At 40.9% G+C, this 72089-nt stretch overlaps 2 protein-coding genes across 2 annotated transcripts; both read left to right on the top strand.

Moving 5' to 3' along the window:
* The first annotated feature begins 36671 nt into the window (after positions 1-36671).
* LOC134466942 (receptor-type tyrosine-protein phosphatase H-like) lies at positions 36672-59192 on the top strand. The gene is made up of 4 exons (XM_063220869.1): positions 36672-36762; positions 39340-39588; positions 39744-39828; positions 59186-59192. The coding sequence occupies exons 1-4, from the start codon at positions 36756-36758 to the stop codon at positions 59190-59192; spliced, it is 348 nt and encodes a 115-aa protein (XP_063076939.1). The 5' UTR covers positions 36672-36755.
* A 2666-nt stretch (positions 59193-61858) lies between these two features.
* On the top strand, positions 61859-71740 carry syt5b (synaptotagmin Vb). The gene is made up of 8 exons (XM_063221221.1): positions 61859-62087; positions 63728-63921; positions 64212-64298; positions 65610-65777; positions 67567-67734; positions 68567-68684; positions 69648-69781; positions 69997-71740. Exons 1-8 carry the CDS (start codon positions 61859-61861, stop codon positions 70204-70206), a joined length of 1308 nt encoding a protein of 435 aa, XP_063077291.1. The 3' UTR covers positions 70207-71740.
* Positions 71741-72089: the final 349 nt, after the last annotated feature.

Here is a 72089-nt window from a genome sequence, read left to right as displayed (position 1 = left end):
AGCAAACAGTGGCACCTTTTGGAAAAATATTTAGAGTAGGCCTATGTTAATTTCTTTAAAAATGTAAACAAAAGCTGCCCCCATTAGAATAGCTCATATCTCGGAAAGGGCTGAGGCGAAAAATGTCGCATCACCGTACTGACAGGTCAAGGGTAGCAATACAACTGCAAATTGAAATTGACTGAAGTGGTCCTTTAACTCAGTGGTTCTTAACCTGGGGTGCGGGCACCTTCTGGGAGTGCGCCAGAGATTCCAGGGGGTGCACGGAATTTTGTTTGCGTTGAGGTTGTAACCAAAATTCTGCTAGTGAACATTATAATAAGGCCAAATTAAACCAAATGAAATCATGTTTTGCTCCCCATGTAAAGTTAATGTTTTACGCAGTAATCATTGTAATTATTCACTTAAAATCATCTTTTGTGCATATACACGTGTAGAAGTTTGGGTTGGGGGTGCACGGCTTGTCTTGGGCACAGGTTAGGGGGTGCTCTAAGAAAAAAGGCGAAGAACCACTGCTTTAACTCCAATGCAAGATCCTGGTGACAAATAGAAACACTGGATGGAATAAATATTGTGGCATTGCACATATGAAAACAACACTGAACTAGAGATGTGCTCAGAGAGTGCATGCACCTCTGCCCTCTGGTGGACAGAAACACACATACACAGCGTATGAACGCACAAACGTGTGAACAAACACAAATCGGACCATCACATAACAAGGTGTCCCAACAACAACATATTAGTGTGTGACCTTTTTTTTGATGCCAACTTTTTTTTGGCCATCCTGTGTAGTAATTTACACATTCTTACTTACCAAAACGAGCTTGACAGCTGATCCATTTAGGTGAACTTCTCTTTTCTCCAGAGAGTGATGTAACACTAACGTTGTAGGTTTTAGCAAACTGAAGTCCAGTCACCTTCAACTCTTTACCTGACTTCACTGAGTACGTGTCCCCATTAAAGTTCACTTCTACCTCAGTCCACACACCAACTGGTTTTTCCCACTTCAAAGTCACAGAGCTCTCTCCACTGTCACAGATCAAACCGGTCACCGTTGCAGGAACTTGGAACAAAGCAATTAGAGAGACACTTGGTCAAATGCTATGCATTCGCCTAATATCATGGAGTAGTACACCCTGTAAAATCATTCAAAAATGTACATGAAAAAAACTCCCTGTCTGTAAGTCTGTAAGAATGTAAACAACTTGGTAAGGAGGAGACAAACTCACCTAAATGTAAACTGTGTGTGCACTGTAAGAGATTCTTTTCCTGGAACTTATAATAGAGTGACACACTGTAGGTGTCCCCAGGGTTCAGTTTTGTGAAAGACACACGGTTTCCCTCCACGCTGCCAATAACAGTGTCACCATCACTCCCATTCTTTGCTGTTGCCATGGAGAACAGGCCAGCAACTTCTGCCTCAATTGTGGAGTTGGAGATTTTCCACTCTGATGCGACACAGTTGATTGCTGGGAAGGAAACAGACATTTTGTTACAATGCAAAATTTAAAGATAGCATAGCTGCTGTTTTAGGTCTCAAGTTTCTAGAAAGTATGTGACAAAAAAAATAGTTGAAAGCTATGACAGAACGTGTAATGAACAATAACAAAGAATAGGCATAATGTGAAAATTAATTAATTACAAGATGTTCAAAAGGCTAGTGTTTAGTTTGGCAACTCGACAGATGTTTTGTTTTAGTTAGGTCTTGCAGATATTTCTTTGATCAGTATCAGCCGAACACAACGCAACTGTGATTTTCCTTCAATATATAAATTGGTGATTTTCAATATATACATATCCATCTGCTGCTATGTTTTCAAATTATGCTTAACTTTCGGTAACACTTTCTATGAAGCCCATATCTATAGCGCATTATGAGCGCATTTATAACAAATTATAATGCACATTATAATTACTTACAAAGCATTACGACTACACTGATGATGTTTCATGATTCTTTATGTTAACAGTAATGCATAACCATGAATCTAGCTTATAATACTTTATAAATCCAAGGGTATTATGAGTGCTCATGACAGGATATGAACTACAGGCTGCCTGATGGGGCTTACAGTACATTATGATGCATTATAGATGTGCATTATACAGTGCATTATAGATGTATCCATATGAACTTCACTTTACTTAGAGCACACATTGATGACTTATGATCTCACATGAAACATTATAGCATCGTATGAGCCCTTATGACAGTTTATCATCCAGGTTTGTGCATAGAGGGGTTTAGTTACTCATAATGTTCTATAAGCCCCATCAGGCAGCCTGTAGTTTATAGCCAGTCATGAGCACTCATGACACCCTTGGATTTATAAAGCATTATAAGCTAGATTCATAGTTATTCATAACTGTTAATATAAAGCATCATGAAGCATTATGAGTGTAGTCATAATGCGTCGTAAGTAATTATAATGTGCGTTATAATTTGTTATAAATGCGCTTATAATGTTGGCTTTAAGTAAAGTGTTACCTAACTTTCTGCTGAAGAATTCTGACAAGGAGTTTGTATTGTATTTGTACTCTGCTGCCTGAAAATCCGTTTCTCTACACATTAGTGTCGTGGGAAAGACACTTTGAGACTAGCCTAATTATCATCGGCTTTAAAATATCTGCGAGACTTGGTCTGACCATAACAATAAACGTTTACCAAACGGCATGGTTGACCTGCCTCCCGAGGTTTGCTACTGATTGACTGGTGTCCGACAAAGTGGGTGGAGTTCCCGTTTTTAAGGAAGATCAGAAACGATATTTGTATAGCTCTTGGCTTGGCTCTTGGCTGAAGGTGTTACGTCATTAGGAGGGTGTGGTCTGGCTACTTTGAGACCACAAAGAGACTATTGCCACATGTCATCTAATGTCAAAGTGTTGGCCCATTGTAGTCTAAAATGGTACGTATGATTTGTTATCAGTATCAGAGCTGTCATTGAGAACCTTTAACTGCCAATGGCAATAAAACAACTTTTTTTTCATGAGGATTATATTGAAGTAATGTACTGTAAGGGGGGTGGGTAACCTGTGACTGCAGAAAAAGGAAATCCTGTGTTTCTCACTCCTTCAAACACAGTGTAGAGAGTGAAAGAGTATTTGCTCCCAGCAGAGAGAGATGAGACCGTGTGTGTCACTGTGGGCTCTTTATCTACTAAAGTGAAGGTGATTTCTTTTCCGTTGCTGTCTCTGAGTGTGTAAGCGTAGTCATTGTTGTTGTTGACTTTGGTCCACTCCAGCTCTAGCCGAGTCTCAGAGCGACTTCTCACACCAACCTTCTCAACAGCAGGGGGCACTGTGAGACAATAAAGAGAAATGCAGACAAATAGGTAACCATGGAAGAAAGAGACAGATTCAGATTAATATACAGCTCCAGGCCTTTTTATTAGAATAGCATGAAAAAGTTGATTTATTTCCATAATTCCATCAATAATGTTAAACTGTCATGGATTGTAGATTCATGGCCCAGTTTTTTAACTATTCCAATCATTATTTTTTTTTCTTTTTATATACGTTGGCCTTCCAGCTCAAAAAACCCATGAATTGGGGAATTCGCATCATTAGAATATTGTAATAAAATCAAATTTTTCTTCATCAAAATTCGGGTCACATTAAATCAGTTGAAATTTGGTACTTTCTACATAACATGCAATGTTCAATACTTGGTTAGGACTCTCTCTGTCTTAATAACGGCCATGATGCGTTTAACATTGAAGTCAATGGCAGAAACAGTGCATGGGAGTTATGGAAGCCCAGATATCCTTGATGCTTTGCTGTCAGCTGATCTTCTTTGTTGACCTGATGTCCCACACTTCACTCTTCGATTTACCCTGTAGATTTCCATGCCATGTTTTGGTGTTCACTCACCAGTTTAATTCTAACTCAACAGAAATAAAACCCCATTCATTTTCAATGAATGCTGCCAAAACGTGGCATGGAAATCTACAGGGTATATTGAAGAGTGAAGTGTGGGACACCAGGTCAACAAACAAGAACAGCTGACAGCAAAGCATCAAGGATATCTGGGCTTCCATAACTCCCATGCACTGTTTTTGCCATTGACTTCAATGTTAAACGCATCATGGCCGTTATTAAGACAGAGAGAGTCCTATCCAAGTACTGTATTGAACATTGCATGTTATGTAGAAAGTACCACATTTCAACTGATTTAATGTGACCCGAATTTTGATGAAGAAAAATGTGATTTTATTGTAATAGTCTAATGACGCGAATTTCCCAATTCATGTATTTTCATGTTTAATGATTGGAATAGTTAAAAAACTGGGCCATGAATCTACAATCCATGACAGTTTAACATTACTGATGGAATTATGGAAATAAATCAACTTTTTCATGCTATTCTAATAAAAAGGCTGTATAATGTGTGTGTGTGTGTGTGTGTGTGTGTGTGTGTGTGTGTGTGTGTGTGTGTGTGTGTGTGTGTGTGTGTGCGTGTGCGTGCGTGCGTGCGTGCGTGCCTGCGTGTGCATGCGTGCATGTGTGTGTGGCTCAGATCTGAACAAGAGTTGCTTTTTCAATTGATTTCAATTTATTCTGTAAATACCAATATGAACTTGGGACCAGTAGACATATACGAATAAAAAAGTTTTCAGGTCTAAAAAAATATATATATTCTGATAGATATTATGACAACGTTGGTTGCCGACCGTCTTCTGCGTAATAGATCTTTGAGTGACGTCAGTTTGAAGCAGAAAAGGACTTACCTGTAACCCCTGAAAATGTATATCCTCTGCTTCTCACTCCCTCAAACACAGTGAAGAGAGTGAAAGAGTATTTAGTGCCAGCACAGAGAGATGGGACTGTGTATTTTATTGTAGTCCCTGCTACTGATCCAGTGATGGTCCTCTCTGCTCCCTTGTATTTCAGTATGTAATTATAGCTGTTATTGTTCTTGACTTTGGTCCACTCCAGCGCTAGCTGAGTCTCAGAGCGACTTTTCACATTTACTTTGGTAACATCGGGAGGAACTAAGAAAGAAGTATCGACAACAACAGACAAAAAAATGACAGAAACAGAGAGGAAATCAATTACACGTGAGCAATTTCAACACAAATTTAGCAAACATCTCTTGCACAAAATATTACATGAAAATCAATTCAAAATCACTCTAAAGAGGCCACAATAAAAGCATAGAGATTACAGTATCAAGGAAACAATCTGATGGAACCTTCCCTGAACAGAAAGGGATCTTTTATTGCTAGTCACAAAATTGAAACAAGATACGATATTGGATAAATTACTGTGATGTCGAAGAAAGTGGAACATGGTTTACGCTCCTCTCCAGTAGTTGATAGACATGTAGGCCTATGTCAACATACAACATGGATATATTTTTGAAGATTCTCACGGCACAACTAAATATTGCGTCACAACATGCCAGTTACAGTAAGTACCTCCACTTTCGGCCTTTAGAGATGGTCAAATATGATTTCATTTCCTACCGGCGGATCATGACACCTGATCTCAAATGGGGAACTCACCTGTAACAGCGGAGAAGTTGTATGCTGCTCTTCTCGTTTCCTCAAACACAGTGAAGAGGGTGAAAGAGTACTTAGTCCCAGGAGAGAGGCATGACACTGTGTATGTCACTGTGGTCCCTTTAAGTGCACCAGTGATGCTGGTCTCTCCTCCATTGCTGTTTCTCAGTATGTACGTGTATTCATTGCTACTGTTGACTTTGTCCCACTGCAGCTGTAATTGTGTCTCAGAGCGTGTAGTGACGTTAAGGTGGATATCAACAGGAGCTGAAACGGAAGAGTGTACCGTGTACAGTCTTACATACAATTATAAAGAGAGTGATATTTACATTTGTAATGAGGTAAACATTGTAGGCCTACATGATTTTTTCCAGTCGAAGTATCGCACCTTTGGACTTGCAAAAATATGAATAAAAGTATTATGGGTTTTTTTCATCATTTGTACATGATTGTGCAGGCAAAATTAGCATTTTTGCACAAACCGTTGATGGTATTTAACTTTTAAGAAGTTGGTGACCTTAGGTCACCCAGCACCCCATTAACATCTAAATGACTCAAAAATGGTTGGAATCATTTGTGCTTCGTACGATGTACAAATATTTTCAACATATTGGGTGCCAACTTCACACAGGTAACACGGACAGTTACCCAAGGAATTACAGTAAAGTAGGAAAATTGAAAACTCACATTGAGGAGTTGTTGATACAGTAGTGACATGCGGGGAGTGGAAGTGGACTGTTGTCGTCTCATGTGTAGCCACAGATTCATCAGGGTGGTGGGTCGACTGACACTAAAAACAAATCATATGATGTTATATTATATTTAAGAGAGTCATACGGGAACCTATATTGTGTGGGGGTTTTTTTTCAAGTCAAGTCAGCTTTTATTGTCAGTTTCTTCATATGCACAGGTCATACAAGGAAATGGAAATACCATGAAAGAACATCTACAAACTCACATCAAAGTGCAAAACAGGACAAGTAAAAGTGATGGACCCATAACAGTAAAGAATGAAGTAATAAATAGTGCTGTAAACAAACAAACAAATCAAAAAGGCTCTGTCAAGAACTCTTACTTAGCACAGGGGGTGACCTAAACAACCCCCAGGGAACTTTTGAAGACCTACCCTAACAAACCTGTGCTGTCAACATAATGACCCATCCACATGAATGGCAACATTTGTACAGAAGCACAACATCAACCATTTGGTTTAAATCTTGATATGATTACTGATAGTTCAATTCTTAGGGCCATGCCAACATGCAAAAAGTAGGGCCATTTGGTAGACAAACAAGAGGGACAGAGGGACAGAAGAGGGACAACATGTATGGGAGATTCTCCAAACTATTTAGGTGACAAAGTATTTTTTTTAATAAGCAGTTGCATGGCTCAACTTACAGTTAAAAAAATCAACAATTAATTATTTTCATTCAAGCAACAAATGCTATCGTTCCCTCATGTATCCTGTCATATCTGTACAGTGTACTTATTAAAGAAAATGATATAAGTCAGAACTAAAAGTATGACATGCACTTAGCCTAGACATGACCCAAAAGCAATGATGAGAAGAGATTGCTGCTTACCCACGCATGTGCTGTGCAGAGGCAAAGCATCCACAGAGCTGTTGTCATAATGAAGGCCACTAATGCTCAAAGATACGGTACTTATCAGCTGCTTACGTATACAGCTGATAAGGACTTACAGTGGGAACATCTACAGTGCAGGCCATGGGACAGATTCTGTGGCGTTTTGCCCTACCCAGGGCCGGAATATCCATAAGGGCCAGTGGCATAGGGCCCATGGGCACCAACAATGAATTAACAGCCAGTCAGGGGGCACTGCATGACACAGACTTTACATGTATTATTCATAAAGGGGGCACCTACAGGGGGTGGCGCTGTGGCGCAGCGTGCTAAGCCCCCCACATTTGGGCTTGCATGCCCACCTCCGGGGACCCCGGTTCGAGTCCGGCCGGGGTAATTTCCCGATCCTCCCCTGTCTCTCTGTCCCATTTGCTTCCTGTCACCATCTTCGACTGTCCTGTCAAATAAACGCATAAAAGCCCCTTAAGATAGGGGGGCACCTACGAGGTATTAGTGCCCAGGGGCACCTCAGTGCCTTAATACGGTCCTGGCCCTACCTGTGACCTAATCGTACAAATGAAAGAAAAGTTTATCTCTAATAAACCATTTGTCTTTGAGTTTGTAGATTATGGTATACTATTATTCCGATTGTTTGTATAAGCTTCTGGGGTTGGGATGCTCTTCAGTTCAATGTATTGCACATCCAGGGACAAGAATGAGAAAATATTATCTGACTAAGGCCCTTCAAATTAAAATGTCTTTATTATTTAGGACAAGTCCTACATGAACATAATAAAGACATTTTAATTTGGAGTGCCTTAGTCAGAGATTCTCATTCTTGACACTGATACTATTTCTCTTGTCTTGCAGTGGTGTATGGGAGAGACTGGATATAAACTCTAACTTGACATTCTTTGACCTAAATAACCATGCAAATAACCAAAGCCATTTGACAGAGTTTGGCATTATGATGCCACCCCCCACCCCCCTTATTGGGGATATTTTTGGCCATATGAATTTAGCCTACACACTACAACTCCACTACACTTACAAACACACACACATGTGCACGCAAACACACCCACGCATGCACGCACGCGCACACACACACGCACACACACACACACACAATCACACTAAACCGAATGAGGGAAGGAGAATTAAGCAGGAATGAGGAAATAAACGTTAGCTATGAGTTTCCATACCTGTTTGATATTACTCACAATGACCTGAAGGGTAACAGGTGAGATAGGGTGGACTGTATTTTACACAGGGGGTGCTTTTACTTATACAGATAAGTACTGTATCTTTGAGCATTACACTGAAGCACACTGTACAGCTGAGGCTGAAGTGGCCTTCATTATGACAGCAGCTCTGTGGATGCTTTGCCTCTGCACAGCACATGCGTGGGTAAGCAGCAATCTCTTCTCATCATTGCTTTTGGGTCATGTCTAGGCTAAGTGCATGTCATACTTTTAGTTCTGACTTATATCATTTTCTTTAATAAGTACACTGTACAGATATGACAGGATACATGAGGGAACGATAGCATTTGTTGCTTGAATGGAAATTTAATTGTTGATTTTTTTAACTGTAAGTTGAGCCATGCAACTGCTTATTAAAAAAATACTTTGTCACCTAAATAGTTTAGAGAATCTCCCATACATTTTGTCCCTCTTCTGTCCCTCTGGCCCTCTTGTTTGTCTACCAAATGGCCCTACTTTTTGCATGTTGGCATGGCCCTAAGAATTGAACTACCGGTAATCATATCAAGATTTAAACCAAATGGTTGATGTTGTGCTTCTGTACAAATGTTGCCTTTCATGTGGATGGTTCATTATGTTGACAGCACAGGTTTGTTAGGGTAGGTCTTTAAAAGTTCCCTGGGGGTTGTTTAGGTCACCCCCTGTGCTAAGTAAGAGTTCTTGACAGAGCCTTTTTGAATGGTTTGTTTGTTTACAGCATTATTACTTCATCCTTTACTGTTATGGGTCCATCACTGTTACTTGTCCTGTTTTGCACTTTGATGTGAGTTTGTAGATGTTCTTTCATGGTATTTCCATTTCCTTGTATGACCTAAGAAACTGACAATAAAAGCTGACTTGACTTGAAAAAAACCCCCACACAATATAGGTTCCCGTATGACTCTCTTAAATATAATATAACATCATATGATTTGTTTTTAGTGTCAGTCGACCCACCACCCTGATGAATCTGTGGCTACACACCAGACGACAACAGTCCACTTCCACTCCCCGCATGTCACTACTGTATCAACAACTCCTCAATGTGAGTTTTTAATTTTCCTACTTTACTGTAATTCCTTGGGCCTAGGTCCGTGTTACCTGTGTGAAGTTGGCACCCAATATGTTGAAAATATTTGTACGATCGTACGAAGCACAAATGATTCCAACCATTTTTGAGTCATTTAGATGTTAATGGGGTGCTGGGTGACCTAAGGTCACCAACTTCTTAAAAGTTAAATACCATCAACGGTTTGTGCAAAAATGCTAATTTTGCCTGCACAATCATGTACAAATGATGAAAAAAACCCATAATACTTTTATTCATATTTTTGCAAGTCCAAAGGTGCGATACTTCGACTGGAAAAAATCATGTAGGCCTACAATGTTTACCTCATTACAAATGTAAATATCACTCTCTTTATAATTGTATGTAAGACTGTACACGGTACACTCTTCCGTTTCAGCTCCTGTTGATATCCACCTTAACGTCACTACACGCTCTGAGACACAACTACAGCTGCAGTGGGACAAAGTCAACAGTAGCAATGAATACACATACATACTGAGAAACAGCAATGGAGGAGAGACCAGCATAACTGGTGCGCTTAAAGGGACCACAGTGACATACACAGTGTCGTGCCTCTCTCCTGGGACTAAGTACTCTTTCACCCTTTTCACTGTGTTTGAGAGAACGAGAAGAGCAGCATACAACTTCTCCGCTGTTACAGGTGAGTTCCCCATTTGAGATCAGGTGTCATGATCCGCCGATAGGAAATGAAATCATATTTTACCATCTCTAAAGGTCGAAAGCGGAGGTACTTACTGTAACTGGCATGTTGTGACGCAATATTTAGTTGTGCCGTGAGAGTCTTCAAATAATGATCAAAAATATATCCATGTTGTATGTTGACATAGTATGTCTATCAACTACTGGAGAGGAGCGTAAACCATGTTCCACTTTCTTCGACATCACAGTAATTTATCCAATATCGTATCTTGTTTCAATTTTGTGACTAACAATAAAAGATCCCTTTCTGTTCAGGGAAGGTTCCATCAGATTGTTCCCTTGATACTGTAATCTCTATGATTTTATTGTGGCCTCTTTAGAGTGATTTTGAATTAGCTTTCAATTAATATTTTGTGCAAGAGATATTTGCTAAATTTGTGTTGAAATTGCTCATGTGTAATTGATTTTCTTTCTGTTTCTGCCCATTTTTTGTCTGTTGTTGTCGACACTTCTTTCTTAGTTCCTCCCGATGTTACCAAAGTAAATGTGAAAAGCCGCTCTGAGACTCACCTAGCGCTGGAGTGGACCGAAGTCAAGAACAATAACAGCTATACTTACATACTGAAATACAAGGGAGCAGAGAAGACCATCCTTGGATCAGTAGCAGGAAATACAATAAAATACACAGTCACATCTCTCTCTGCTGGGACTAAATACTCTTTCACTCTCTTCACTGAGTTTAAGGAAGTGAGAAGCAAAGGATATCACTTTTCAGAGGTTACAGGTGAGTCCTCTCCTGCTTCAAACTGGAGTCACACAAATATCTATTACGCAGAAGACAGTCGGCAACCAACGTTGTCATAATATCTATCAGAATATATATTTTTTTTAGACCTGAAAACTTTTTTATTCGTATATGTCTACTGGTCCCAAGTTCATATTAGTATTTTCAGAATAAATTGAAATCAATTGAAAAAATAACTCTTGTTCAGATCTGAGCCACACACACAGGCACACGCACATGCAGGCACGCACGCACAGGCACGCACGCACAGGCACACATGCACACACACACACACACACACACACACACACACACACACACACACACACACACACACACACACATTATACAGCCTTTTTATTAGAATAGCATGAAAAAGTTGATTTATTTCCATAATTCCATCAGTAATGTTAAACTGTCATGGATTGTAGATTCATGGCCCAGTTTTTTAACTATTCCAATCATTAAACATGAAAATACATGAATTGGGAAATTCGCGTCATTAGACTATTACAATAAAATCACATTTTTCTTCATCAAAATTCGGGTCACATTAAATCAGTTGAAATGTGGTACTTTCTACATAACATGCAATGTTCAATACAGTACTTGGATAGGACTCTCTCTGTCTTAATAACGGCCATGATGCGTTTAACATTGAAGTCAATGGCAAAAACAGTGCATGGGAGTTATGGAAGCCCAGATATCCTTGATGCTTTGCTGTCAGCTGTTCTTGTTTGTTGACCTGGTGTCCCACACTTCACTCTTCAATATACCCTGTAGATTTCCATGCCACGTTTTGGCAGCATTCATTGAAAATGAATGGGGTTTTATTTCTGTTGAGTTAGAATTAAACTGGTGAGTTAACACCAAAACATGGCATGGAAATCTACAGGGTAAATCGAAGAGTGAAGTGTGGGACAGGTCAACAAAGAAGATCAGCTTACAGCAAAGCATCAAGGATATCTGGGCTTCCATAACTCCCATGCACTGTTTCTGCCATTGACTTCAATGTTAAACGCATCATGGCCGTTATTAAGACAGAGAGAGTCCTAACCAAGTATTGAACATTGCATGTTATGTAGAAAGTACCAAATTTCAACTGATTTAATGTGACCCGAATTTTGATGAAGAAAAATTTGATTTTATTACAATATTCTAATGATGCGAATTCCCCAATTCATGGGTTTTTCGAGCTGGAAGGCCAACGTATATAAAAAGAAAAAAAAAATAATGAATGGAATAGTTAAAAAAAACTGGGCCATGAATCTACAATCCATGACAGTTTAACATTATTGATGGAATTATGGAAATAAATCAACTTTTTCATGCTATTCTAATAAAAAGGCCTGGAGCTGTATATTAATCTGAATCTGTCTCTTTCTTTCCATGGTTACCTGTTTGTCTGCATTTCTCCTTATTGTCTCATAGTGCCCCCTGCTGTTAAGGTTGGTGTGAAAAGTCGCTCTGAGACTCAGCTAGAGCTGGAGTGGACCAAAGTCAACAACAACAATGACTACGCTTACACACTGAGAGACAGCAACGGGAAAGAAATCACCTTCACTTTAGTAGATAAAGAGCCCACAGTGACACACACAGTCTCATCTCTCTCTGCTGGGAGCAAATACTCTTTCACTCTCTACACTGTGTTTGAAGGAGTGAGAAACACAGGATTTCCTTTTTCTGCAGTCACAGGTTACCCACCCCCCTTACAGTACATTACTTCAATATAATCCTCATGAAAAAAAGTTGTTTTATTGCCACTGGCAGTTAAAGGTTCTCAATGACAGCTCTGATACTGATAACAAATTATACGTATTTCCATTTTAGACTACAATGGGCCAACACTTTGACATTAGATGACATGTGGCAATAGTCTCTTTGTGGTCTCAAAGTAGCCAGGCCACGCCCTCCTAATGACGTAACACCTTCAGCCAAGAGCCAAGCCAAGAGCTATACAAATATCGTTTCTAATCTTCCTTAAAAACGGGAACTCCACCCACTTTGTCGGACACCAGTCAATCAGTAGCAAACCTCGGGAGGCAGGTCAACCATGCCGTTTGGGAAACGTTTATTGTTATGGTCAGACCAAGTCTCGAAGATATTTTAAAGTCGATGATAATTAGGCTAGTCTCAAAGTGTCTTTCCCACGACACTAATGTGTAGAGCAACGGATTTTCAGGCAGCAGAGTACAAATACAATACAAACTCCTTGTCAGAATTCTTCAGCAGAAAGTTAGGTAACACTTTACTTAAAGCCAACATTATAAGCGCATTTATAACAAATTATAACGCACATTATAATTACTTACGACGCATTATGACTACACTCATAATGCTTCATGATGCTTTATATTAACAGTTATGAATAACTATGAATCTAGCTTATAATGCTTTATAAATCCAAGGGTGTCATGAGTGCTCATGACTGGCTATAAACTACAGGCTGCCTGATGGGGCTTATAGAACATTATGAGTACCTAAACCCCTCTATGCACAGACCTGGATGATAAACTGTCATAAGGGCTCATACGATGCTATAATGTTTCATGTGAGATCATAAGTCGTCAATGTGTGCTCTAAGTAAAGTGAAGTTCATATGGATACATCTATAATGCACTGTATAATGCACATCTATAATGCATCATAATGTACTGTAAGCCCCATCAGGCAGCCTGTAGTTCATATCCTGTCATGAGCACTCATAATACCCTTGGATTTATAAAGTATTATAAGCTAGATTCATGGTTATGCATTACTGTTAACATAAAGAATCATGAAACATCATCAGTGTAGTCGTAATGCTTTGTAAGTAATTATAATGTGCATTATAATTTGTTATAAATGCGCTCATAATGCGCTATAGATATGGGCTTCATAGAAAGTGTTACCGAAAGTTAAGCATAATTTGAAAACATAGCAGCAGATGGATATGTATATATTGAAAATCACCAATTTATATATTGAAGGAAAATCGCAGTTGCATTGTGTTCGGCTGATACTGATCAAAGAAATATCTGCAAGACCTAACTAAAACAAAACATCTGTCGAGTTGCCAAACTAAACACAAGCCTTTTTAACATCTTGTAATTCATCTTTTAATTTTCATTTTCATATCATGCCTATTCTTTGTTATTGTTCATTACACTTTCTGTCATAGCTTTCAACAATGTTTTTGCAGTGTACTTTCTAGAAACTTGAGACCTAAAACAGCAGCTATGCTATCTTCAAATTTTGCATTTTAACAAAATGTCTGTTTCCTTCCTAGCAATCAACTGTGTCGCATCAGAGTGGAAAATCTCCAACTCCACAATTGAGGCAGAAGTTGCTGGCCTGTTCTCCATGGCAACAGCAAAGAATGGGAGTGATGGTGACACTGTTATTGGCAGCGTGGAGGGAAACCGTGTGTCTTTCACAAAACTGAACCCTGGGGACACCTACAGTGTGTCACTCTATTATCAATTCCAGGAAGAGAATATCTTACAGTGCACACACAGTTTACATTTAGGTGAGTTTGTCTCCTCCTTACCAAGTTGTTTACATTATTACAGACCGGTAGTTTTTTTGTGTACATTTTTGAATGACTTTACACAGGTGTACTAATCCCTGATATTAGACGAATGCATATCATTTGACAAAGTGTCTCTAATTGCTTTGTTTCAAGTTCCCGCAATGGTGACCGGTTTGACCTGTGGTGGAGAGAGCTCTGTGACTTTAAAGTGGGAAAAACCAGTCGGTGTGTGGACTGAGATAGAAGTGAACTTCAATGGGGACATGTACTCAGTGGAGTCAGGTAGAGAGTTGAAGGTGTCTGGACTTCCGTTTGCTATCAAAACCTACAACGTTAGTGTTACATCACTCTCTGGAGAAAACAGGAGTTCACCTCAATGGATCAGCTGTCAAGCTCGTTTTGGTAAGTAAGAATGAGTAAATGACTACACAGGATGGCCAAAAGTTTGCATCAAAAAAAGGTCACACACTAATATGTTGTTGTTGGGACACCTTGTTATGTGATGGTCCGATTTGTGTTTGTTCACACGTTTGTGCGTTCATACGCTGTGTATGTGTGTTTCTGTCCACCAGAGGGCAGAGGTGCATGCACTCTCTGAGCACATCTCTAGTTCAGTGTTGTTTTCATATGTGCAATGCCACAATATTTATTCCATCCAGTGTTTCTATTTGTCACCAGGATCTTGCATTGGAGTTAAAGCAGTGGTTCTTCGCCTTTTTTCTTAGAGCACCCCCTAACCTGTGCCCAAGACAAGCCGTGCACCCCCAACCCAAACTTCTACACGTGTATATGCACAAAAGATGATTTTAAGTGAATAATTACAATGATTACTGCGTAAAACATTAACTTTACATGGGGAGCAAAACATGATTTCATTTGGTTTAATTTGGCCTTATTATAATGTTCACTAGCAGAATTTTGGTTACAACCTCAACGCAAACAAAATTCCGTGCACCCCCTGGAATCTCTGGCGCACTCCCAGAAGGTGCCCGCACCCCAGGTTAAGAACCACTGAGTTAAAGGACCACTTCAGTCAATTTCAATATGCTGTTGTATTGCTACCCATGACTTGTCAGTACCCGGTGATGCCACATTTTTCGGCTCAGCCCTTTCTGAGATATGAGCTATTCTAATGGGGGCAGCTTTTGTTTACATTTTTAAAGAAATTAACATAGGCCTACTCTAAATATTTTTCCAAAAGGTGCCACTGTTTGCTAGTTGTCTGCTGATGTTGCATAACCTTTTTGGATGTTTTGGATGTGAACAAACAGCTGCCCCCATTACAATGACCAGGATCTCAGAAAAGGTTGAAGAAGAAGAAGAAGAAGAAGAAGAAAAAAAAACTCAGGTACTGACAAGTCCAGGGTAGTGTGGGCATTACAACGGCATGTCGAAATTGATTGAAGTTATACTTAAAGGTCTGGACTATGTGGTGGCCAGTCCATATGTCAACATGATGTCTCATGCTCCAATGCCAAAGCAAATAGTGTGTGCCCCATGGTCAAAGCTAAAGTGTGTGTGGTCTTTTTGTGGCAACTTTTTTTTTTTAACAGGCTGTGTACCTGTATGATCACTTGTTCATATCTATCATACCATTTTGGGATGGAGAATGACATATTGCTGTGTGTGGCCTTTTTTGTGGCGACTTTTTTCTGGAACAGGCTGTGTTCATGTCTTCCATATATGTGCCATGTCACCAGTGTTGTACCTGAACTAGTTTAATTAACTATAGTACATGTACTGCATGATGACCGAACTATGAACTAGTTCATTCTGGTGCCTGTGAACGAATTGCATGTGCCTTCTTTTAATGGGGTGCCACATTTCCTTAGTGTTCAGGTGAAACCCCAGCCAAATACCTTTCAAAAGAGCCGCAATAATATAAAATGACATCTAATACATATATTTTCACTGTTCTGATAAAATGTTAAATGTTAAAATGTTAAAAAAAGAAAACAACAAGAAAGAAGAAAATCTGAGTGCGATCCATTTCCTAACCACTGTTGTGATAACAAAAGAATGCCTGTCTGTGGTTTTACTGTATAGGATTTGTCAATGATATTGAACAATATACAAACCCCAACTCCGGTGAAGTTGGGACGTTTGGTAAACAGTGAATAAAATCAAAATGCTATCATTTTCAAAACATTCAATCTATTCATTAGATGGAGAATAGTGAAAAGACAACATATTAAGTGTTAAAACCGAGAGAAAATATTGTTTTGGGGGACATATGTACTCATTTCTAATTTGATAAATCCAATACATCTCAAAAGAGTTGGGACGGGGACAATAAATGGCAGCAAATGTCGAGGAAGACTAAAAACAAAACAAAAGACAACACTTAACAGTTAAATACATTAACCGATGAGATGATTTTATATTAAAAATGTTAATTCCTATCTTGGACATGATTTCACCAGCTTAAATGGTGGGTGTATTCCTTGTCATGTTTTGCAATGTTTTCCTTTCTGTAGTGCTTACAGTGTGACAGGTCTTGACCAAAAGCCCACCATTTTATCACCTGCTGGTCCTTATGATGGAGCCAAACTGTTAAAACATAGGAGAGAATGCAATTTGACCTTACTACAGTATGTAATCGAAGATCTCCCTTCAAAATATAATGCATGAGTGGCTTTTCATGCTGTTTAAAACCCATTTATACCATTCAGCACTGTATTTAACTCTACAGATGAGTGAGAACATCTTAACCAATGCACTACTGCACCCGCATGTCATCATAGAGGCTGACTCTTGAAGTTAGCACTAACACAAGTTGCATGGTCCATTTTCACTGTAGCACAGGATGTGCAATGCTTTATTATTGTCAAAAAGAATGGACTTCTACAACTTCTGCTGACTTCTGTAAGCAAAGGACAGTTTCCCATGTCTTCTGGGTCTATTTCAAGTGAGCTCAAGTGCTTAGGAGAATGTTACACCCCTGTATCATTTGCACGCATTAAGCATTCTTAATATGGTCAATTTTCAATAGCTCTATTTCCTGAAGTGCTAGAGTGAGACTACAGCCAATATATATTTCATGATGTCATGAACCTATACAATGATTGTAATAACAAAATTATGTCTAATACACTCAATCGTGGTAAATCAAAGGGAATTCAAAAATGTATGTAATAACTATGGTAATTATTCCTTTTGCATCTTTAATTCTGAGCCTCTCTGTGATGATCTTATACCTGGACACCTATATTGTCCGTCAGTACAATTCATTTTGAAATGTTCTTCTTTGTTGTTTTATCTTATTTGGATGTTTACTAAATTTCACTGATCCCCGTCCCAACTTATTTGAGACGTGTTGCATTTATCAAATTAGAAATGAGTACATATGTCCCCCAAAACAACATTTTTTCTCGGTTTTAACACTTCATATGTTGTCTTTTCACTATTCTCCATCTAATGAATAGATTGAATGTTTTGAAAATGATAGCATTTTGATTTTATTCACTGTTTACCAAACGTCCCAACTTCACCGGAGTTGGGGTTTGTAGCTCGCGATCTCTTGCAAAAAAAGACAACTATTATATGTCTAGTTCATTTTTGGAAACTGTGAACGAACTACTAACTATGAACAATAATTAACTATGAACGAACTAGTTCATTTTGAAATGTGTGCACTGATCTTTGAACTATTTCCTGTAAAATGAACTTTCACATACACTGCATGTCACTTTGGGGTGGAGAAGGTTTTTTAGATAGTTTTTCAAACATACAAAGTCCCCAAGACAGTCATGAGCACTAATAAGAAAATCTTTATTGCTGTCTCCAGTGGAGATCTGGTTTGCAGTGGCCCTCTCCATACTGCTGGGTGTCCTCATGGTTATAGGAGTGGTGGTTTCACATTGCTGCTGTCGTAACAGGTGAGTTAATAGTAGTACCTTTGTCACAATATGGGCAATTGTTTCGCTGTAGGAGTCCGCATTACACACACACACACACACACACACACACACACACACACACACACACACACACACACACACACACTCACACACACACACAAAACATTTAAAGACACATACGAAAACAACCAAAGGTGCTATATAATATAATTAGCTGTTCATTTCCAGAATTTATGCAGCCCATTCACAAATGTTACATTTTTGATGAATACTGACCACCACAACATATTTTGAAGTATTCATTCACTCCGTGAGTATGGTTTAACCTGCGCATGTTAACATCCGGTAGAAATCTAAATGCAAACCACTTGCTGAATGACTTCATCATGACCTTGTTGTCTACAGGAGACGAAGGAGAACTCGAGAGGAGAACATCTTTGAAAGTCCTGATGAGACACACACTTACGTCAACACTGTTACCCTTACACAGCCTCAGTCCTCTAGTCACCAACCCAAGACAAAAGAAGACAGAACTTCACAGTCACAAAATATCTATGAAACTCGCCTATCCATACAGGCAACAGGGTAACGTTTCAGCATTGTTACAATTCTACCACCTACACAGAAAATGTGGAAGTGCGCATGGTGTAATATATTTGTATCTTGGTCCTCCACTAAATGGTGTGGAAGAACATGCTTTTAGTACTGGAAAGAATGTTGGATCGTTATCGTTTATTTCATTCATATTCAGTAGAATTATCTGCCTATACGACTACAAGGCTGATTGATTGACTGATTGTATGTTGTTGTGTTTTACACAGGGCACCAGTCCAAGATCATCAGGAGACTCTATATGAAATCCCAGACGAGGCCCTCGTGTATGCCAACGTTTCTGCTCTTGGGATTCCCCTGGCCTGAACCACACAGCAGCATCCCAATAATTGATTTGCTTTTTGAGCCTTTATTTTTGTGACCAGTGTTGCCAGATTTGGCGGCTACCCACCCAATTAGGCTACTTGGGATGGCTGTATGTGGGTAAAAACGGGGAAAAAATGTCCATTTAGCATTATTTTTAAGTCGTTTTGTGCCCATAGACACCAATGCAATTCATTGAAATTGGGCGGAATGTAGCGCATTTTGGTGGTTTTTGAGAACCTTTTGGGCGGGTTTTGATCAGACAAATCTGGCAACACTGTTTGTGACAGGACAGACGAGACAGAGAGAATGCGAGTGGGGAGAGAGAGACGGGGAAGGGTCAAGGACCAGGGCTGGAATCGAATCCGTAGCAGTGCTGTGCCTTATGGCTTGAGCCACGGCAGGGCCCATCCTGAGAATTTCTGGCACCATTTGACCAGATTGTATTTATTTTTACGAAAAATGTATGCTGCTGGCGTCCAAACGTAATATGCAACTCAAAAGCACCCCCTGGCGGCAGCATAACTTTACTGATGGTTGGGTTAGGGAAAGGTCTAGGTCTAGGCTGCGTCAAAATACGACGTGACAGGTACTGTATGCCCTTGGTGTCAAAAAAATTAAGCGTGGTCAAAGGGTTTTGAGACTGGGTTGGGCATGAAGCAACAAATAACAACACAGTCACAATTGCTGAACATCTATGAAACATTTATTCTCCTCCTGTGCATTCAATTATTCAAATAGCTGAAAAGAGATGTACACTCATATAATGCACTGGTTGACTCAAAATCTGGCCAGGTATTCATAAAGGAGTTGCTTCTCTTTCTGTATTTTAACTGCAGCAAGATGCATGATCTTTGAAGTCAAGTAAACTATTCTACTCTTAACTTTTGGACAAAAATAAAATTGTCTTTCTTCTTTCCTAAAGCTATTTTTTTGCATTCAATATATCTGCTGCACTGCTGCATCATATTTTTGTATGTTGTTTTTGTAATATTTTGTATTTTGTAATTTTGTTTTGAGAGCATGGGAATAAAGTTGAATTCATTTAAGTGTTGTCATTCCTCATGCCTACACTGATAGACTAAGTCTATTAACGGACAGATTAGCAAAGACAATTCTGCTGGCATAAAGGAACTGCATAAACTGCATGTTATCAGCCTATCATTTATTGCAACAGTTTATTGAATGGAATGGAATGTTGTGTGCCATAATCTTATATGGCGTATCGCAGCTTGTGTCCGACAGAGAGTTATCAGCATGTCAACAGATTCAACAACGTATTCATCATTCCACTTCACTGGCATTTACAGAAACTTGACTTATAATACTGGAGTGTTGAAATCCATGTAGGCTATCCTATACACGTAATTTAATCAGTGAAGTTGACATAATCCAAACAGCTTTGGCGGAGGTTTGCTGTCTTTGCCCACTTTTATGGTTTTGATTGTGCTGATGAGAAGGCCTATCCTAATTAGGAGACGATTGCTAATAGTTGTATGGGTTGTACTTATACACAGTGGATGGACTCTGATAACAGAGTAAATTTTTAACCTTTTCCTCATTACCATCAATGAAAATAAAGAGCAAAGGTTTATCCTACATGGTGGTATTGCCTGAGTTGATGTTATTCATCATTCTTTGAGCGCAGGGCTTTAGCAAAGAGATATGTGATTGAAGACAGGCTTTACACTTCACACAGGTGACAGTTTGTATTCAATAAAAAAGCAGCATACAGGTGAGAAGGAGAGACTCAAGTGCTGAAGTGGCCCTTAAAATGAGGGTAGCTGTGTGGTTGTTCTACATTTATACAGCACAAGTGTGGGTAAGCAACATGTCCTTTACTTTACTTAGTTTTGGCATAGCCGGCAAAACTGTGTTGTCTAATACTTCCTGTGAAAATTATTGCTCCAGACAGAGAGAGAGTGCTTCTGGATTTTTACATTGAAAACTGTCTACCCTTCAGAGATGAATCAAGATCTTGCTTTCTATGAGTAACTTATCGATAAGGACTACTTTATGGTGTTGATGCCTTATAATCATTTGCATGTCATTTCTTTAATGTTGGCCCTATTTCTGCATATTGCAATCTTTAGAAATGTGTCTATATTATGTAATAGAAATTCCCCAGGTCCCCTTGAGGTAAACTGGGGAACAGTTGAACTAATTCTTCACCCAATATAACACCGGAGCACTTGTCACAGGCTTCCTACTGAAGACATTGAAAAAGGACTAAATTCGGAATGTCTGTTTTTCCAGTTTTATATTCATCAACTTATGTTACTTTTAGACACTGGCCTTCTGTGCGCCTCATTTTTGTCACTCTTAGGGCGTTTTCACACCTGGTCCCTTTCAGCCATTTAACCCATTTTAGCCTAAGCATTTTTTGGGAAAATGTGGCCTTTCCCTATCAAATCCTAAATGTCTCAGCCTCCGAAGCACATACAAACATGAAATCTAGAACCTTCATTTTGCACTAGAATGTGTTCATTCAGCTCTAACATACCCACATTTTTAAAATGGCTCAAATCTCAAGAACTTGAATGCAGTGTATATGTCGCTCCAGGGCACAATGGGTTAAGTGAACTCAGACCTGTGACTGCACTTTTCTGCGCATATGTGAATGCTCCAAAGTATACCCAGACCCCTCGGAAGTGAACCGTACTGAGACCTTTATTAACATGATCTCAGCACGGTTCGCTTATGAGTCCTGACATGTTACACACAATATGAAAAAAAACAGAACTGAGTCCTTTTGCTGTTGGTTCTCTTTTTGGTCCACTTAAAGCGGCCTGATCTCGGTTCACTTAAAGGGACTAGGTGTGAAATGCCCCTAATTCCATCGACCCAAAGTAAAGATAATTCTAAGACAACAAAACTCGTGTTTTACTCTTTTTCATAACATCATAATTGATGTGTGTTTCAGTGTCAGATGACCCATCATCCTGATTCAGCTAATGTAACTCCTCACAGTGAGTTTTCATTTACCTTCTCTCTTTTAACTATGTATTGCATGGTATTATTTTTTGTGCCAGCCAGTAGAATATGTTTTCTTAACACATTGATTCCCATGTCACGTACAAATATGTTTTTACTATGCATTTACCCCCAAATCGTAAAAACACATTTCAAATCTAGACACTTCAATGCATATTGTGTGTGATTTTGGGAGCTCTGGGATGAGTAGGACAGACATAGATGCCAGTTAAAAACTCGTGTCATCATCTGGACATTTTATTCACAACGGCAATGGCTCTGCACCAATCCAAGAATGATTTTAGCCTAAATAATGTATGTAACTGTCATTCTACATTGATGATGTCACGGGTGCCCTCCCAGAGACAGTTTAGATTGAGACGGGACATATGGTGGCCATCTTGGTGACGCCTTCGGAGTATTATTTCGCGATTAAGTAGACCAGATCTGAGAGTCAATGGGAAAAATGAATGGGGAAACTGAGTATAGTACGGAGGGGAACCCAGCGGTTGTGAAAACCATATGGTTGAAACGACCGTGAAAAACTGATCAATCTAGACTACTTGGTTGTGTCATACGAGTCAAAATAAAGCTTTTTAAGCCACTTTTCTCACATTTTTTTTTGACAGAGCGCAGACGCAGTAGATCCACAACGGCACGAGAGCAACGTCTTTTCGCAACTGAGCATGCGTATCATTTTGCGTGCGCTGATGCAGCCAGATGATTGGATCACTGGCAACGCAGCTCAGCAGGCACATTGGCTCTTGTTACCAGAAAGGCGGGAGATGTGCGGGTAGACGCCATATTTGCGTTACGAATCTTCACCGTTGATTTCTATGGATCTGTCCTATCTCCCCTTCCTATCAAAATCTCTGGCCCCTCTTGCCCTTCTCTGTGTAGCCCTACACCTTGTGACCAGTCTGTGATGCTGCCGTCTTGCTAAACACAAGAATCGTGTTTGTATGTTGTTTACTTAGTGGTAGGCTAGTAGTGCTACTAGAGTCAGCGTCCACTCTGGCGCTTTATAGTATGCTTCACGCAATACACACAGATGACAGAACTTTTACATCGTGTCAGGATTAGTACCTTAAACTTTCTGTGGAATAATGCAAGGACTCGTGGCCAGATCTTTACAAATGGCACCAGAACTGTGATTAGAATTGGATTCGCCAGCCCTATATTCCGCCCTATATTCCATGTCTGGGAGAAAGGCATGTGGGAACTTCCCACATGCTTTTCTCCCAGCCATGGAATATAGGGCCTACATTTGAATTAAAATTCTTAGAAATGTAGCAACATGGAGCAGCAAGAATATGCTGTGGGACAAATGGGCTGTGGGACCAATGGGAATAACAGTGAATGTTAAAAGTCTTTGTGATGTGGGACCAATGAGCTGTGGGAACATAGAAACGCTCCCCAATCAGGGGTATTATGCTCCTGCTCACACTGCACAAGGGAATTTTGCTGTTTTAAAGTTCACATCTCATGACACGTCCTCACACTATACGAGCCAAGGGTCGGATGTGCGCAGAATGCTCACACTGTGCAACACGAACAGGCTTATTTTCCAGAACTGCAGATGACAAAAACGTGCACCTGAGGTGGAGACGAGGATGCACTCAAGAGCGAATCGCGCTACCCTGTCATTCTGTGCATGTGTGTCAAATTGAGTCATAGCATTGCTGCAACTATGCGATTTAGTCACGAGGGGCGACCAGGATTTCAAACAGTTTTGATTTTCTTGCGACCATGCGATTGCTGATCACAAGCTGACCGTGAGCTGAAATTGCTTGTCGTTACCCATGTAGGCCTACATTACACAATGTGAGACTCATGACTGACTGCCGATTGACCAAGGAATTGGCCCGATTCCCAAAAAGTTGTGTGACTGAAAAGTTGTGGCAAAATCGGGCCAAAAATTGCACAGTGTATGCATGCCTGTCTTTGGTAAGGTTTACAAGATTCATAGAGGTCACTTCTGCCATTTACATTCACTTTACTCGCACAGACATTTCAGAGATTATGTAGGCTACCGATTAGAATGGAAGTTGAACCGATGTTCTGTAAAATTATCCTACTTGTAATTTCATCCAGCCCCACTGCGCATGCGCAGAAAATGAAACATCATTTTACGTCATTTACCGGAATTTTATCCTACATTTGCTGTGTGCAGTACTAGCAGCTAAATGAAGTACTTTGGTCAAAAACAAAACACAAGTTTTGAATGAGGAATGCATACAATGGTATTTCTCTGTAGGCCTATCTTCCAACATTTTGGTTAAAGAATGCCTAAATACGAGATGAAGTAAGTCAATAGCTTCTTCTGCAGAACAATATAGCCTGTCGTTTAATCGTCAGGACGTCCTACATTAACACATTTTTACTTCATGAATATTACATGTTTGTCTCTACCCTCTGCACCTCTTTTAGTTCCTCCTGATGTTACCCATATGGATATAAAAAGCTACTCGGAGACCCATCTAGTGCTGGAGTGGCCCAAAGTCAACAACAACAATGACTATTCTTACACACTGAGATACTGGAATGGAACAGAGAGTTGCATCAGTGGAACAGGAGCAGGGAGAACAGTGACACACACAGTAGCGTCTCTCTCTGCTGGGTCTCGATTTAGTTTCACTCTCTCCACTGTGTTTGAGGGAGTGAGAAGCCTTGGGTATGCCATTCCAGCGATTACAGGTAGGTCACATCTCAAGATGTTGCAAGGGGGAAAAGACAGTACAGTGCCTTGCAAAAATATGCATATGCCTTGAACATTTTGACGTCATAACTCCAAATACACTACTCTAATAATACAGCTCTGAAAAAAGACCACTTCAAATGTGTCAGTTCTTCTGATTTTATAATTCATATTATGTATATGTTTGAGTAAAATGAACATTTTTGTTTCATTTTAAACCACTGATTTCTTGGAATTTCAAAGGAAAATATTGTCATTTAGAGCTTTTATTTGCAGAAAATGACAAATGATGGTCCTTGACAAGTGATCGTCCTTGTGTTGTACATCTCCCCTGTTCTTCATGTCTGTCATAGCTCCTCATGCTGTTACCCAAATAAATGTGATATCCCGCTCTGAGACTCATCTAGAGCTGCAATGGGACAAAGTCAACAACAGCAATGCCTACAGTTACATACTCAGAGACCGCACTGGAAAAGAGACCAGCATCACTGCACCAGCTGAAGGGACCACAGTGACACACATAGTCTCACCTCTGTCAGCTGGTGCTAAATTTAGTTTCACTCTCTTCACTGTGTTTGAGGGTGTGAGAAGCAATGGATATCCCTTTTCAGGGGTTACAGGTAAGTGCTTCCTGGATCATATTCACATATTGATGAGACATATTAAGATAGCAATTGTTAAATTACATAACACATTTTCCAACAGATAGAGAATGCAATATTTTATCTTTTTCATGAGTATTTTCCATCAATTTCTATACATTCATTATGACTGGGAAAATGTAATTTTTCATATATAGGCTACAGTGCTGCTCTTAAGTCTATATCACCTGGTAGAAAGTGTAGTTTTGTAACCATTTTTCTGAGCAAAAGTTAACAGCGATTTGGGCTCATAACATTCATATAACATGATCCAAATGGTCTGAATGGCCATTACACATAACCATGACTGATGGTGATCTGGGGTAGCCTCGCGAGCCATCCTACGTACTTTCGCCAAAGGATTGGCTCCACTAGTCTGGCCCCCCTTTTCTGTGGAGTGCTCGCAGCGGTAGGATTTTGATGCGCAACGCCCCCCCACCCCGAAAACAGCCACTAAGCGAATAAGTGCCCCACGTGGTGGAAAAAGGGGGAGGACGCTTGTGACGATGATGTAAATGTCTGCGCCAATGGCTCTGGTCTGCGCTGTGTTGTTATTGAGTAACTGTCGGCGATTTGGTGAGAGCTGTCCAACCACTTCAAACCATAACTGAGTGTAAACTTTCCGCTTCCTGCAATCGCGTCAGATCACACAAGCTCCAGACAATGAATACCAAATTAAATGGTAGTATTAAGGGATGGTCAGGACCAGGCTAGATCTGGGGATCATTACATCATTGGCGCTGAATACAGCGGTGCTTACGTGCAAAAGACTGTGATACATCGGAGTCTTGTATGATGTCATTTGAGTGCTGTGAAGTGTTAAAAGAATGTATTGTAAGAGATACTCTGCAGCGTGGCGTGTAGTGGTGTAGTGTTGCAAAAGCGATGATATTGAAATCCAGATATAATGGGCTAAGCGTAAGTGTGGTAAATATCCTCAAATTCAGCGGTGTAGTCTACTTTTTTGAAGTGGGTATACTGTATATTCCAGTATTTTTTGAAGTGGGTATAATGTATGTATTAATGCTATTCTAAATAATGGATCAATCAATTTTAAGTGGGTATACTGAAGCCCCTAAAATTTAGAAGTGGGTATACTCCATATACCTGCGTACTACGTAGACTACACCAAATATTCTATCCGACACAGGTCACTAATCTTAATGCAGCGCTAGATGGTGAGTGTTGTGTGATGTTCGTGAATGTTGTGTAGTGAACGTTGGGTAGTGTCGAATGGATGCGGTTAACGATGAATGTTGTGAAATGTTGCAAAGGTATGTCAAATCAAATGCCAACTGAGTTATATGATGTCCAGCTATCAGGGCTGGCCCGAGGCATACGCGAACTATGCCGTCGCTCAGGGCCCCCACGTCACCAGGGGCCCCCTATCCGCACTGAGCAATGACGAAGAAATACATCTGGATTGCTCTTATTGGCCACATCAGCTTTTATTTAGCCTCCTGTAGCTGCTCTTCTCCTGTCGCAATAGTAGTAAATAACTAAAGAATGAGCCTTTATATACCAAGAATTAGATAGCTCAATTACGGTGACCCATTTTTCACAGTCTGTCTGTTCTACATCACTTCTAAACTGCTGTATTCTGTACAGACCCCACACTCTGTGCTTGCTTGTAGGCCCAGGTCCTCTTTGTAAGTCGCGTTGGATAAAGTGTCTGCTAAATGTAATATATTATAAATAACCGTTGATGGTTGGGGGTCCCGACCTCCTGGTTAGACATCGAAGTGTCTGATGTTGAGTAGGTGGTGGTATGGGGGGCCCCGGAGGAAATTTTGCTTAGGGCCCTATAAAGGCTTGGGCCGGCCCTGCCAGTTATCAAAAGTATCAGTGTATACCACTCAGGGGTGTACTGCACTTTACTCACTGTGGTGCATTCGCCATAATTTCACAAAAATGGAAAAATGTCATTTTAGTTGTATTGATAACTTAACTTTCCTGTAGTGTATGCACTTACAAACTTCAACTTACACTTACTCTACGCACATTTTGGAAATAACTTCTGTTTATCTAAATGTTGTTCAAAATGTTACTTTTCACATCATGTTTGACAAAATAATAATTTCGCAGAACCAAGTTTGCATTACATTTGTTTTTCATGTGTACATCTACTAACCTTTTTTTGTCTGTTGTACTCTGCATTTTAGTTCCTGAAGATGTTAGCCAAGTGAAAGTGACAAACCGCTCTGAGACTCAGCTAGAGCTGCAATGGACCAAAGTCAACAACAACAATGAATACACTTACACGCTGAGAGACAGCAACGGGAAAGAGACCAACATCATTGGATCAGATGGAGGGACCACATTGACACACACAGTGTCACCTCTCTCTGCTGCGACTAACTCTTTCACTCTCTTCACTGTCTTTGAGGGAGTGAAAAGCAGAGGACATAACTTTTCAGGAATTATAGGTAGGCCCCCCTCTGATTCTAAATTACAACATATGTAGGCCTACAGATTTTTTAAAGAAGGTGAAATAACCATCACAAAAAAAGCAGAATGGACTTGTCGCAAATTTATTTTCCACTCAAACACTTTAAAGGAACAGTCCACCCCATTTTAAAAAAATGCTCATTTCTTGTTAAGTCCCAGTAAATACAGAGAATACATAGGATTTTTCGTCTTTGTTTACATTGCCTAGTTTAACAGTAGCAATGCAAGTCTATGGAAGCAAACAAAACCTCATCAAATGTACTTCACTACTAAAATCCACCAGAGGGCCAAACAGCTATTTAATCCCCTCCTGTGATCACTTGTGGCTTGATGTAATGCTCCCATTTACTTTCAGTGATTATGGTAAGCTATGGTTATAATTCTGATGCCAATAAATCTACTGAAAACACGGAGAAGAAAATGATATACGTACACATTCATGAACAGAGGTGTGACCAAGTCACTAATGTGCAAGTCACAAGTAAGTCTCGAGTCTTTCCACTCAAGTCCGAGTCAAGTCACAAGTCAAGACACATCTGACCAAGTCAAGTCCAAGTCCAAGTCGTACCCCAGCCAAGTCAAGTCCAAGTCCAAGTCTCATTTTTTTTCAAGTCCTTAACAAGTCACAAAGGGATTTTCTATTTGCAATCACAATTTCGATCATAAATTCATTAGTATAATAATGAGACCTGAGAAAAAGATGACAATTACTAAAACAGTTGCTGAGAAATCAGTCTAAACCAAACTACTGCTTGTGCTGTGTATGTAAAATGACATTTAATTTCATATTTTTTTTCACATAAAAATACATTTCATGTGAATTTGTACTTAAACAAAGGAGCAACCATATGCCAAATATTTACTGTCCAGTGGGCAAATAGTCCTGTTTGCAAGAATGTGTGCGTATGTGTGTGTGTCCGTTCCATCATCTGATGGCATAAACCTATTCCACTACTCCACCCTGGTCTTGGTGGTGGGCCGGTCATATCTAGTCAAGGTTGTAAGTTATACAGACTCTAGCATCATAACGCTAAGGACAGGACTATGGTTAACTTTTTCACTAGCAGCACAGGCAGGGCCGCTGACAGCTTTGGCTGGAAGGTTTTGTCAAGACATTAGGGGGGCATATTACACTTCCGACCTGAAAACGCGGATTCACACTTTCAGCATACTATGTTTACCCACAAAGGCCAAGGGTGAAAGTAGTAGCCTATTCATGTCTTACAGGTGCTACCCACCCTCCCCCCTCTCTTTACTGTAGTGTAACACTCGACTAATGTAAACATTTTGGTTTGGCTTTAAAAGACGCCATTTTCCCTAAGGTACCATATTAAGCTCACCATTCTCATCAAGATATGACATACAGCAGGGGTAATCAATTTCTTTTTTTTAAATTGAGCCCAGTGTGTGTGTGTGTGTGTGTGTGTGTGTGTGTGTGTGTGTGTGCGCGCGCGCATGGGGGGTGGGGCTACACATGTGAGACAGGATGATGAGTTAACAGCACAGCTCAGCAGGCAGCCCTGTGTCAGCTGGTCCATGATGTTCACTTCATCCCATTATCTGTGAACCAAAAGCTGAGCATTGACAGTGTCATAACTGTGAACCCACCAATGAGCACATGCATGGTGCAGCACTAGGCTATTCTGCTGTAGGCTACGTGCCAACAGTATGTAGCCTAGTAGACACTTGTCCATATGGGTTAAGAAATGAGGACAAAGTAGGCCTAGTTAGTTGGATTAAATTCCTGGTAAAGTAATGATGAATTTCCTGAATTTCCCCCTGGGGATCAATAAAGTTACTCTACTACTCTACTCTACTCTACTATTGTTGAAGCTGATATCGGCATTGTCGCTTTCCCCCTCACATTCTCGCCGCAATGGCCCATCACCAACCATTTTTACTGCGTCACAGTCCAAGTTAACTAGAACTTCGTTTGCACAGTCATTAATCCACGTCTTGTTAATTATATTAGGCTACTAGACTATTCGCCAGCACGCTGTCAATTAAACATGGCGTTAGCGCTGCAGAATGCCAGTTATGGCAACGAGGCAACCTTGTTCTGCGCTTCTACAGTGTAGGAAGAAGGAAGGTGTGTAATGCCCTATCCAACATTTCGCTCTCATTTTTCCCGAACGAATATGCGCCTCGCGCCATGCTCTCGTCTCCCTGTTCTCCCCAATCGCCCTCTCCTCCCCCACAAAGGCACTTGTATGCTGTTCATGCCTCTTCAAAAAGATTAAGTTCACCGTCCAGGTCATAGATTGTAGCCAAACAAAGTTATGCTTCTATGTTTCCTAATTTTTGTTAATTTGGAAAACAGGGTTACATCCCAGTTCTCCAGTGCTGGCGTCGTGTAGCTCTAACGTGTCATTTCCAAGCAGCGGTAATTGCGACTCCAAACTCCCCCAAAATACCAAACAAAGCATGTAGTTCGAACTGTGAGAAACATAAGATAAAGCGGTGTCGACACCACGAGATACAAGGTTCGCGCGCGCAAGGATTGGACTGGGAGCAGCACGCGAGAGGGAACATGCTTTTTATCCACGGGAGCCGACCCATGCCCATGTCTTGCGCTGTTCAGCAGTAGCTTGCAACCTCTACCTCGCATTACATTTAAACTTCACGATAGGCTGCATTAAAGATTGCGTTTGAACTGATGTGGCTGACATGATAGTGTGTCAAGGCTGAGTTTTAAAACTTTCAAGGAACGGGTATGGCATTATCTTACCATTTGACACATGGGACACTGCTACTCTGCTTTCAGCTGGCTGAGGCGGTATTCCAGGAATCAAAAATAGCCCTGATGTCCTTAGAAATGTTTCGATTCAAGTCATCGAACAACAAGCAGTGAGGTTCGGGGCGCATAGCTTGTTTATAGCCCTCAAGCGCAAGCTTCGCGGGAAGCAGTGTTGCTTACGCTTAGTTTCTTCAAAGTTTTTCCAATAGCCATGAAGTATTCCTCATCTCGCGCCTTTACCAATTATTTGACAATTTTGGTCGTTTGTCTTGTCTCTTTGCAAGACTGTCATGAATAGGCTATAGGCTAAATTATTTCCCTTTGGAACCATTCACCCAGCATCTAAAGTAGGCAACCGGTGGAGCTCTTTTGATGGATGCAAGACCAAGTGTTCTCTGCTCGCCTATTTTCGATTGCATGCTGGAAGACTAAGCCATGTATAAACGTGTCTTTTTGTATTGATTCTAATACTCAACCGATGGTGGCTGGTCAATGCAAAGAATGTTACCGAGAGGTTACTCTTTCTAGACTGAGAAGCGCGAGCTTAACATGCATTTTCAGCGCGTGGAGTTGTGGTAGTGAAATAGCCCTGGGATATCAAGCCATAGCCTACGGACACATCCTGGGTTGGGGGAAACTTAAAAGCAGGCTATATTCGTAACGTTTACCTCGCCACATTTCCATCATAACGTGGTTTTGTCCGCGATGGTGGAAATTATTCACAAGGCTGCCCTTCATTTGGAAGTGACTGACTCGCTAGCATAGTGTGTAGGAGCGGAACATAGCAGCATTCGGGGGCTGCACGCAAGCGCATTCATAAAGGACAGGGAAAGCAAAACGGATAGGCGTACTCTTTTATAAAACAACAATAGATTAAGTCCTGTGGTTCGGTTATGTCAGCAGTATGTGCTTTTTTATTTCAACTGCTTAAATAGCCTAATGTTCAACAATCAATGTCCATCACCATTTAGCTAAAATATTTAGACAGCTTGGTTCTCACTGAATTTCTGTCGTAAGTGAGGGGCGAGTGAGCGAGAGCTTCACGTGTGTAGCCTACAGACGCGTGTTGCACATCAGAGCGCCCCACCACACACACTTCCTACATACAGTAGGCCTATATAGAAAATATTTGGATCACAGTGCAAACTTCCATAGCCTACCCTATTAAGAATGCAAAATGAGTTGGGGCTGAGAGGGAGATAAATTAACTTCCGCGATGGTTTAAAATGTAGGCGATGTTTGTTCTGGAGACTCGCAAATGGTGTTTCACTGTTGCCGCTGGTCGCCGCGTCCGGCCGCATCTTGCCCCAATGGCATAGCACCGCTTAGGACAATGACGTGATTCAAACAAAGAATGTGGGCGGGCTGTTGCATTCTGAAAACAAGGGTTGGACTTGGACTTTTTTTTAGACCCAACATGGCAAGTCACGCCAAGTCATTGAAAGTTACAACTGTCAAGTCCAAGTCGAGTCCCGAGTCAAAGGCGTGCAAGTCGAGTCGAGTCGCAAGTCCTTTCTGATCTTGAAATTTCAAGTCGCAAGTCTTCACACCGCTGACTCGAGTCAGACTCGAGTCCAAGTCACTGGACTCGAGTCCACATGTCTGTTCATGAATAATGCTTGGAAATACTGCAAATACTGCATGTGAAAATCAAAAAAGGGCATGCTTTCATTGCCCTTCATGCATGTGTGTTGCCCTACATGCATAAGCAACACCAGGGGGTGTTCACTAACGGAATTATCTACTAGCCACAACTGGCTAACCCTAATCCAACCTAAGTGCAAAATTAATGGGTGTCAATGGAGTTTTCTACTATGATAATTTTTGTGATTTTTTTTTACCCTGAAATGTTAATATCCAGTTCGAAGCTAGAAAGAATAAGACCTCATTTGAGTAGCGTTTCAATTATTTTGCGCCGCTAGTACTGGGTCACAAAGCTCAATTTTTAAGAGGCCAAACCCATAAAGATTAGCGGGATGCTAGCGAGTACAGGTCGAAATCTTCTTCCCTGCTGTAAGTACACACCTGATAGATTTGTCAATACAGCCTAATGTTAAACGCCAGCCATAGTGCTTACCAGAAATGTTTTGTTTTTGAGATTTGTGACTGGAAATTGTAGTAGCAATGTATTTAGCATAAGGGTTCCCCTTTCCATTCCATACATTTTCCCACATGAAGGACTCAGAGCCGTATAAAAAAGAGTCTGGCCAACTCGAATCATGAACGCCAATTCCGCTCCCCCACGGCAAGGATTCTACAGTGTAACCCTATGGCAGCATACCGTAAAAATCGCTGGATTTAAAATACAAATAAGGCTTCACAATCAAACTTGGGTTGTAGCATTATCAAGATCCCAACATATGAAAACAAACGTTAAAATGTTCGTATAGAAGGGGTTTGCTTAAAAGAGGGTTTTGTCAGCATAGTTTTGATGTGCTCAGCAGTGCATTCAAGCGTTACTTCCGTGTTGTTGTTGCCTAGGTAGGGCCAACATCAAAGTAGATATTTAAGTAATGTACAGAAATAATATTCACAACAATGGTCAAGTTCATGTGCAGGGACCCTGGTGAAGCAAAGTTTCACGTTGTGTCGAGATTTAGTAGTTTAAAAGTAACGATGTGCTCAGCAGTACATGAACGCGATTGCAGACAGTAGAACTGTAGGATGAGTCTGGATTAGAGCTGTAATAAAACCCTGACGATCCGGTTGGAGAGCCGGTGTTCTGTCGAGATGTGTTGCCTCGTCGAGATGAGCGACCGGTCGCCCTATTCGATAGTGGTGTTCTATCGATTTGCGATGCCTCATCTAAATGAGCGATTTTCCGTGGAAGGCGTTTCAATCGGTCCAAGTAGGACTGTTTTAATAACCATTACTTTGTTTATTTCACGGACAGGGGTGTGCAATTGTTCGTGCGGAGTTTAATAAGAACGTGCGGCTGCTGACCACTAAAAAACCGTGAGCCTCTCGTTTGAGTAAGTTAAGAAACGTGCCATATGAAAGAGTGAGTTGAGTTTATTGTTTAATGCAGCCATTTGCTGTTAGTTTGGTTTCAATGCGACGTGGGCTCGCAAGGCAACGCCATATGAAATGATGTGCTATGGGGATAAACAAGCGCGATCAGAGATTCCCAGATAGCAGATACAGATAGCAGATAGAGGCTTTGTTTTGGCAGATGTCTGTCAATTTATGGCCAACACCTCTTTTAATGACCGGGATCATTTTCTAAACATCCCCACCAGTGCATTTCTTATTATCATGTTCAGGCATTTTACAATGCAGTCGATTCAAATTCTTGAGTGAAAAGGGTGGAGGGAACATTTTGACAGCTCAATCAGAGGTGGCGATTTTTTTCCATTTTGCAATGAGAACGCCTCTCAACATAAATAGTAGGCCTATTTTCTGATCGATGTTACAATGTTCGAGGCTGCGTGTGTGAGCGATTACGGTTAGGCAACAAAGTAGCAAATGTTCGAGGCCAAGCTATTTCGCAGATTTTCCAAATTGAGAATATGTAGTATGCCTGATATAAGGGTAGGCTACAAAAAGCGCTGCTGGGTTGGAGAACCAAGTTAAGTCTGAGTCTACACGGGTGTCTGCTGGATGATCCACGCTATTTCATACAGATTGAGTCACTAAAGTTGACTGTCTCAGGGGATCCTATCGTAAACTGCGGTCTCACAATTCGATGGGCAATCACCCGCGAAAACCGCCGCGAGGGTGTGCGCATGCGTGCGCCTGCTCAGTAGCGAAAAGAATCACATCTCGACGGGTCGCTCATATCGACAGGACACCGGATAAACACGTCACCCGGGCCGACCGGATGGCTGGCATGCATTGATCCGCCAAAGTCGAGTCAGGCGGCATTTCATTAATACAGTATGTCAACAAATGGCAGTTACAGCGCTCTTGCACTCCAATCGCGAGAGAAATTATGAAACCGGAATATATCCCTCTTTAGTTGACTACAACAGCCATTCTCTAATCTCTCTAGTATGTTGTTCAGTCACGAACACTCACTGAGTAAAACGGAAGCAACTCCCGCCTCGACGAGCCCGTTTGATCCGTCCTGACTCTTGTGGCCAATTGAGTCGCGGATCCCCACTCCCAGATATGTGTGCTTCTGACTCTGTTGAGGTCTACATTTCTAAATGTTAACAGTGCTCTACCAACGCTTTTACATCTCAGTCTGTAGGCTACTCTTAGGGAAATTATAGTCTACAGACGTGACTCTACTATCAACCACTGCGTTACAGCGTACAGGCTTTAAAGCCACTGCTGTCACTCCCCTCGCCCGAGTCAACAGCGGCGCCCTCGGCGACTCGGTCAGAGACGAATCCTGACTGAGTTGTTGGTAGCAGCGAATCCCCTACGGATCGGATCACCGCTTAAGTTTCGTTTTTGCCACGAGTGTGCGAGTCGCAAGGCAACTCGGCAGCGGAAGCGAGTGGTCATCTGCTGCTCGCCTCCTGTCTGTCCCTGCTCAACTAGACTTCTGCTCCCAAATATTTGACTTTTAGTCTTCTTAAATAGCCTACAAACACACACATTAGGCCTACTTATTGCAAAATCAGGAACATGCCGTTTCAATGCTGCCAAAGACTCTTCGAGTCGTGGTCGCATGTTTAGTGAGGAGACCCAGGTGGGTCGGATCGCAGCATGAGTTTCGGAACTGTGACGATTCATAAAGTGAGTTTTGTTGATCAAACTGTCTTACTCTCAATGTAAATTGATAAATGGGACAAAAAGGGGAGGCGCATAGCCACTTAACGGCAGAAACGTTTAAAAAATACATTATTATTTATTTTTATTTATTTTAAGTAAGTGATCTAATCCAGATACCTTCCGTGGAATGATCCAATCAACCTGGACGCCCCAAAGATTCGAGTTAAGCACCTCTAGTCTGGATGCTCGCAGGATGAGTCTGGATATTCATAGTATGAGACTGGGCGTGAATTTAAACTCCCTGACTCCCTGACCTCTGCATGACCCGTTTTTTAGGCCCAGATCAAACTGCGGCTCCCATGTGGACTGGACGTGTCAGTGTATTGTCTAAACTATGTACTATCACCCTAACACCCTAACATAATTCTTTTACTTTATGTAAGTCAAGTTTGGGCTTGTGCTATATTTGCTTATAATGGTTATCTTACATGTACAGTAAATATAATCTTCCCTGTTATCATCGATTGGACATGATTATCCACTGGTCGTTTTGTCTGTTGTCGTGCCCATATCCTCGGTGTCTATCTTAAACTCAAGTCTGATGAAGAACAACTAGCTCAAAAGCGCTCACTTTAAAATAAAATAAAAGTAACAGGGGAGCAGTGTGCGGTCATTCATCTTTATTTTCACATGCCCATATCCTCCCCATTTTTCTAGATGTTGCCCAAGTATCTGTGAAAAGCCGTTCTGAGACTCATCTAGAGCTGGAGTGGACCAAAGTCAACAACAACAATGACTACACTTACACACTGAGATACAGCAATGGAACACAGACCAGCATCACTGCACCAGCTGAAGGGACCACAGTGACACACACAGTCTCACCTCTGTCAGTTGGGACTACATTTAGTTTCACTCTCTTCACTGTGTTTGAGGGTGTGAACAGCAATGGATATCCCTTTTCAGGGGTTACAGGTAGGATCCCTTATGATTCAAGTCCACCGGATGTCAAAGAAAATGGTTACTTGTTCCTGGAAGATTAAACGTCTTCAGTATGACTTTTGTGTCACTTTCAATGTACTTTCTGTACGTAATGATCAATGATCATTTGTCATTCATAATTTGTTTACATTTACATTTCAGTCTCTCTTTTCATGGTCATATTATATTAATATTTCTCTCTGTTGTCCTCTGCATCTCTTTTAGCTCCCCGTTCTGTCAGTAAAGTATACGTGACAAACCGCACTGAGACTCAGCTAGAGCTGCAGTGGAGTAAAATTGACAATGACAATATCTATACGTACACACTGGTAGACAGAGATGGGAAGGAGACCAACATCACTCGGTCAGATACATTGACCATAGTGACACACACAGTCTCACCTCTCACTCCTGGGGATGAATACTCGTTCACTCTCTTCACCGTGTTTGAGGGAGAAAGAAGCAAAGAATACCCATTTTCAGAGATGACGGGTAGGGTCTCTTGATTCTTACATATCAAGATGTTATTGCATCAATGAGCACATCTTTGGTGTCAATATCTCTTTCGGAAATCTTTCAAGTGTCGTCATTTATTGATGTACCGGTAATTATTTCATTGTTATTTGTAAATAACACTTTAGTACATCAAAAAATGCCATACTGTCCGTTTCAGTGAATTTACGTTTTCTTTAGATTTAGATTTAAAGAGGGCATCAAACTATTTTTCACATCATAGTCCATTACATAGTTTTACACAAAAACACTGTAACTAGGGCTACGTTTACATGAGTTTTTAATTCTGAATTAATAATTCTGAATTAAATAGTTCCATCGAGTTTATTTTATCTTTCACTTAATTCCGAATTGTTAAGTGTTTACATGAATTTTCAAAGCGGAATTAAAGAGACACTGTGTGAGATTTTTAGTTGTTTATTTCCAGAATCCATGCTACCCATTCACTAATGTTACCTTTTTCATGAATACTTACCACCACCATCAAATTCTAAGCATTCATTATGACTGGAAAAATTGCACTTTTCATACATGAAAAGGGGGATCTTCTCCATAGTCCGCCATTTTGAATTTCCAAAAATAGCCATTTTTAGCTGCAAAAATTACTCTTCTTGGACCGTGCTAGAAAATATTTGTTTATTACTTAGTAAACTTTCATGTAAAGATGAGCAGCATAGTTGCAATACCTTTTTTGACCATTTCCTGCACAGTGTCCCTTTAAGCTTAATTCATTCATTTAAATGAGTTCATTCTGAATTAAATGTATCAAATGTAGCCAAGTATGTGATGCAAAGCTGATCTACAGTGAGGAGAATAAGTATTTGATCCCTTGCTGATTTTATTGGTTTGCCCACTAATAAAGACATGATCAGTCTTTAATGTTAATGATAATATGTATTCTAATATGGAGAGACAGAATATCAAAAAGAAAATCCAGAAATTAACTCTAAAGAATATATAATAATTGATTTATATTTAATTGAGGGAAATAAGTATTTGATCCCCTGCCAACCATTAAGAGTTCTGATCCCGCAGATCAAATGGCACTTCCAATCAACTTGTTATCTGAATTGAACACACCTGTTAATAGTAACCTGCACAAAAGACACATTGAATCTGCAGAATCAGTCCATAGAATCAGTCAATCAATCAAACTAAGCTCGCCAACATGGGACAGACCAAAAAGCTGTCAAAGGATGTCAGGGACAAGATTTAAGAAATCAACAAGGCTGAAATGGGTTCCTGGATGTTAAAGAGCAAACTGTTGCTGCATTTCTTCCCAATTTTAGGACATACAGAATGATCATCAATCATAGGCCTGTCTCTGGTTCCATACAAGATTTGATCTTGTGGGAATTTAATAACCAGAAAAAAGTAGATAAAGCACCTTAAAACTGTATGGGAGGAGCTAGGAAATGATCTCAAGGCAGCTGGGACCTCAATCACTAAGAAAACTATTAGGAACACTTGATACCACAGCGGATTAAAATCCTGCAGTGCATGTATGGTACCCCGGCTTCAGAAGGAACCTGTTCAGGCTCACCTGAGGTTTGCCAATGAACATCAAACTGGATTAGGATATGATTGGGAGGTGCTGGAATCAGATGACACCAAAATCAAACTGTTTGGCATTAACACAACTCGATGTGTTTGGAGGAAGAGAAATGCTGCCTATGATCCCAAGAACAACACCTTCTCCAACATCATAAATGAAAGTGGTAACATTATGTTTTGAGGTTGTTTGTCTGGCCAAGACACAGGACAACTTCACATTGTCAAGAAATGGATGGAGGGAGACATGTAAACGTACAATGCTGCATGCCAATCTCTTTCCCACCACCACTAGACTGAAGGTGGGTCATGGATTGGCCTCCCAATATGATAATAATCCATAACATACAGCCCAAGCAACGAAGGAGTAGCTCAAGCAGAAGCACATTAAGGTCATGAAGCGGCCTAGACAGTTTCCAAACATTAACCCTATAATAATCCTGTGAAGGGAACAGAAGCTCCCATTTGGCAAGCTACAGTCATGCAACTTAAGTGATTTAGAGATGATCTGCAAAGAAAAGTGGACAAAAATCCTTTCTAATATATCCACAAACATTGTCATTAACTGAAAGAAACATCTGACCTCTGTATGAGAAAACAAGGGCTTTGCCACCAAGTATTTTGTCTTCTTTGACTAGATGGGTCAAATAAATATTTTCCTCAATAGAATACAAATCAGTAAAATTATATTCTTCAAAGTTATTTTCTGGATTTTCTTTTTGATATTCTGTCTCTCAATATTAGAATACATTTTATCATTAATATTATAGAATGATCATGTCTTTATTAGTGGGCAAACCAACAAAATCAGCAAGGGATCAAATACTTATTCTCCTCACTGTATATATTCTGGCTATGTCACTCTATTAGGAATAGCAGCAAAAGAAACCCATGCAGTGCACACACAGTTAACATTTATGTGATTGACATTTTTACATTTTATTTCATACATTTGGTTAAAATTAACATGACTTTTATTCCCATCAATTTGTATTTTGTTCCAAGTTCCTGCAAGGGTGACCAATGCGGACTGTATCTCTAGAGACTTCTCTGTGACCATAAAGTGGGATAAGCCAGTAGGTGTGTGGAGTAAGATCGAGGTGAACGGCAGTGGGAATATTGACGATAATGACTCAGGACCAACACGGGTTGTGTCTGGACTTCAGCCGGCTAAATCATACAGTTTTAGTGTTACCACACTCTCCGGAGCAATGAGGAGTTCACCTCAATGGATCAGCTGTCAAACTCAATCAAGTAAGGATGTGCAACCAATTATGATCAGTTGTTGATTTCTGTCATGCAATAATTATCCATGCTTTGGACAGAGAACAAAGTAGACATTTCTTTTCAAACATGTCAAGTAAGCCCATTTACTATGTATGTATAATAATGTTTCCTGCTGTCCTCAGCGGTGATCTGGGTTCCAGTGCTGGTCATCATGTTATTGGGTCTGGCTGCTGGTGCTGGTGTGATTCTCTTACGACGAAGAACCAGGTATGACAACAACACTGCTTTCCTTTTTATGATCAGTAGAACATTAATGCTATGACTAATAAACTGATTTTATAAGCAATAAACTGATGATTATATGTAATCTTGTGTTTTAAAGCAACCCAGTAGGAACTCAAGAGTCAAGTCAAGTCAAGTCAAGTTTATTGTCAATTTCTTTACATTTACAATAGCAGCAGATATATGAAAAACCTGATGCCACACCCCAATATTCCAATGCTATTGCCCTTGGAGATCACAAGACTTCACAGTAAGTCAACAACAAATAAGTCAAGTCAAGTCAACTTTATTGTCGGTTTCTTCATACAGTATGCACAGGTCATGCAATTGAAATTGCATGTCTCTCTATCTAAGACATAGGCCTGACATTATAATAACTATCTACTCACCTCGTGGCGTTAGTTTTTTTTCAGCTTTCTTTCCTTAGGTTTTAGCTTCATTCCTTAAGCCACTGCTTTTAAAGTGATACTGTCCCATTTTTGGAAATTAGCTTTTTTTTACACCTCTCCTAGAGTTAAATGATTGAGTCTGACCTTTTTCTTGTTCTTCCAGTCGTTCTCTGAGTATGGCAGTGCAAATTTTACCTCCAAGCAAGCAATTAACATTGAATCCTATGAGATCAGCTAGCCGCCAGCTGGTCTCATAGGACTACTGTAAATATTAAATGACGACTCTAATAGAAAACTATAAGTTTACATGGTTTCAAACGTGTTTTCATGTGTCCAGAAACAGAACTCTAATGTACAGAAGTTGTTTTGTTCAGTAGTAAGGACTGTTTGTAAACGTTGTTTTAACCGTTTTTCAACACTCTTAGTCCCGCCCCCCAAAAACAAAAACGAGCCGGAATTGATGTCAAAAGATGAAAAATCACGTCTCAATCCACACACTTGTGTCAGCCAAAATATCTGCACTTATTTGCCGTTAAGTTGAGGGTGGGAAGTGCACTGCATCTCAGTACACAGTGCACAGTGTGGGGAATGGAACGCACACCGGGTCATTAGTAGCGCCTTGGCTAACTGGATCTGTGCACACTGTGGGAGCTGTGAAATTTGAGTGCGGATACGATAGTGATGTTATAGTTCAAATATACTATCTCTTTGCGTTATAGAGTGCATTGTGTTCATTATCCAAGACTGCGAACAGTTTGCAAAGAAATGTTTTCAATTTCAATGAAGTAGAAAGTCTAACAGCACGAGTTCTGCAACTACAAGGCTAGGTTATTAGCTTTCCCCACGTCTCCACACCTCCAAGCAAACTTCCAAGCGCAACACCACTGTAGGCTATAAAATATAGGACACCGTCCACAGACATGGAGTGAAACGGTAACACTTTAGAATAATGGATGCAAAAAAGCATTATGAAGACTTAATAAATAATTAACTATTGTTGAACAAAACATTAACAAACGTTTGTAAATGACTAGGAAATGTAAACAAATGCTAGTAAATGACTAGGAAATGCTATGTTAATATTTTATATTTATCAAACATTTACAAGTTGCTTGTAAATGAATAAAATACTGTGTTATAAGGTGTGTAAAATCTCGCAGATATCATTTGTAGATATTTTATAAAGCATTAATAAAGCTTAGTTAATAATAAAAACATTTGTTAATGTTTTATTCATCATTAGTTAATTATTTACTGAGTCTTTACTAAGGAACATTATTATAAAGTGTTACCAGTGAAACAAATAGCTCTGATACCAAATCTGCCCCCCGACATTTTCGCTGTTGGGGTGAATATCTAACATTGTAAACTTGACCTCGAAAGTAGTAGTATCAACACGTAGTAGCAACATGGGGTTTCTAAACAGTCTGGAATAGCCAGTAGCACCAAAAGAGTAGAACATGTCACACAGAGACAATGGCTGTGTCTCAAATGACGCACTTTTGTGAGTGCACTGACAGTCAGTGCACAGTGCACACAGTGCACTGAGGTCTTTAGTGCATAGTGTTGTGGAAAAATTTGAGCACTATGCACTGTGCCCTCACTGGAAGTGACGGCTGAGCATGGCATTAGCTCGCCAAAATACGAGTTGGCTACTGTTTACAATGCACAGTGTCTGGTGCTTGTATTTCCATGTCCTTCACCCCAAAGGACAACAATCACACATACAATACTTTGGTTGGCATACAAAGGTTGGTGTCCCATCAACATTACTTACATAATTAGGAGACTGTTGACCAAACTCTTCTACTGAACTGAATGCCACATTTCCTCCGTGTCATTGTCAACATGGCCGCCGTTTAGTGCGTGCAGTGTCCATCATTCTGCACTGCATTTTCCGCCAATGTTAGGGGATCATCCTGGCACTTTCAGTGCACTGGTTCAACTGAAATTTTCAGTGTGAGCGCATTAGCCACTGAAAAACAGTGCCCGAAGTGCACAAGTGCGTGATTTGAGAGACAGCATATGTATAATCTGACACACTTACAATCTATGTTCACACCGGTATATGGTAGCTGAACGGTTAATCAAGGGAGCCAAAGTTACGGAAAGTGTTTCATCTGTTACATACTGTATCATATTTACAGCTATTCCACCCACCCAGCCCTGAAAGCACAGTAGATCGACGAAGCTAGCAGGCTAGCTAGTCCTACTCACCGATGTGTTGACTGACACCCAGGCGAGCACCATTAGCAGTCTCACGATCCGTTTCCAAATAAATTATATGTCAGGGCTCCTATGAATTATAATTTCAACGATCGAACACCCCATTCTTGCCTGCCGTCAATCCCATGTCTTCGTGCTGCTATCGTTTCACATTGTTAGCCTTGTCATTTCTCCAGCTGCTACTGTATGTTTTTGCAATGGCCAGGGCTACCGTTCTCGAAACCTTCGTTGCTAACTAATGTAGCAACTAACCACCCAGCTGCGACAAAATTGTTTCTGGAACACTTCGTTCGGACTTACAAAGTACCAATGTTTACAAGTAATGTAGTTAGTCGTTCGTCCGATGTTGGTGCGAACGACGCAGGTGTTCCCGCAAAACGAAGTAGGGGCTGTTCGTTAGTACTACTGTCGGAATTTGAACGACTAGCATGGTTAGCTAGTTCACATTTGTTTTGGAAAGCACGTCACTCTTGCTCGTGGTTTGGGGCGGGTTCAGGCAGAGTTCAAGCAACATCGATCGATTACTGCCACCAAGTGCACAAGCCTCCGACCCATACTACACCAAATGTCTAGTCATGTGACGAACAGGGCTGAAAAAAAAACCCCACCAACACAATATTCAAATAGGGGATAAAAATATTGTCCAAATATAGTAGGCCTAGGAAATTGTATGTTCCACTATCGTGCTTCACGAGCTCCGATCAATCAAAGCTGCGCCAAAAAAAGAACCGTTTGATTACCATCGGGATTTGAACCCACACCAAAAGCAGCATCTCGCATGAATGCAGATTATTTAATTGCTCACATATCTCCACACATAACAAAGCCAATAGCACATTTTGATTAAACTCCAACAAGCATAGGCTACATGGAAATACATGTAGCCTATAAGTTGCCATTGCGAAATGCGCTGTTCACTATTATTTTTAAAAGGCACCAGTGTGCGGTGATCCTTCTTGTAGGCCTATTCCTTGCATTGTAGGCTATGCCTTAGTCCACAAGAACTCCAAACTACATCGTAGGCTACAACAAGTTCAAAAAATGGACATTATGCAACTGCCCTAGTATGTTGAAATAGTGCGTAATGGGAAGGCACTCGGAAAGGCGAGCGTGATGACAAGAATAGGACACTTCTTCGCGTTAGGCCTACTAGGTCTTATAGTATTCATATTCTTCTTTTCATTTCAATTCTACTATTGTAATACACGTCTGTCACAAGTAGCCGGCCAATAGGCTACTGTTAAAGCAAATGTTGTTTCAGCAGTGAGCACACTCCAAATAGCGCCATGGCCCATGGCGCACGAAGTGCAGTGCAGTCAGGGGGATCAGAAAACAACACAGCGCATCGTGTCATTCTTTCTCTATCTGTGTGAATTGGGCCATCGTTTTGTGTTTTTGTAAAATACAGGTGAAAAGCAATTTGACTTGGCCTTAATGTGACTGCGTGCGTGGCTACGAGGCAAAGACTCTCGGATGCCAGAGCTCCACAAGCGCGCCCAACAGCACGCGTGGATCGGCCACTTTACGCACACACAGAGAGGTTGGATAAACAGTTGCGCAGAGGAATAGGCACCTGCGTTTAATGTAGGCCTATCTTACTGAGGGAATCGAAATCTTGTCACACTGAAAATGCCTTCGCGCTTACCATTCACCGCCCATTGCTCTTCATTGATGGTGATGTGTAGACCGACATTTGGTTATTGCATTTAATGGGGTGGATTTTGGGGATATGATTGTGTTAACAGGTCTTTTCCGACGTTGAAGGACTTTGAATGTGCCATGTTTACAGACATTAACGGCCCCTTCCATAGGTCCCTTCCTGCGGGTCTTTATGTAGGCCCCCTACAACGGCAATAATGGCAGTTCCACCCGCTTACGTTGCGCGTAAAGACGCGTGCAGACTGGAAAATTAAAGAAACATTCTGATATGTTTTATTAATTCTCAAGCGTAATTTCAGTTATCATTTCAAGCAGCATTTAACTGCAATCTGCCTGGCCATGACCTGTTGAAAGTGTTGCGTTGCCCATGAGCGTGAGAATGACTTCGCTTGCCGTTCTGGAAAAAAGATGTGATGGGTGGTTATTATAGGCTATTCACCGGGGATTGAACTCACGCCTCCGATAAGGAAACGGCAAACGTGTTTGAAATTCCGACATTCTAACCACTCACTCACCAACCGTGCTTCCATATTAGTGGTAGGCTATAGCCTACAATATTAAACATTATATGCAGAACCTACAAATAATACATGGTGGATTGTAATGTCGCATTTGGTAACTGCAGTTGAAGAGGGGTGAAGTCGGGGACATGATTGTGTTGACAAAGATTGTGGACTTTGATAGATGTATAGCCTGAATTTGACAGGCACTGTGTGAATTTGACAGCGTCACTGCTTTGCGACAAATGCACCCGAGCTGAGGCGAGACACTCCGAGCATTTCCGACAACTTCATCGTGCGTCTGAACTTACTTGGTTGGAATTTCATCGGACTTACTTCGTACCTACATCGGACTTTGTTGGTTTGAGGCTTTCGAGAAATCATCGTTGTTGGTTAGTTGTTGTGTCGGACTTCGTTCGTACTTACTTGGTCCGAAGGCTAATTTTGGTCGGATTCGAGAAATCCACCCCAGGACAACAATCGCGGTCTTTACAAATTACATCAACATACTGTGTTTGAAAAGTGATCAAATCTGTAAGAACTAAGTTGTAATGTAGACTCGGAAGTACATTTTCAAACTTTATAGTCAGTCAGGACAGCGTCATGTCTGCAACTCATCTCGAGTCGCACTTTGGCTTGCTAGCTCAGCTGTAGCCTCGTCTCAGAGTAAACAACAGTCCCCATGGCTCTGAAATATGAGGTAACGGTGCCACCTAGTGGTTTGCCAACATGTAGGCACAACAACTACCGGTACCCACAGTAGGCCTACAATGCCATATAAAACAGCGTTGAAGCATTACAAAAAAATCTTGTTTTAATTCTTGTAAAAAAAATCGATATTTCCGGAGTCATGAAATTCGGCTTGTGACGTCACATATGTGATATCCAATCAGAAATGTGTATTTTGTAAATTAACTAAAACCTATAAAATTATAAACCCAAATTATTTTTTACTTAATTAATGATTCAGGTTTATGGGTTTTGAATAATGGTGCACATAACATGTAAGAATGGTTTTCTATTAGAGTGGACCTTTAACTATTAGCTCAGAGGTACAATTTGCACTGTCATACCCAGAGAATGATTGGAAGTACAGAAAGGTAAAGCTCAATCATTTAACTCAAGAAGAGGTGTATAATAAGCTTATTACCAAAAATGGCACAGTACCACTTTAACATCTTTTATGTACCTAAATTGCTCTCTATGTATCATTATTTCATGCTACGTACTTCTTTTTTGAAGGAGGAAACCAACGCACACCAGAGGTTTCGAGGTGCAGGTAGCGGGTGCAAGATCAATTTTGTAGAAGAAGATACCGCACACTCTTGTCCATCATGCTGCAATTTATTTACAAAACAACGTTTCGGCCCGTATGGCCTTTCTCAAGTTTTTACTCAGGCAAAGTGAAGACACCCCTTATAAATTGTCCTCTAGTTTGTGATTGGCTGACAGCAGCCGGTTAATCAGTTCCATGACACCTGCCAGACAAGGTGGAATCTCATCACATCTTGATTACATCATGTTTTCAAAATTGGCAATAATATCTAAAGGACAGGTAACAGATAAGACAATTTATACAAATTAAAAGGAAAACAAAACACAAAGTGATACATCAGCCCCTATGAGTGCAAGAGATCCAAATCCCAAGTAAACTATATACATAATTACGTGATGGGAAGGCAAAGTGAGAACAACACTTGCAATTTTAAGATCAGGTCACTAGAGGCCGTCATGAAAAGTATTGTCTCATCTTGACACCCATCAATCAAGGCCAGATGATCTGCACAGTTACATTGAGTCTAATTAGAGAAAACATTTCAGTTCAAAGTCCACATTTAGACCAAAAGGAACCAATGTCCTAAGAAAATGGATATAATAATTTTCTCTCTGAGATAGTAAACGTTCAAGGTTACCACCCCGTCTAGGCAGAGATACCTTTTCAATCCGTATATATTTTAGTGCAGAGACCGAATGGCCAGCTTCCACAAAGTGCACTGCAACTGGATAGTTAAGGTTTTTGCAGCGAATAGTGCAGCGATGCTCTGCAATGCGTACTTTTAACTCCCTACTAGTTTTTCCAACATATGACTTTCCACATGGGCACGTAATCAGATAAATAACAGATTTTGTGTTACATGTGATAATGCCCTTAATGGGAATACTTTTACCTGTATGAGGGTGTTTAAATGTAGTGCATTTATAAGTATAACTGCATTGCGCGCAGGAGCATTTACGGTTATCATCCGGAATGGGGGTTAGAACCGACTTGGAGGGCACAGTCAATGGTGGAAGATCAGAGTTTACTAACCTCTCTCTTAGGTTTTTACCACGTTTGTGAACTATTCGTGGTGGGTTCTGAAATGCATCACCAAGATTAATATCTGATTTGAGTATGTACCAGTGACAGTTAATAATACTCTTCAGTTGCTCAGAACATTTTGAATAGCATGTAGAAAATATAATGGCGGGTTCTTCTTTTTTCTTTGGCCTGTAACGCAATAGATCCGACCTGTGTCTTTTTTTTATTTTATCGTTTGCAGAGATGATATGAGATTACTTGTATCCGCGCGCTCAAAACTTGGACTCCATGGTGTTTATGTTGCGTGCGTAATCAGCCTCTTTACTGCAGATACGCTTGACTCTGCAGAACTGACTATTAGGGGAGGCTGCTTTTAAGTGGAAGAGGATGACAAGAGTCGGCTCTTAACCCTCCTGTTATCCTTGGGGTCTATTTGACCCCTTTCAATGTTTAACGTCTGAAAAATACATGATGTACATAATTCTTTTGCTTCATATTTGATGACTTTTCCTAAATATATGGGGTCAATGTGAAAAAAGTGAAATTTCCACAAAAGTGCTGTACACATTTTGGTTACATCTGTGTCAATTTGACCCCAAATGATTTTAAGTGTCGTAGACATAAATGGAACATCCATATTTTGCTAATATATGTTCCAATCTGTCTAGATTATGTAAAATACATGAACATGACTTATTTAGAACAGAACATTTTGCTTTATTTAGGGCTCTGATAACTAACAATATGTATGATGTGGACGAGGGCCAAAACTAATGCAAGGCAACTTTTGGGCAGTTGTTGCACATTTTCGCCTAGTCATGGATTAGTTCTTTTGGTGTGTGGGCTGTGTGTGTGCTAGGACTTATCTAAAGGGCATTTTATGTCCTTAACAGAGCAATTGTAAATATCTGAGGCATAAACCGGTGCAAAAGTTTTTGCTTCTACTGATTTTTGTAGACATTTAAATGGCTGGGGTCAAAATGATAATTGATAAAAGGATAACAGGAGGGTTAAAAGACTGTTGTGTGCTGTCGGTTTAGTAAATAAATCAGTGTAAAGTGTGTCATTTTCCCGTATGATCCACACATCCAAGAAGCTGATACGGGTCGAATCGAAGTCCATTGAAAAAGTTAAACATTCGGTGCAGTTATAAAGATAAGTAAAGAAATCTTTTAAGTCATCAATGCTCCCACGCCACAGGGCCACTACGTCATCTATGTAACGTTTCCAGAGTATTAGATGTGATGTGAACCTGTTGTTGGATGTGTTTTTCTTCAAACAACCTCATGTAGGCCTATATATTAGCGAAGGACGGGGCAAAAGGACTGCCCATCGCTACCCCTCGTTTCTGTAAGAACCATCCATCTTGAAACAGGAAATGATTGCATGTCAGGATTAATTTGGCAAATTCCAGTATGCAGTTTGTGGATGGGTTTTGGGAAGTTGCTCGTTTGGAAAGAAAATGTTCTAATGCCTCCAAACCTTCGTCATGGGGTATAGAGGTATATAGAGCGTTCCCATCAAATGTCACAAGAATAATCTCATCTGCTGGAAGAGGGTTAACAGTGTCAATAACTGACAGTAAATGCCCAGTGTCTTTGATAAAAGATGGTGCAGCCTCTACTAGGGGGCGAATAAAATGATCAACAAAAGTAGACATAGAGGCTGTCAGAGAGCCTATACCAGCCACGATCGGACGACCAAGGGTTTTTTGGAGGTTCTTATGTATTTTAGGAAGCGCGTAAAAGGTCGGGATGACTGGGTTATCTACTCTTAAAAACTGCATCTCTTTTTTACTTATGTCTCCTGTATGAACAAATTCATCAAGTGTATCAAAGATCAAATTTTGGAACGATCGAGTTGGGTCCCCAGGTAATTTTTCATAAAACACATCATCGGTCAGTTGTCTTTCCCATTCATTCACATAGTCAGATCGATTTAAAACCACAAGACCTCCTCCTTTATCAGCAGGTTTAATAATTAAGGATTCATCTGATCGTAAATCATTTAGTGCTTGTTTTTCATCAGCCGATAAGTTACTATGAGTGTTGAATTTGTGTTTTCTTTTCAACAGTTCAGTCGCATCTTGGTCAACCAATCTACAGAATGTCTCAATCGAGGCACTGCGGTTGGCTGGAGGTATAAAGTCACTTTTTGGTCGAAAGAGGGTATTTGTGTGTTGGTGTTGTGACTGATGTATTTACAGTATGTCCAACTGGGATGCTGACTGAGTGGTGGCAAAAAACTCACGCAGCCTAATGTTGCGAAAAAACTTAAATAGATCAACCTTCACATCAAAGTGACATCAAGCTGTCAACTGGAGGACAAACTAGAGGACAATTTATAAGGGGTGTCTTCACTTTGCTTGTGTAAAAACTTGAGAAAGGCCATACGGGCCGAAACTTTGTTTTGTTAATAAATTGCCGCACGATGGACAAGAATGTACTTCTTTTTTACCATGTGTTGGACATCGCTGTCAGTGTTGCAACTGTGCACTGCACCTAGATGATTTGCTTTGTTACCCTTATTATTTTATGCTACATATTCTTTTACCATGTGTTGGACAATGCTCTCAGTGTTGCAACTGCACACTGCGTCTTTATGTCTATCTACATTTTGCCAATTTTTTAATGCATCTTTTTTGCTGCACTTTCTTTGACCTTGTGTTGGACAATGCTGTCACGGTGCATACACACCGCAAGCGTGGACGTCCACTGAACGCGTCCGATGTCAGTCCGAAACGGTTAGAATACATGTAAACAGATCATGCCTTGCACACAGGAGTGCGGTGTAAGCGCGGTGTAAGTTCAGCGCATGTCCGGCCTGACCGGATGCTCCTTGAAAATAGAACTCGAGTCTATTTTCCTGTGCGGACGTCCACATTCAATGAGCGGGCTCCATTGAAAATGAATGGCTGCTGCCCACGGATAGAACGTGGACGCTGACTGTGCCGTTTGCAAGGCAGCCCGCAAACCTCTCGGACTCGTGATGCGGACACGTTACGTGAGCGCGAATATCTCGGTGTGTATGTACTGTCAGTGTTGCAACGGTACACTGCACCTACATTAGATGCCTTACCCTGTTTCCTCCTTGTAGGTCGCTTTGGTCAATGGCTACATAGCTAAATGCTATGTAATGTAAAAATGTAATGTAATTAATAAGACACTGGGGCTGCACGATATTAGAAAGATATGCAATACACGATTACATGACTGTATACTGCGATATCGATATTACTCACAATATTAATATAAACATATATTTTCCCCTCTCTACTTGCCATTCTACACTTTATCATATTATCTCAACTGAGAGAAATGTTTTATTGCCAACAATATTTTTTTATTAGGAAAAAACATGGCTAATATACAGCATCAACTTAAAACCAACATTTTTAATAAATTTTTTAACCTTTTCACCAAATTTGCTGTTATTAAATATTAAAAACTGTTTTTCAGCCCTTCAAGACATGCATTAAGCTATAAGACAGGACCAATAACCGTGCAATGATTGCATTCTGCTTTTAATACTCTGTCACGTTTGTCACTCATGTTGTTCTTGCTATGAAAACTGTCCAGCGATGCTTTGTAGCTTTTGTCTCTTTTGGTGTGTTCATATGGTAACGCAGTCATTGCTGACAAGGTGGATAAGGGAATTTAAAAGTTCCTTTCACACTCTCTTTGGGAACATTACTGTGGGAGCTTTACTTTTACAATTACTTTTACAATTAAAATGTGCTATTTGGTGTTGCTACAAGTGCTCATCACTGATTTGTCTGAATGCGGTTATTTAACTGCCTGATTGGCATACTACTTTATGATTTATTCACAGGGAACAAGGAACAGCTGAAATGGACCATGTATATGAAGACATTCACACATATGTCAACATTACTGCTCCTGGGATCCCTCTGGCTTCAAGGCAGCCATCAAAGTCAGTTCAAGATAGGAACGTGCAATCTCAAAGTACCTATGACACCAGCGTATCCACAAAGGAATCTGGGTAAAACTTGTAATAAGAAACTGTAAAAGTAGTAGAAGTAGTACTTGTAGTAGTAGTAGTAGTAGTAGTAGTAGTAACAGTAGTAGTACTTGTAGTAGCCTACTGAGAAGATAAAAATGTTCTCACTCATATGCAAATTTATATATGACAAAACAGTGTTTCCTGCAGAATTTTCGTTAGTCAAGGTGGTGGGGTTGGGGTTAGCCAGTATCAAAGACACCTGACTGATCACCAGAAAGACAATGTTGTAGAGAGTTTCATATGAGATATGATGTTAAAATTTCTTAAATTTCTTTTTGGTGAAGCAACATTAGAAATTACAACACAAAATCTTTATATTTTTTCACGTTAAATTTTTTTTGTATTTTACAGACTTTCACATATTTTCCAAGTGAAAATTGATGTTCAGTACCTCTTGTTATTTTGTTGTGAAGTGTACTGAGATAACCGTTCATCTGCAACAAGTCAGCAAATCTTTGTCCACAGCATAGTGCCTGCATGTCAAACTCCCTGATGTACTACTCATGTGTCTTAATGTTCCTCTAAGAAGTCATGAGGTTATGATATGTTGTTTGGATTTTTTAAGAAAATGTGTAAAAGATGCCTGGTAGTTCATTTTAGTAGGCCTACATTTACTGTAAAAACACCCTGGGTAATAGCCTAGTTGACTTTAGTACCCAGTAGCACTCAGAAGTCTCTCACATCGGAGTTGAAATGAGTATAAACAAATGGACGTTGTGGGCGACACTAGATATTGTAGTAGCAGTGAGGCTGTGGGTTTGATTAATAGCTCTGGAGTGCACATGAAGACACCAGATATAGGCCTAGGCCTACATGTAAATGTGGCTAAGCAGGCAAAGAGATTTTACCTGTGTCTTTTTTTCTTCTTTTTTCATCCAATATAGAAGAGATGGCTGTAGTTGTTTTGTATACCTGTAGCAGATTTACAATTAAAATGAACGCCAAATTCCTAATTTTAAGTTATGTAGGGTCTAAATAACAAATAATTAGATAAATACATATCAGAAAAAAATAGCATGAAAAAGCTTTACATTTCTCTCTCTCTCTCTCTCTCTCTCTCTCTCTCACACACACACACACACACACACACACACACACACACACACACACACACACACACACACACACCTGGAGTTCAAGTCAATATCTAACCTCTTGTCTCTTCTTTTGCGTGTGGCCCCGTGATGCAAGACAACACGTCATTCATATGATAGAAGTTTTAATCTATATCTCGCAAAAGCACAATTGAAAGGTGATTTTTTTAAATTTGCAATCTTCAATCCTGTTGAATGGGTTAAAGGCCCTCAAAAGTTGTGTCTATGCTTACAGTGGGGAAACTTTATTGTTTGTTTCTCCACCAAGGTGGTGTCAGTAGAGTACGAGGCTACAGGCAAATGGAGATAGGGGAGGTTATATATCGACTCGGTGAAGATTCCAATATGCGGAGTCCCGTCCTCGGTCTGTGCTTGTGGCCTCGCATTTCGCTGACGCCTCACCTCCATGGAGAAAACAATAAAGTTTCCCGCCATCAGCCTAGCCACAACAACTTTTGGGGCACTATGCTTCATTCACCATACCGGTTGCAAATGAGAAAATGACATTAGAATTGCGCTTTTGCGAGATATTGAAATACACTTCTGTGGCCAGTGACGTCATCACGAGGCTACACTCATGTACAGTAAGGGAGGACATATTAGAGGTCCGCATATTAGAATGCACCCAAGGTCGTTGGCTCTTCAGACAAGGTCACACAAGGCAGGTTAATGACCTTTGACCTCAAGTAAGGAGATGACCTTAAGTGTGTTCCAGTACTCGTACTGTCCGCCCTTTCCGCACTGTGTTTGGGTACGCAGGGTGTTCCATTTCTAATCGCGACGGTAAAGTGTACTGTAAATTACCAGGATAACGCCCCCAAAACGGCCATTTTTCGAAGTGTGGAGTTACTGTACACTTTTCGCACTCAACGGCCGCCATGTTTGTGACGTAGTTGAGTGTCAGATCTGTCAAACGGTTGAATCTCCGTGATAACAGCATAGTTTTGATTCCAAAGACAATCGCCATGTGTATTAGAGGCAGGGGTAACTTTAAAAAGTGTCAGCATAAGGAACAGTGCCTTCCGTGTTGAATTGCATATTGGCGGTTGGTAAACTCGGATGACACGCGACCAACCGTCATTTCCGTTAAGTGTATCAGACAGAACGGGAATCGGAATGTACTCGCCTCGTGAATCGCGGAGGGTGGAAAGGGTACTTCACTGCACTCAAACAAGGTACACAGTACAGAGGGTGAATAATGGAACACAGCACTGGAGTGTGAGGTGGGAGACCACCAGTGAATCTCCAAATTAGGATCTTGTGACAATACATGGCAGCTGTTGGAATATTAGTTCATCTGAACTGCCTGACGGAGGTTTGCAGTCAATCGACATCTTTTCAAGTTTTGAGTATGAATATGTACAACACAATATTTCAAAGCAATATTCCCTCGCTAACAGCTCTATTGGCCATATGATTTAAGTGGGACAGACTCATGGGAAGTGGGAAGACACCCGTAACTTCTAACCTTTTCCTCATTGCTGCCATAAAGGAGATCAAAGGTTTAGTCTACATGGTGGTATTCAGTGGCATCTAGGTGGACCCCATATTCTGTGCTTACAGTATATGCAAAAAGTCCCTTTTCTTATTTCCCTCTGTAGTTGATGAATTGCCCAAGTTGATGTCATTCACTGTGCTCTTAATGCAGGGCTTGAGACAGAGAAAGAGAGCAGGCAGGTGAGAGAAGACAGGCAATAACCAAATTCTAAGTATTCATTATGACTGGGAAAATTGCACTTTTCATAATATGAAAAGGGGGATCTTTTCCTTGTTCCCCCATTTTCAATGTCCAGAAATAGTATTTTTTAGCTGGAAAACTTACTGTACTTTGGTCATACTAGTAAATATTAGTTTATTATTTAGTAAATATTCATGAAAAGATCAAATTTGGCAATAGGCAGGTCACTTTCAATGAACAGCATAGTTGCAATACCTACCTACTCTGGTCACCATCTTACATAGTGCACCTTTAAAGTAGAAGTGAGAAATGTATGGTAGGCTACCTTGCATTACCTTGTATTTGCAACTATGCTGCTCATTGAAATTGAGATGATTGACTTGCTACTAAACTGTCCAAAAATGAACTTGTTTGTGAGTGAAAGGCACTTTATTTGAAACCATTGGCCTCAGTGAATAAATATGAGATTATACTAAATACTACATTACCAGCTGTTGGTTTTACCTCATCTATTCAATGTTCTTTGCCAGGGATAAATATTTTGAAGGAACCCATTGCTTACAATTAATGTGGACGATTCTTGTTGAAATCTCCAGGTTCTCTTAATCAGTCCAATCTCGTTCGACATCTCTATGGGATGTTGTCATCGTATGAGACATCCACCAAAGCACCTTTATAATCACCGCCGATGCGTGGACCCATCATTGCCGCTAACCCGTGGGGTATAAAAGCGGGGTACGCACATGCGTCGGGCCATCTTTCATCCTCTTTGCATACGTGACCACACCGGAGTTCGTATCTGCTTAAATTTGAACCTTGACATCCATCCAATAGTCCACCAGAAGTATTTTCTACCTTGGGCAAACATTAGCCGAGTTAACGAGTTATTCCAAATAGTTTAGTACAAGTGGTAATGGACCCTGGCAGTATCTCCAAAATTGCGACACTAAAATCACTTGCCATGACAACCAACTTTTACAGTAGTAAAAATATGGTCTGTAGTCACAAAACGATGCATTTGGAAGTTTGTACACAGTCCGAGTTTATTATTATCAACACACGCCGAATAGCATCTCTGCTTATACAGCCGAGTTGACATTACTCCCGCCATCTGGGAGGAGCACGCAAAAGTCTTCGAGTATTAAAAGAAGTTTCCACTGAATTGTGATAAAGGCTTCTATATTCAAGGCAGCACTTAAAAGATAATTGAGATGTTACCTACTATCTATTATACAAGGATTTTAGTTAACAATACTGATGCTGAATTCATTTTTCATTGTGCATATTATGAATTTCGTGTAGGACTTTTACAGGCTCCTCCTAGATGGCGGAAGTAACGTCAACACTCCTATCTGGCCTCATTGGAGGTCGAAATGGACTCTGCTTTGGCGGAAGGCTAGCCTGGTCCTGACCATCCCATAATACTACCATTTCATTTCGTATTTATGGTCTGGCATTTGTTTGCTCTGAAGCGATTGTAGGAAGCAGGAAGTTTGCACTCAGTTATGGTTTGAAATTATTGGACACCTCTCACCCAATCGCTGGCAGTTACTCAACAACAACATAGCGCAGACCAATGGCTCTGGCGCAGATGTGTACGTCATTGTCACGAGCGTCCTCCCCCTTTCGTCCCCACGTGGGGGGCGTATTCGATTATTGGCTGTTTTCTGGGGGGCGTTGCGATCAAAATTCTACTGCTCCAGGCACTCCACAGAGAAGCACGGCCAGACTACAGTAGTGGAGCCAATCCTTTGGCGGAAGTACGTAGGATGGCTCGCGAGGCTAGCAGGAGGCAGACCCATCGATGCATTGTGGGCGAATATCAGGACAGCCTCTGACCTCATCTTACCAACATCACGCTGTACGGCACAAGCCACTGGCAGGGCCATGTCGCTAGCTGTGGTTGGACTGAGGCATACTTGGCTTAACCTCTTGTCCATGAATGATAAAGATAAGTCGGTGGTCTTGGACCACCCCATTTTCGACTCTGGCCTCTCGGGTTCCACCGCAATAGAGGCCATCCAGCAACAGTTCGCGGCACTGAAGAAACAGCAGCCGTCTTTCAAGGCTATGGTCCCTTCTCACCAAGTGACATGCGCCCGGCCAACCCCAAATTACCAACACCATGCCCCCTACTCAGCGCCCACATCTCCACAACGGTCTAAGCACACGACAGCTGTTAATTGGCCATTACAAATGTGTATCATTTGACATATCCAATTGTGTCCGTTGTATATTCAAACAAACGGCAGTCATTGCCACCCCTCCCCGCTCTCTGAATGGAGGCACAGATCTTGTCTGTTCTCTGGGTACAGATCCCATGTTGTCTTTCAGATTGGAACGATTGGGGCAAAGCAGCGTGGGATTTCCCAGGCTACACAGTGGCAGCTCCATCTTATAAAGCGCTACCACTGTCTGACTGACTGTCCGCCAGACTGACTGACATGTGGCTTCCTGCCCCTCAGGTATTGCTCTGGCCACTGTCCATAAGGAGCTTTTTTTTTTGTTAACTTGCAGTTAGCTGTTAGCTGTAGCAAGTTGGATGGTGAAACCTAATGACTCATTATAGATAGAACCTCATGATATCATCTCTACAGCACAGTGCCTGCTGCTAGAGGATTATATCATGCCCTGGCCTGAGCTGGTCATCTGGCATACAGGGAATTTCCCAGTGGACCTGGATTGGTAATCTGGCATACAAGGAATTTCGCAGTGGGTCTGGATTGGTAATCTGGCATACAGGGAATTTCCCAATGGGCTGAAAGTCCTCAGAGGCCAATGTTGATGTTGTTTTTTGTTTTCCAAAGAGATTGGCACACCATTTTAAAGTAGAGGGGGCTGTGCAAAACTGCCTTGGTATGGCATTTTTGGGGTCCTAGTCCAGTCCTGATTCTGACACATTTATTCTGGGCTGGATTTCACCCAATGCAAAATAAACACACCATGGATGCACTTTCATCTTTCTATTCATTTTGTTCATAGCCAAATAACATTATGGTGATGGAAAAAAAACAGATCAATTCCCTCAGAAGGATAGCATGAAGTGCAGGCTGCTAAAGATGTACAAGCGCTGTCAGAGGTAGTGGCAGAAAATAATGTTTGGGGACAGATCATTTGAAACCTCTCTCAAACACACACACACACACACACACACACACACACACACACACACACACACACACACACACACACACACACACACACACACACACACACACAAGAAAGAGTGTATTTCTCTCACAAGCAGCACTGCATTTGCACTGGGACACTAACATGCATCACTGGGCCGTAATACTACAGGATTAGTCGGCCACTTCTCAACCTCTGACCTGCAGAGGAGACCACCGACCCTCTACAACAAATGGACAGGCAATACTGTGTGCTGGTTGGATGGATGATGCAACGTAACTGGCAAGGCTGACTCATATCCACAGTCAACTGTAGTCAATTAACACAGTAAAAGTATAGAGGGAGGCAGCTTAAATAATGTCCTATTGTGTTGCTGTTTGTTTCGGCGAACCCAAGTACACCACCACCACCACCACACCCTGTTCACACTCAATTTGAAGCCGGTTGAGCGCTTAGCAAAACCACTTAGTTAATGAGAAAAGTCTCGGGGCTGCGGACTCCCCAGCCAGCCACATCCAGCAGCACCGAGTGGAGTGGTTAAGTAATTGGTGTGCAGCGTTTTGATGCAACATTTGACGTTCAAGTCGCAGTTTATACTCTCTGTACTTCTCTAAGAACGAAATCGGCCACCACCACCAAGGGAAGCGGGAGGTGATTTTTTATGACAGTTGTTTCGTGTTGATTTGAATGAATAAAAGCTGTTGTGTAATCCAAATGCAATGTAAATGCACAGCTTACCCGTGGAGTGGTTTTGATCGTTTGTAGTAAGGGGTTTGCTGAGACATGCTTGTTCTCGCAGATGGCTGAATAATGATGTGAATGATGCTTTATGTCGCGGGGATTAGCGGACGATAGATAGATGGGAGGTAGGCTATACGCTGCGGAGTGGAGTCTATGCCATGCACTTCAATTTGCGGCTCGCCGGATAAAGTGGTCCGTGGCTGGAAGCGCCCGTGTGCAAGCTAATGATGCCGCAGAGTGAATAGGAAAACTACGGCACTCGAACTAACTAACACAAAAGTGCGCCGGATACCAATTGGGAAATCTCTCAGGTTCAAAAAAACATGTGAGTATTGTATTGTGATTGTGGCGTGGGATTGTATTGATTGAATACATTGTCATCGGCAGGCGGATGAGAGAGGAGGGGGGGGGGGGGGTGATAAAGATTACAGACAAGCTCCGATTTAGAGAATTGACAGCAGCGCTTTGGCTTAAAGAGGTGGTGGGGAGGGGGATTCGCGGGGACGGCGACGGTCTCTCATCATCGGAATGTTGACAGGAAAATAGGTGGCGGTGTGAACGTGACGCCGTGACGCCAGATCTGAGGTGTGCGCCCTGCAATGCAACAGTTGATAGCTCCGTTATAGGCAGCTTGTCCATTACGCACAGAAGAAGGGGCGAAACCTTACGGGTAAGAATCTACTTTACCCCCACAAAACCTGTCACACCCACGAATGGTGATGCATATAATACTAAGATACAACCTGTTATATTTTTGGGGAACATGTTGCCGTGTCCCAATTACAAGGGTATAGCCACGGTAACCTGTTGCGTTTGCGCATCTGACTTTTTTTTTGTTCCCCTACACAAAATCGTTCGTTTTCATTATGTAGACATAGAACCTAAAGATAGGCTTTATTTTTTATATTTTTATTTCACTAGACATGTAATGACTATAGCGTTTTCTGGAGTTTTAGATGGCAAGGTGTAGCAAACCATATGCTCTTATAATGTTTTCTCGTTTTTGCGCGCAATAATATTCTTTAAAATAATCTGATATAGAAATGTGCATGCTGATGTTTTTGTTTGTGGTTTGTATTAAACGTGCTATCTCTAGGCAATTTCCCTCAGAACATGCTTTTCACATTTCCAAGAGCACTTTCAGTTTTTCATTATGCTCTGGTAGTTTATCCATTTTCCACACGCTTACAGAGTTTGTTTTTGTTTTATATTGTACTGATCGTGGGGGGAAAACATCTCAGGGAAGAATTGGGTTGATAGTCGTCGTATTCGACATTCCAAAGGCACGTTGTTGACGGTCAGTAAAACCGTGACTGACATGAGAGTCAGGTGCATTGGGAAATCTTATGTAATCCATATAACAGCTCTGACCGATGTAAACATCCACTGACCCACTGGGAACAGCAGGCTTTGTTTGCTCAATCCCATCAAATCCACGCAGCTGTGCATCTTTTTCTCCCTAAATTGAATGGGAGGGAGGGGAGTAGAAGAGTTGAGGAACAAGTTGAGTTTGCCATGCGAGAGAGGTAGGCCTACGGTAAAGGGCATGTTTGCTCAAGGTCTGGGTGTGGATTAATTTTGTTTCTAATCTTGTTATGCTTCAGCTGCTGAAGGAGGATGTGTTGAGAGAGGGAGAGAGAGTGTATGATGGGATGTTATGAAAGGATTAGGGTCAGGGCTGGCTTCCCTGTGATATATTATTACTACAACATACCACACAACAATCACATGCATACAAATACATACATGCAGTACAAGTATTCAAAACAAAATGGACTGCATGCTTCACCAAGATTCACCAAATGGAGCATCTGCATTTAATGAGCTGAAACTTCACAAGTACAGGGGGGTTGAGACCAAATAACTAAACTAATGAGCCGCACAGCCAAGATAGAGATACATATTTTAAGACATAATAGTCTTCAAATTTCCCTAGGGCTGATTTTCTTTGGGCCTATAGGTAATGATAAATGTGCAGGGGAACATTTTCATACATTTCTAAAAGTGGTTATTGATGCCATCAGAGAGACGAATTTCACATGGTCTTGACGAACAGAGTTGTATAAAGTAGAAGTAAACATATTGTCACAGGTGTAATTACAACATGTAGATATTACATAGTTGTAGCTATGTAAAGCCATACTGCTAGAGTTGCAATTACACTTTTAACAGTACTTCGGTAACACTTTATTTTAGGGATACATCTATTAGCACTAATACATACAATGTTCCTGTATAAGTAACTTGTAAGGCATGTACAAAGCAAAATCAAGCATTTGTTAGGCATGTATTCGCAAATGTCTTGTTCATGCACAATAAGGGATTTATTACCAATTTAACCTCAGTAAGGACCTAGTAGGCCTTAGCATTTGCTTAGTACATGCCTTACAAGTTACTTATGCAGGCATTAACATTGTATGTATTAGTGCTAATAGATGTATCCCTAGACTAAAGTGTTACCAGTACTTCTACTTTAATATAGGGCCTACACTTACTCACCCTGTATGTGATCAATGAACACACGGCAGCAGTAGCACCCAGAAAACCAAGTGAGTAGTAGTAGTAGTGCCACACCACCTGGACTAGCGGTGAGGCTTAGGTCATCTTAGAGTCTCCTTCAGCCTCTCCCAGTGTCCTTGAGCGTCTTAGGCTTTAGATCAGTGGTTCCCAACCATTTTCGAACAAACACACCCTGAACCTCATCATATAAGCCTCCCAACGCCCCCCTTAGCCTCATCATAAGCCTGCCAACACTGCCCTTAGGATAAAAAAAAATGACATACACAGATTCTCAATGTGAAGTGTTCTAGCCTTGGTAGTGCAAGTAACACCAATTTTTCACGGATTTCACCAAAGAGTATCCAGTCACTAGTTTTAAGTGTAATTTATAATTGGATACATCCACGAAAAATCGACGTTACTCGCACTACCAAGGCTAGAACACTTGACATTGAGAAATGCCCATTGACTAATGCACCCCAATGACAATGATGTCCAACCCCTTCTTAGCTGTAGCCTTTTCAACGCCACCCTAGGGCTCCCCCAACGAATCCTCTGGGGGGCTATAGAGCCCTTGTTGAGAAACACTAGCTTAGAGGCTCAAGGACACCTACAGCATGGGGGAGACTGAAGGAGAACGCCGGCCATTCCTCCCCCCCCCCCTCCTCCACCCATCCCACCTGTCAGTGTGGGGGAGTTGAACATGTAGCCCTTCAGTTGCGGGTTCACCTTCTTAGCCTCTGACCTCCTTAGAGCGTGTGGATGGTAGCAGGGGCGGGTCTAGCCATTTTGGGGCCCTAGGCGAAATATAAACATGGGGCTCTCAAAAGTCATTTTACAGACATACAAACCTGTGTGTTGGTGCTATTTTAGTGTTTTGTCTTGTTTATATCTTCAACTACTTTACGTAAGCGACAAATTAAGATCAGGACTTGTGGGATTTTGTGTGTTTACCGTGGCTGGTGTGAAAGTTGGGGGCCTCAATGGAGGGCCGTTTTGATTGGGGCCCTAAGCAGTTGCCTAGGTTTGCCTAATGTAACGTCCGCCTCTGGACTGTAGAGTGGTTACGTTTCTCCTTCAGCTTCACTCCTGATACTGTAAGTGTGGGGGAGTTCAGTGGAACCTGTGAGCCTTCATTTGCGGCTTCAAGTCCTTAGCCTATGGCCTCCTTAATGGTTGTGGATTGTGAAGTGGTTTAGTTTCTCCGTTTTCGTCTTCTGTGTCGTTTTCGTATCTGTTTCGTTGTCTTCTTTCCTGTCTGTTACCAATTGAGTGACCCTTTAATTGTGGGTCATGAATATTTATACAAAGTAATACATTAATATTAACTGGTCCGAACAAAGGTTTGCTGTGAAAGATGTCTATAATTATTACTAATTGTAACTTCAAAATGGCAGAAATTGAGAATATCTACCTATTCATGTATGAAAACTGTACATTTACAAGTCATAATGCTTAGATTGGTGGTGATCGATAGTAGCCTCATAATGCACACTGTATCACCAGTGGCACGCTGTAATAAACACTGAAAAGTTAACTACCATAGTACTACACTACTAGGATATAACACAGGGCCTTAGTGAATGCATTATGATTTGGTCACTGCTATTTTGGTAACAACACATTTTTAACGCTGTCTCTTAACGAGTCAATGAAAAAGATTAATTCTGGAAATAAACTACTAAACAGTACATGCTCTACTGGTACCTTTAATGCTTGCGGACTAAAAAATGGTTGCATTTTTCCATCTTCCCTCCCGTCTGTGTTTGATAGCCAAGATGAGGATCCCAAAAATGAGACTGCGCAGCAGGAGAGCCGCCGAACCAAGAGAGAGGGAATCAGAGGAACGAGAAGAAGAAGAAGAGGAGGAGGAAGAAAGAGAGAAGGAGAGGGAGAGGGAGAGAGAAGAGCGACCACCACACCACCTTTCTCCCCCGCACATTTCTCCACACCACAACTACGACCACATGAAGTCGAAGTTCATGAATGAGATTGGCCACCTACCAAGTGAGTCTGCTGTCTTCCAATAATCACACTGATTTGGTCTTTTCAACTTGATTGATGTTAGGACGTAGGAGAGGTACACAGGAAGCAAATGGAGAGAGAGATTGAGAATGGCCGGCAAATGACCCGCGCCGGCGTGGCAGCCCAGTGCCCAACCGTTAGTGCCACGGCAGGGCCTAATCACACTGATTTTACATGAATCGAGAACTGAGAAAATCAACAATAATTCTGCTCTACAAAGGCAACGTGCAGTATCTGTGCCACATTGAAACGGAGAAAAAGGCATTCAAATCCTTGGTTGTTGCTTGGATGTTGTAATTATTGCAAATTTGACACAGCAGTATCTCTAAAATGCGACATTGGGACGTTGTGGCATTAAACAACTTGGAGCATTAACAGTGTTGCGGACATTTATGATTTACTTCCTTTATTTTTTATTGTCCAGCACCTGTGCCACTGATGTGTGTGCATTCTCTGCTTTCTTCATCTTTACATTGTTGACACTGATGCTGCAGTTTGTCAACATTCATCATCTCTAGTTGTAGTAACCTTTTTGCTGACCCCTCTAGCTTAACGACCACCAAATCCTCTTAACCATCTCAGGCATTTACAAAGCGTTTAAGATAACATCATGTTTGTGCGTTTTGAATGTTACTAGAGTGACTAACCCTAGAGCCTATAAACAAAGAGCATAGTACTCAGAACTGTACACATGTCAAACGTACAATTTTATTGTCTAACCAAACTTTAATCCATGTTCTCAAATGTCTTTTTTTCTTACACAGAACACCACAGAAGTAAGTTCTTGAATATTCCCCACTCTTTGCTCTTGCCAATTACTGTCATGTTCTCCCCGCTATCTGTTTTCACCCACGTATCTGTTCTTTTAGTTGTTCTGTTAATTTTTTTGTTTAATATCACAAACTGAGCTTTATTCTTTAGCCAAACACAGACATAATACACTCAGCTGTATTACTCTTTTTATTCATAGTTTTCCACTTAACTCATGGTAGTCTTATATCTTCAACAAAAGGCTACACGTAGATATGTAGACTAGACTGACTGCAAAGAAGTGTTTAACTCATTTGAGGAATTCTACTAGGAACTTTATTGCAGCTTATTCATGACATATCTTTCCTGAGCGGACAGTACACACTGAAGAATACATGCAAAGTATTTGAAAAAAACCTCCTAGTGATGAATAGAGATTTGAAAGTCGATGATAATCAGGCAATGTTACATGCACAAGCATGGTTAAATCGTTAAATCATAGCTCAATGCAAGCTGCAAGCTGCAATACCTGCAAGCTCAATTGTATTTTATTGAGTTATTGAGTGATATGGTCAATAATCAAATCGAAATCTAAATTTGTGGATGTATGTACACCTCATTGATTGGGAGGGGGGGGCAGACAACTAGCAAACTGCGATACCTTTTGGGAAAATATTTGGAGTAGGCCTATGTTAAGGTTTTTTTTAAAAAGTGTAAACAAAAGCTGCATTAGAATAGCTCATATCTCAGAAAGGGCTGAGTCAAAAAAATGCAGCATCACCAGGTAGACAAGTCAAGGGTAGTGTGAGCAATACAACAGCATATTGAAATTGGCAGGAGTGGTCCTTTAAGTTGATTTTCCCGTTGTGCAGTGCCCACGTGGGCTGTGGTGACCATTGTGCTGGTGGTCTTCGCCCTGATCGGCTCCTTCGGGTTCTGCTTCTGGAAGAAGTGTATGGGAGAGAAGAAAAAATCCAAGAAGGGAGAGGAAAGGAGGAGGAAAGGAGGAGGAGGACGGCGGAGGAAAGGAGAGCAGCAAGGAGAAGGAGAAGAGGGAGAGAAGAAGGTACTGTACCGCACAATAATGACTTAAAGTAAACAAATGACTCGTGCATGTAGAACATCTACCGGGTTTTGTTGTAAAATCCATGGCTCAAGTGCCCTTGAGCAAGGCACCTAACCCCACATTGCTCCAGGGACTATAACTGATACCCTGCATATAAATAGATGCTTTGGATAAAACGCGTCAGCTAAGTGTTATGTGATAATAATTTAGGTACGTATGTCAGTGACTGACTGCCTCACATGAGCAGTGAGCGGCATAATGCAGTTCCTTTTCTTCCACTCCAACAGGAGGATGGGGATAAGAAAGAGGGCGAGGAGGAGAAGGAGAACTTGGGAAAACTGGAGTTTACTCTGGACTACAACTTCACCGATACCCAGGTAGGTAGGCTACTGGTGAAAATAAATCATGTCACTTGGAAGTTATACGCGCTCTAGCACTCAGACACACAGTATCTCCGCATCGGTTATTTAAAAACATTCTAAAATCCCTTATAGGTGCAAGACCACAGAAATCATGAAGTCTTCATTGTCATTGAGTTTTTGTCGTGTATTGAAATGATGCTCTAAAACGGTTATAGTCCAGTATACATATAGTATATCATAAATATGTCTATTCAGGGCCGCTGACAGCTTTTGCTGGACCCAGGACAAATTAATCTGAAAGGGCCCCTCATCCAATACATAAAGTGTAATGAACACCCAATTTTGAGTCCCCTGCCTCCCTGGTCCCGGGACAACACATTTTGGTGCTTAGGTGTTACGAGCATTCTATCTCACCAGACATAACATACCAATGATTTTCAATGGGGTTTTATTTCTTTAGAATGTCCACACCACCAAAGCACCAAAACGTGGTATGGTAATCTATGGGGTATAATAAAAAGGGAGGTGTGGGTCACCAGATAAAAAAACAAAAAAACGCTGACAGCAAAGCATCAAGGATATCTGAGCTTTCATAACTCCCAAGCACTACCACTGCCATTGACTTCAATGTTAAACGCAGCATTCCAGGGACTAATGCGAAGAGCTCAGGAACCAAGTATTGAATATTGAAATGTAATTTAGAAATACCAAATTTCAACTGTTTTGATGTAATCCGAATTTCTTTCCTTTCTTATTTTCCCCATTTTCAGTTCTTTACAACAAAATAAAACTGTTTTGCGTAATAATTGGAACAGTTGAAACAGAGCATTTAAAGTTGTTTTATTTTTTTTTTTTTAAATACCGTAATCATTGGAAAGTTCATTCAAAAACATTTGAATTGTACTCTAATGGCTGATGACCAGGGCTTGAAAACGAAATTATTTTTCAATCGTTCCGTTCCGAACGGTTCAGGTAGGCCTTTGTTTTACGTTTTCGTTCTTGAATTCGTTCCACCACCAAAATATCATTCCTGAACCGGTTCGGAACGCAAAATATCGTTCTTTCTTATCGTTCCGTTTTCGTTTCTGTTTCTGCTCCTCATAAAATTGCGTAAAATTCCGTTCGTTCCGGTTTTCGGTTTTCGTTCCTTGAACCGGTTCGAAGCCCTGCTGATGACTTGAAAATTAGGATGACTGTCATTTATATTGCTTATTAGGGGAAATCAGTGAAACATGTAATTTGCATAATAATTTGGAACGCAGCAACAAGACTGAACTCATTCTCTTGTGTGAGCTTCATAGTTTTGGTGTTATTGTGTATCCACAGCTAAGTGTCGGAGTCCTCCAAGCCCAGGACCTGCCTGCCATGGACATCGGCGGCACGTCAGACCCCTATGTCAAAGTCTACCTCCTGCCTGACAAGAAGAAGAAGTTTGAGACCAAAGTGCAGCGCAAAAACCTGTGTCCTGTTTTCAACGAGACGTTCGTGTTTAAGGTGGCCAACCAGTGCTGATGTTGTCTGTGTCTCGTGACAGTGTTGGTAAAGTGACAGTGGATGTGTAGAGGTTGTCTGAGCGGTGGACATTGCTGTTTTGGTGTATATGTCAATAGGTGTGTTTACCGTTGTCAATGCCTTTCTCTCTCCCTATCTCTCGCTCGCTCTCCCTCTCTCTCTCTCTCTCTCTCTCTCTCTCCCTCTCTCTCTCTCTCTCTCTCTCCCTCTCTCTCTCCCCCTCTCTCTCTCTCTCCTGTTTTCTATGTGTGTATAGCAGCTTGTGCTCGTGGTCCAGGATGTTGGTGATGTCGTGTCTCCATGTGTAGCGTCCCGAGTCTCCCTGAGTCTCCTCCCCACCCCCAGACATCTGTACTTTCCCCCAAATGTTTGTCTGTCCTTCCCTGCTTGACAGCTGTGAAGGTACCCATGAGTGCACTGTGACATTGAATGGCTTTTGTATTGCTCTCATACAATATTGGCTATACAGGTCCTTCTCAAATAATTAGCATATTGTGTTAAAGTTCATTTTTTCCACATAATGTAATGATAGAAAAATAAACTTTCATATGTTTTACATTCATTGCACACCAACTGAAATATTTCAGGTCTTGTTTTGTTTTAATATTGATGATTTTGGCATAAAAATCATGAAAACCCAAAATTTCCATCTCAAAAAATTAGCGTATCATGAAAAGGTTGTCTAAACAAGCTATTAACCTAATCATCTGAATCAACAAATTAACTGTAAACACTGGTAAAAGCTTCCTGAGGCTTTAAAAAGTCTCAGCCTTGTTCATTACTCAAAACCGCAGTCATGGGTTAGACTGCTGACCTGACTGTGTTTAACATTGAAGTCAATGGCAGTGGCATTGCATGAGGGTTATGAAAGCCCAGATATCATTGATGCTTAGCTGTCAGCTGTTTTTTGTTCTTTGATCTGGTGACCCACACTTCCCTCTTCATTATATTCCATAAATTTCCATACCAAGTTTTTGTATTTTTAAGAAAAATCAATTCTAATTTGTTTTCATGAGCTGTATGCCAAAATCATCAATATTAAAACAAAACAAGACCTGAAATATTTCAGTTGGTGTGCAATGAATGTAAAACATATGAAAGTTTATTTATTTATTTTTATCATTATATTATGGGGAAAAAATGAACTTTAACACAATATGCTAATTATTTGAGAAGGACCTGTGTATGCAGTGTAGGCCTACACAAGTTCTGATGGTATATATGTTGGGTGTGATCATGGCTTTGAGTAAAGCAAAATATACATTCATTGTACAATTGTCTGTGGGCAGCCATGGTGTAATGGTGGTGGTGGTGGTGGTGTGTGTGTGTGTGTGTGTGTGTGTGTGTGTGTGTGTGTGTGTGGGTGTGGGTGTGGGGGGGGGGGGGTTGGACTGTAGATACACAGGGTTGCAGGTTCAATCCCCACCCTTTCACCTCTCCCTACACCTCCATTCCTGGCTGATGTGCCCTTGAGCAAGGCACCTAACTCCACATTGCTTCAGGGACTGTAAACGATAGCCTGTAATATCTGTAAGTCGCTTTGGATAAAGAAAAGGGTCATCCAAGTGTAATAATGTAATGAATTGTAGTATCAAGTCAAGTAAGCTTTTTTGTCACTTACTTCATGTGCACAAGTCATAAAAGGAAAATGAAACATATAAAAGTAAAAAAAACGTATAATAGTTTGAAACGTTATTTAATGGTCATGTTTGTCATGAGGTGCTCTTGAATATATAACATAACTACATATTTTTTTCTGTCCCCAAACCAGATCCCATATGCTGAGCTCGGGGGCAAGACCCTTATTCTGCAGGTGTTTGATTTCGACCGTTTCGGGAAGCATGACGTTATCGGCCAAATAGCCATCCCCATGAGCAGTGTGGACCTGGCCCAGCCCATGCACGAGTGGAGAGACCTGGAGAACGGGGAGAAAGAGGAGGTTTGTTGACTTTTGTTTTATGATTAGACATCACTTGGCCAAGGGGGCGCTGTGGCGCAGCGCGCTAAGCCCCCCACATTTGGGCTTGCATGCCCTCGGGGACCCCGCTTTGAGTCCAACCGGGGTCATATCCCAATCCTCCCCCATCTCTCTCTCCCAATCATTACCTGTCTGTTCTCCACTGTCCTGTAATAATAAAGGCAGGAAGCCCCAAAAAATACTTTTTAAAAAAGACATCACTTGACCATAGGTAATATGGGCATGTAGGTATATAGGTATGTATTGTGGGGAGCCGTGGCCTAGTGGTTATGGAGATGGGCTTTAGATCAGAGGGTTGCAGGTTTGTATCCCACCTTCCTACTCCCTATCTCACTCCATGGCTGAGTTACCCTTGAGCAAGGCACCTACATGTAACCCCACACACTGCTCCAAGGACGTACAAAAATAACTGGAAGTCGCATTGTATAAAATGTGTCAGCTAAGTGTAATGTAATGTACTACTTTTAGATTATACATGAACATCATTTCTGCATCATTATCATTATCACAGTAAAACATGGTCTACATCTTGCAATGTGGAAACATTTAAACTCTGAAATGTCCAGCATGAACTACCACTTAAGATGTTTATGTTGGACCTACTTCACTTTCTTTTCCTTTCTTTTCTTTTCTTTTTTTACTTTTCTTTTCTTTTTTTACTTTTCTTTTCTTTTCGTTTCTTTCTTCGTGTTATCTTTTTTTGTCAAAGCAGCACTGCAGAAAAATACACTTTCCTTTTTCATGTTCTTGAAGTGCAGTTGATAAAGTTTGTTTTGTGTGGTTCCCATTTCAGGCGGAGAAGCTGGGTGATATCTGCATCTCCCTCCGCTACGTCCCCACCGCAGGGAAACTCACAGTGTGCATCATGGAGGCCAAGAACCTCAAGAAGATGGACGTGGGTGGATTATCTGGTAATACACATTTTACTCTTAATAGTGTCATTCATCCCCGCCTTGTCTGCTTTTTTACTCCTCAGTGCAGAGCTTATGTTATAACCTCATTGTCACCAAAGTGGTTTTGATTAAGTTTTAATCGGTTACTTAAGAATGTCTGCATTGTCATAGCAATGTTGTTACGATGTAGTTGAGTGTTTTCAGTAAAGAGTGAATAGGCCTGTTGATGGGCTTATCTGCAGTAAAAGGCTTCAACAAAAATGTATGTCACCTATGTGTAGAAGCATTGTATGAATCTCAGCAAAATACTTGGAGTTGTTAGATTCTTATGTGCAGTGTGGAGTTTGATGTTCCTGGACATTTTTTTGTTTCATCCTTCATCCCGTACTAACAACCACAGAGCTTGGGTTGCAGATGATCTGGTCAGGATGATCTTTCCTCCGACTCAGATCTACTGTATAGAGACTACTAGCGGAGTCAATAACAACAGCATCACTGACTAAAATCCGCCTCAGTCGAGCTTTTGGAGATGCTTGATTTTAATGGTAACACTTTACACGACACCGTCGTCATACGTATGACGTAACTGTGTCATAACATTTTCATAATGCAGTCATGAATGTGTCATAAACATTATGTCAATGTCATATACATTGTATGAAGTCTTGTGAAATTTGGTTATGACAAAGACAGGCCTAACAATGTCTACTTTTCATGGCCATAAAACGTTTATGTTTATGACTCATTCATGACGCTGTTATGTCATACGTATGACGCCGGCGTTAAGTAAAGTGTTACCATTTTAATCAGCATGCTCATTCTGAGGGCGATTTGAAGCTGCACAAATTGGCCAGACTGACTAGCTCGCAATTTTTTTCTTTACGGCCCCAGCTGCCTTGACTTGAGGTCAACCAATTTAGGAATAAGGTTTTTCACCACCACTGCTGAATAACGATCTAATCAAACCAATCTTTCCTCTAGATCCTTTTGTGAAAATTGTGCTGCAGCACCAAGGCAAACGCTTGAAGAAGAAGAAGACCACCGTGAAGAAGAACACGCTGAACCCTTACTTTAACGAGAGCTTCAGCTTTGAAATCCCCTTTGCACAAATACAGGTAAAACTTCCAATCAACATGAAAGAATGACTTGAACAAACAAACGGACAGACGAATGAATGAATGAATGAATGAATGAATGAATGAATGAATGAATGAATGAATGAATGAATGAATGAATGAATGAATGAATGAATGAATGAATGAATGAGAATAAATGAATGAGATTTCGGAAAGTTTGATGGTTGGCTCATGCTTTCCCGTCTTACTTACAGAAAGTCCAGGTTATCATCACCGTTTACGACTACGACAAGCTGGGCAGCAACGATCCCATCGGCAAGATTTTCATTGGCTATGGCGCTACGGGCATTGGCTTGAAACATTGGTCAGACATGCTGGCCAATCCCAGGCGTCCGATCGCCCAGTGGCACACCCTGCAGCCGGAGGAGGAGATTGATGCTGCGCTCAAGGCCCCGGTCCGCTAGCGCTAGCGGCACGGCTACCTCCATTTCAGCCCCAAGTAACACTTTATTATAATGTTCACATGTTGGGGCCTCTACACATCGGTTCCAACAGCACTGCGGAGCACTTTCGCTTCCGAGATAATTCCGACCCCCAAACCCAATTTCACACAAACATAGCATGGATAATGGGCGGCTCTGACAAAACAGAACTCGTCTCTAATCGCTAGGTAATGACCGCGGACATCGGCGCCAGTGTGCAGGGTTCTATTGAAAACAATGGAATTTAACTTTTGCGGAGCAATGCTCTGCACATTGTCGGAGCCGGTGTGCGGAGGCCCTTAGCCAATAATACATTCCTAACTGTCTGTGGAAATGACTTACAAGTATAAGACAATCAATCATTTGTTAGACGTGTATAATCACTACCTTCCTATTAACTGCCAATAAGGCCTTTGTTGATGATATTTCCGTAGTTAGGACCTAGTAGGCCCTTAAAACATGTCTTGTAAGTCACTTATACAGATGTTAATTAGGCATGGAGTAGTGGCTAAAATGTCAACCCTATTTCCGAAGTTTACCTGGACCCCATTCTACCTTACATTGTTTTGTGAATTGTGAAGGGGTGATGGATCACTCTCTGCTCATCTGGTTAGAAGGTGCAGGATTCACTTGAAGTTTTTGTACAAAAAGCTGCACACTTCAGGTCTTTCTTGTGCAAAGCTTTACTTGACTTGCAAGCTTTCAGTCATTTCCCAGTGAAGTAAAGCTTTGCACAAAAAAGACCTGATGTGTGCGATTGTTTTGTGAATTGAAATGAAACCCACCCCCACAACCTCAAAAATCCTGTTACCTAAACTTTCTCCAACTGTAAGTCATTTCCAAGAATGTGTTGTGCTCGCAAAAAAAAACCTAAGAATGTTTTCCCTTTATTTTCCTGTTTTGTATATTTTGCATGGTTGGCAGTTTCAGTTCTCCTTGTTTTATAGTGAATAACTGAGTTAAGGTAGTTGAATGTTGGACATGCTTGCATTCACCAAATCACCTTTTCAAAATAATCAATTTTTTCAACACTGTTTAATTTTTTTTTTACAACATAAAGAATGCATGGCCCTAACTGTTTATGCAATCATGAATCTGTTTGTTTCGTAATCGTAATGCTTCGTAACTGGTGATTATGCCCATGGATAACATGAGTCTGTGTTTCTTTGTTAGCAAGAATGCAAACTACAATCGGAGCTTGCTAAATATATTTAAAAAAAACAATGCTTCCCTTTAACAGTTTTTTGAAAATGATGTATGTATGTATTACACCATACTCACCCTGATCCTATTGTACATACACAATATATGTAATAAGCACGATATTACATATTGTGACAAACGTCATGGATGTCATGATGTTTTGTGGATGCTCAGGAACATATTTGGCCCTAAAGAAGGTTTTACCAACAACTCTGTTTGAGTGGATAGACAGTATTTCGAGAGATAGTCACTTTAAAAAAATCTGCCAATAGTTTTCTGCCCCTATGTTAGAAAAATCAAAACAGTGTTTTGAAATGTGATAATTTTGTGTTTCTTCTCATTTGATTTGGAACCGCACAGATATCTGCAATTAAAAGGATTTTCTGAAAACATGCATCCCAGCCTCTTTTGTCATGTCTTTACATGAGTGATGTATATGATGTAGTGACAGTCAAGCCCAAGACAAATATCCCCCTAACAATATAACCCTACTGTACTCTTTACATTCAATTGAATATTATTCCAACATTGTATTAGATCCAACATTAGTAAAATATTTTTAAGCAATGCAAATAATGTTTCAACATTCAGTCATAAGAGGGTGATAGGTACTTCACTTCTAGTGAAAAACCTACTGTGTGCCCACTGACCAAATTCCATTC

This window comes from Engraulis encrasicolus, chromosome 17 (assembly GCF_034702125.1).
Source record: "Engraulis encrasicolus isolate BLACKSEA-1 chromosome 17, IST_EnEncr_1.0, whole genome shotgun sequence".
Taxonomy (NCBI): Eukaryota; Metazoa; Chordata; class Actinopteri; order Clupeiformes; family Engraulidae; genus Engraulis; species Engraulis encrasicolus.
The sequence above is the reverse complement of the archived record's forward strand: the minus strand, read 5'-3'. Positions and strand labels throughout refer to the sequence as shown.

What these genes read in the sequence shown, in the direction of transcription:
- LOC134466942 (XM_063220869.1), top strand. An exon ending in CAGCTGTCAAACTCAATCAA is followed by an intron (nt 39,589 to 39,743) that starts GTAAGGATGTGC and finishes TGCTGTCCTCAG; the next exon opens with CGGTGATCTGGGTTCCAGTG.
- syt5b (XM_063221221.1), top strand. Translation starts at nt 61,859, where the DNA reads ATGAGGATCCCAAAAATGAGACTGCGCAGCAGGAGAGCCGCCGAACCA. An exon ending in TGAGATTGGCCACCTACCAA is followed by an intron (nt 62,088 to 63,727) that starts GTGAGTCTGCTG and finishes CCCGTTGTGCAG; the next exon opens with TGCCCACGTGGGCTGTGGTG. An exon ending in ACAACTTCACCGATACCCAG is followed by an intron (nt 64,299 to 65,609) that starts GTAGGTAGGCTA and finishes GTGTATCCACAG; the next exon opens with CTAAGTGTCGGAGTCCTCCA.